We start from the raw sequence: 72,089 nt of genomic DNA on the forward strand, positions 1-72,089 counted from the left end.
AGGAAGGAAGCTACCAAAGCCTGTGCACATCCCACTGCAGACACTGAAAGCCCTGGACTAGCTGAAGGGAGGAGAACTCACTGCTGCTGACTGCTGACCAACTGCTCACTGCCACGAGCTCTGTCCAAACCCTCTCCTAAGGCTCTTGGGTGCTGTTCTCTGGCGTGCCAAGGGGAGCTATCCAGGGAACAAGGTCTTTGGGTCTCCCAGCTTCTGTGAAATGACCCAATGGGTGGAGCTCCCCAGTCTTTTTCCCAAAAAGAATGACCTTAACCTCTAGGATGGCTGGGCAGAACCCAGGAAGTCTTCTTTTTTTGACCTGAAATAATTTATCTTCCAGGAGACCAGGAGTTCTGGTGTTTCGCTCACACAAATACACGTAGGCACATGCATGCATGACATTTGCACATGCATGCACACACACGCATCAAGGGAACATGCTGGCCTGCCTTGCCACACCTGTACACTTCAGGGAGAAGACAGTACCCTTGGTGCTCTGCTCTGGAGGAGACTAGGTGTGGAGCAGAGAGAACAAGGAAGGCAGGTTACACCAGAGTAGATTAATGGGAAAGAGGAAGCAAAAACTCACCTATGGAAAGGGACACGTGGTAGGGAAAGAAATTTTATTTTCAAGCGTTTAAGAGAATATTACAAACAACAGAGAGTTTTAAAAAACCCTAAAAACTAGTTTAAAAAAGTATGTGACAGGGTCCCTTTAATACCCATGGACGACGTGGCCATTGTGCAATGACAACAAGAAATTCTGCAAGGGACCTTCCCTAGTAGGATCCTGGAAACAAGCAGGTGGGCTCCAGGCACAGTGCTGCCTGCCAGGACCCCTTGGCCTGCCTGACTGCGGGGAAGGACTGGTGAGCACAGAGCAGTGAGCGCTGGCCAACCTTTCTCTTTGGGGAGGGTCCCAAGCAGCCAGAAATACTTAGATGGGTCTCCACTCTGCACCTAGGGGTGCGCTGCTGCACTTCCCAGCCACAGCAGCAGCTCTCCTACATACCCGACTGGAGGGTGGCCTGCAAGGGGGCCTGGTTCTGCGCACCTGCCAAGGCAGGAGGGGGAATGGCACTGAGCCTGTCCTGGCTTGGGGAGTTGCAGAAGTTGTTCGTGGAGTGACGGCTTCACCAAGGTGGAAGCCACAGCAGCAGACCTGTGCTTGAGCTGCCCGCCAGAATTCTGAACTGTTCTTCAGGTGTGTGTGTGTGTGTGTGTGTGTGTGTGTGTGTGTGTGTGTGTTTCCTGTAAACATTTGTGAGTCAAATCACCATAAAACAAACTAACAAGGGCACAGAAAGACACTCATCTCCAAACCCAAGTCCTCCTTAAGCCCATCTGACGTTGAGAGGTTCCACACCTGCCTCTGGCAGCTCACACCAACATCCCCCTCCCACATTCCGTACCCAGGAGTCCCCTAAAGTCCTGTGAACTGATGAATCCTGCCCACCCAAGTGAGCCCGAGCCCCCACAGGCAGTGTCCTCCCATCCAGCCCACACCAGTATCTCATCCCACCCCCATCCCCCCACTGTCCAGAGAGAAAGAAAACCAACTCAAGGCTGGAGCGGTGGCTGTCATCACTTTTCTCTCAGCTCCCTTTTGCCTTCTCTCTGCACCAACTGTGCAACCCCTGGTCACCACCACCCATTGCACCTGGCTCTGCTCTCCGCAGCCTCTTCTGCTCCGGGTGCCTTGCCCGTGGGTGCCTCTGGGTGGATTCCTTTTGTTGAGTTAGGTTCCATCTGTATTGCACTTGGTTGCTGAGTTCATAATGGTTTCTGTTGCTGTTCAGTTGGACAATGGTATTGACTAATCCATCGGAAAGCACGAACCCTGCTCCTGGTGCCACCTCTCTCAGCTCCACGCGGGCCCCAGGGCTCTCTTAAGGCCCATCAGCCCCTCCCTGCGCAGGCCCCCCCGAGGTGCCGATTCGCCTCCACCCTCCCCACCTCCCAAAAGGCTACTCTGTGGTCCCTTCATGGTCCCGCCCTCGCGTGCGCGATCACGCCTTCTCCCCAGGTCTCTCCTCTCAGACTGTCGTGACACGCATGACGAGCTCTCGGCTGCCGCCCTGCGGGCTGCGCTGCTCATGGGGTCTCAAGTGACTCAGGATGTGCAGGATGGTGTAAGCACAGTGGTGATGGGACAGAGTGCCTGAGGGGTGGCTGGCAGGCCGGGCTGGGCCTTCCTCGGGGACAGGTGAGGCTGCCGTCTCCTCTTCTGTGGCAGGGAGGTTGGCCTGGGTGGAGGAGGAGGTCCGTGGGTTTGTCCTGCCTCCTGCCTTTTGCTCTTCCAGGTCTTTTGCCTTGTCGTAGTTCAGCACTTTCCACTGCTGGTTGACAGCTTGCCACCGTTTAAAGATGCGGTACACAGAGGGTCCCTCGTGGATGATGAGACCTGAGGCAGTAGGGAGAGGACAGAGACAAAGGCAGAGTCCTTAACGGAAAGAAGTCGCTGCCAGGAAAAACTGTGCACGCCCTTCATTGAGCGCTATAGTTCGGGCAGTTTCTTTGGCTTGGTTTGTGCTTTAAAACTACCTTCCCAGGCCCGGAGGCGCTGTGACTCAACAGACTAACCCTCCATTTTGCAGCGCCAGCATCCAACATGGACACCAGTTTGTGTCCCGTCTGTTCCACTTCCAATCCACCTCCCTGCTTATGGCCTGGGAAAGCAATGGAAGACGGCCCGAGTGCTTGGGTGCCAGTACTCACGTGGGAGACCCGGAGGAGGCTCCTGGCTTCGAATCAGACCAGCTCAGCTTCGGCTGCTGCAGCCGTTTAGGAAATTGGTGGATGGAAGATCTCTCTCTTTCTCTGTCTCTCCTTCTCTCTGTAACTCTTTCAAATACAAGTAAATATTTTTTTTTCTTTAATAAATCTACCTTCCTGTTCTGAGCCATAGGGATCCCAGCCTAAGGTTCATATCCTGGCAAGTCTTTCAGAGCGGGAACAGCGCAGCCAGCTCATGGAGGAGTTTGACACTAACATGCAATGCCCTTGCCTCCCCTGACTCCTTCCCAACCTTCTCCTTGGCTTAACACAGCCAGAGTCATCCACTGACTCATAATATAGTTATCTTTTTCTTTCTTTAGGGCATATCCATGGTTCTCACCCTTAACGCTGTTGAACAACGTGTGCGCTTTTATTATTTATTTTTTAGAAGGAGTTAAGCCATCTTCTGCTGCCTTCCCAGGCCACAAGCAGGGAGTTGGATCAGAAGCGGAACAGCTGGGACTTGAACTGGTAACCCCCAGGGGATGCCAGAGATGCAGGTGGAGGATTAGTCTACCACAGCACTGAACTGTGTTATACCTAATGTGCTCAAGAAGAGACCCTGTGGTCCTTCCGTTTCTGCTGCCAAATTATGTCCAAAATTCCAACAGTTAGCGCTCCAGAAACACCACCAGGACAGACAACTTGTTCTAGTTATACAGTCCTGGGACAACAGTTAGCAGAAATGCGCCATCCTAGGAACATGGGAAACAAAGGTTAATCACATGCCTCCTGAATGCCAACCACTGGAGACACTGAGGGAAGTCGAATCCCACCCTCAGAGGGTGTCTGTGTGTGTGGAGGCACAACAGACACATAAACACACTAGTGAGACAAATGTTTTGTGTGGGAAAGACAAAATAGGGTTCGATGTCCAGTGGCTGCAGGCCTTCAGGGTCCTGGAAAACGCTGGTGGGAGTGGCCTTTCTGAGTAGGGGTTGTGGGGAATTCTAGAGCGACGGCACTTGGGTGGTAAGAACTGCCAAGCCCTGACAGGTGGGGTGAGTGAACAAGAATCAGAAGGTTGCTGTGACCACCGCACTGTGGTGTGAGTGGAGACACAGACAGACAAGGTGTGCAGAGGCCAAGCTGTGAATGGATCTCGTAGACCATTTGTAGGCAAAGGATTTGCATGTGTCCTGAGTAGAATGGGAAACCACTGAAGGGTTCATGGTGAAGTGATATGATCTGACGTAACCTCCAGAAAGTTCACTGTGGCTCCCCTTGGAACAATCCATTGCAGAGGAACAAGAGTCTGATCTGCACACACTAAGCACGAAGCAATGTGCCGATTCAGCTGGGAACCAATGGTGACAGCAGTGGAGGCAGAGAGAAACTGGGCATCAGGATGTGTGTTGAGGGTGGAGCTGACAGGTGGAGGTGCAGCCAGTAGGAGCTGAAGACTGTGCTGAAGCTTTGTACCCTTCATAGCTGTCTGGGTGGGGCTGCCATGTGCCCAGAGGTGGAAGTGTGTGAGTTTTGGGGGTGTGGATGTGCATGGTGGTGGTGGCAGAAACCGTATCAGTTTCCAGTGTACTGTAACGAATGACCATGTGTTTATCTGGGAACTAAATCAGCCTCACTGAACTAAAGCCTTTCTGTTATGAGAGTCAGTTCCTCTGGAGGAACCTTCTCTTTTTTCAGACTCTACAAATTCCCTACAGTTCTTTGCCTTCTCTTATTTTACCACATTTTCTACTTCTCTTCCGTCATCAAATCTTTCTTAGCTTCCCACTTATAAGAACACTGTGGTTGCATTTAGGGCTCATATTTATTTAAGATTAATTTATTTTTATTGGAAAGGTAGATATACAGAGAGAAGGAGATACAGAGAGAAAGATCTTCCGTCCACTGGTTCACTCCCCAACTGGCCTCAGTGGCCAGAGCTGAGTCAATTTGAAGCCAGGTGCCAGGAACAACTTCTGGGTCTTCCACACAGGTACTGGATCCCAAGGCTTTAGGCTGTCTTTGACTGCTTTCCCAGGCCACAAACAGGGAGCTGGATAAGAAGTAGAGCAGTCAGGATACAAACCAGTGCCTATATTGAATGCCAGCGCATGCAAGGCAAGGACTTCAGCCACTACGCTCAGGGCCCCCAGGGCTCATCTTAAAAACCTTGGATAACATCCTTATGTCAAGATTACTAAAGTAATCACATCTACAAAGCCCCTTTTTGATGTACAAGGTAATGCTAACAGGGTCTGGCGGCATGGCCTAGCGGCTAAAGTCCTCGCCTTGAAAGCCCCGGGATCCCATATGGGCGCCGGTTCTAGTCCCAGCAGCTCCACTTCCCATCCAGCTGCTTGTGGCCTGGGAAAGCAGTTGAGGACGGCCCAAAGCTTTGGGACCCTGCACCCGCGTGGGAGACCCAGAAGAGGTTCCTGGTCCCGGCATCGGATTGGCACGCACCGGCCCGTTGCGGTCACTTGGGGAGTGAAACATCGGATGGAAGATCTTCCTCTCTGTCTCTCCTCCTCTCTGTATATCCGGCTTTCCAATAACAATAAAAAAAAAAAATCTTAAAAAAAAAAAAAGGTAATGCTAACAGTTTGAAGGACTGGAACCTGAATGTATTTGAGGGCCATCATTCAGTCTAACAGGGACTAATAACAGCTATATTTTAGGCATGGCAAGTTTAAGATGTCCAAAATCTCACCAGAAGTGTTAAGGTGAACAGTTGGACCAATGAGTCTACAACTCAGAGATAAGTCTAGCCTGAAGATGGAAGCCATGGGGTGATAGTCATTGAATGTGTCTGCTCTAAAATTCAGACCCTGCCAATGTCATATCATTGAGAGGTGGGTTCTTTAGAAAATAATTAGGCCATAAGAACTCTGGTGAATGGGATCAGGTGTCCTCTATATGGCCCTGAAAGGGACAGTCTCTTGCCTTTCCACCTTCTGCCATCTGAGGATTCCATTCAGAAAGCCCTGACCAGGTCTAGCATTGTGGTATAGTACCTTTAATGCCAGCATCTCATATGGGCACCAGTTCATGTTCTGGTGCTCCAGTTCCAATCCAGCTTCCTGCTAACGGCCTCGGGAGAGCAGTGGAAGACAGCCCAAGTGTGTGAACCCCTGCCACCTATGTGGGAGACCTGGTAGAAGATTCCAACTTCTGGCCTGTCCCAGATCTGGCTGCTATACAATCAAGACTGAACCAGTAGATGGAACATCTCACTCTGTTTCTCCATCTCTCTGTAACTCTGTGTGACCTTTTTCCACATTTTCAGCTGCTTACTTAGGTGCATGTGTGAAGAAAGAAGAAACTTGGATATTACTATTAAAGAATTCTTAACAGGACCACCTAAAGAGTGCATAAACCGGGACAGAGAGACCTGGGAGGGAAAAGTGGGTTCCCCCTTCCTGGATCATATTCCCGTGGGAGGGCATGAAAACTAGGACGGGGGCTGGGATGGCTAGATAGAGAGGCACTCAACAACATCCGTAAGGGCTGGATGGTTGAGTTGATTAGATAGAACTAAGCTTTAATACCCATTGACAAGTACCAGAGCCAAATGGGATGGGGGACAGACTGGTCTTCTGCTACACATACTGGCAAACCAGGGTAGGGGGCGGGCTTGGTGGGGGTTATTGTGGGTCGCCCCGGCTAGGCTGCAGCTCCCACTGGTTGATGTAAGGGCCGAACCAGACTGGACTGCAACACCCATTGGTTCCAGTGCAACTCGGGACTGAAAACAGAACCAACCCAGCAGTTGCAACCACCAGCTGATCGGGGTGATGGACTGTGCCGGGCCCTGTGCTTGCTAGAACATGTAAGAATCTAGTCTGGGAATACCTCAAAGTATCTTTGGAGATCTCCCCAATCGAATTGCTGGACTCAGAACTCTAACCAAGAAAAGACAGAAGACAGAACGGGACAGTCATTCATCTCAGCTATATGTTGGCAGCAAATTATGGGGCAAACGGAGACTTTATGATGGACCATGTCAATCAGTGGACGACCTCATCGAGCGAAACTGGCAGCGATTCATAACTGGAGAACTATTAGCACCACTTGGGCACATATCTCGGAGCATGCCCCACATCCGGGACTTGGGGTGGGCGGGAAACCGGGAGGGGCTTCTCCCTCAATATACCCCTTTACCTCAGATGCATGATGGAAACAATATGGACATAATGGCATTGCCCACTTTCCTATCCCCCTGAACCTTTTTTTTCTTTTTTTCTTTTTTTTTTCTTCTTTTTCCTTTAACTGTAATTAACTATGTAAAGATTGTTAACAACAATACAATTAAAAAAGAAAAAAAAAAAAAAAGAATTCTTATCAGGTAAGTGGATATCAGGATCACATGTGCTTGTTATCATGCCAGACAGTGGCCACCAGAATGGGAGGATGGAAGAGAGGACATGAAATGGACCAAGAATAACGGACATGGAAAGGGATGGAGTACATGCAGGGAGGTCTCCGTGATGACAGGATCTCTGGAGCCAGTGAATCCCGGAGATGAGGTGCTGATGGTCACATGGTGCAATGTTGATCTCCAGCTTTCAGAAATTGTGTGCTTGCTCTTGACGATGAGTCTAGGGGGTGACCACTTAACCGGGGCTGGGGTGGGCCTGAGGAGGAGACCTTAGGAGTGACAGGGAAGCTATGCAGTAGACAGATGATCTGCATCATTCATTCTTCATAGCAACAGATTCACTGGCCCCTTTTAATAACGAATATATTTAAATCTTCCTATCCTGAAATTCATAAGATATTATGAGTTGCTCTGGTTTCTTTAAAAAGAAGAAGACGAAGACGAAGACGAAGACGAAGACGAAGAAGAAGAAGAAGAATAGAATGTCCTGGTAGTTAACATACTAGAAAAGGGGGAGGGATAATTTCTAAGAAAACAAAATAAATGTCAGTATAAATGCGAAGGTACATCTATATTAAAAAATAAATGAAATGCCCCCTCCCGAGGAGTGGGACCACCGGTTCGGGCAATGGTGAGGACAGCTGGAATTCAATCAGAGTCAAGGCTGCTCATGGTGGACCCTGAGCTCACAAGGGCATCGTGGGACAAGGAAATGAGCAACCCAGGAAGTGGGTGGGTGCGCACACTGTGAGTGTGGTCCGCAGGCTGCGCCTGGGCTAGGCAGCCAGGTGACTGGGGTGGCGAGGCTCCTTAAGGTCCGACCTGCAGCAATGGAGACCTCCTGGGTGGCACTGGCTCAGGGAGCAGACACGTCAGCCTCGAGGAGCAAAGGGCCCCCAGGAGCACAGTAGAGCCCCTTCAAGCTCCCACCGAGAGCAGCCACCCACAGCCTCTTCGTCTCTGTCTCCCAACAGCTTCTGACATCACTCTGCTCAACAAGTCTTCAAATGTTCTTTGAGAATCAGTGTCTCAAGGTTCCTAGGTGTGTGGGTCACACAGTGTACAGGTCTGGTCAAAGCTATGGCTCATCTCGGCAGGACATCACAACCGATGTCCTTGTAGGGCGTCACCAGTCTCTGGAAGCCCACCTGTAGGCCTCCTGATTTAGTTGGCAGAGTCTGGGCCAGGAGACTTCCTCTCTGTCCCACCCTCAGACCAGTGTGCCAACTCCTACCATATCTGTCTCACTGGCACCTTTTGAACATGAACCAGGTTGCCCTTGGCATGAAAGCTGTTCTTCTAGTCCCCAAGCCCTGTTTGAACATATCGGTGGCCTTTTCTTTAGATGGTGAGTCCCTCCAGGGCAGGATCAGGTCTGGTAGAGTCGTGGATGGCTTTCACAGCTCTGGGAGCCTAACGGAGCCCTGCTGATGATGGAGAAGACAGGGGCCTAGATCGGAAAAAGCCCTAAACAAGCTCTATCTGACAAGAGCCCACACTTGATTTTTAATTAGCTTCTTGATCAAACAATTTCCCTCTGATTGAAGAGGGTGGCTTAAATTTGTGGTCTGAATGCTGCCTTCTAACGATCTGTGTACTATGCAGGAAGTAATTAAGCCATTTTTCAACGGTAGGTGGCTGAACAGGAGGAAGGTCCAGGTGCACCTGTTTTGCCAGAGTGGTTTGTTTGGCAGAAGTTAGAAAAGCACAAACTACCTCATTCATGTCTGCTCTCCTCCGTGTTCCCTCTACTTACTGTTTCACAAATCACTTATCGACTTCTTGGGTAGCAAAACAACAACAACAACAGCAGCAAGTGGCAGAAGACAGGTGAGGCCCGCCCACTGGAGCAGGTGACAAGGGCAAAATTGAAGAGGTGAGAGAACTAAAACAGGCTGGAAACGGCAGTGGTGTGAGGGAGGCTGAATATTAGATTATGGAGTGAGTCAGCAGACAGAAGATCTTCCTCTCTGTCTCTCCTTTTCTCTGTATATCTGACTTTCCAATAAAAACAAAATAAATCTTAAATAAATAAATAGATAAGGAGCAGAGCAGAGAAGTAGCAACAGAAGAAAACGATAACACCATATACCCAGTAAGTTCTGATTGAGTCATTCTCTGGGCTTTTCTACTTACTTTGAAAGTCATCTGACAATCATCTACAGTCACCCAACCCTGGTTGTACTCGTGGGAAATTCTGCTCCAGAGAAATCGCTGCCTTTGTAATGTGTCTCCCACTTTCAGAGTTTGTCTCCCTCTTGTAGCTGTATACATCACAGGTTATCACGATTCTCTGTTTCTCATGAAATCCTTCCCCCAGCTGCAAGTCCTCAGGGTTGGGGGTGGGTGGTCCTTCACCCACCCAGTGCCACCTCCCCTATACACATCATGCCAGCAATGCTCTAGAGTTCTTCCTTGGCTTGACACCCCAATCCATGCTGCCCTTTGGCCATGGACTCTCGTGTCCAGAACAGTGATATACAGCCTAATTCAGGTGAGTTAGTGTTTTCCAAGGACTTACCAGGGGCTTCTGTGAGTGCTTATAATGGAACAGAATACTGGTTCCCACCACGTATGGAATAGGCTGAGGCTGTGGAGTCTGGAGAAAGGTTGTTATTCCTACCTCCCCCCCACACACACACTCCTCCTGCCCACCCTTACCACCTCCTGTGAGGAGCCTGGTTACTGACAGCTCTAGCACAGTGTTTCCAAATTTCAGCATGCAACAGAATCCCCCAGACAACTTGGGGAAACCCAGATTCCCAGGCGCTCATCCTGAGGATCTGAATAGGTCTGGGAAGCAACCTAAGAACCCACACATCTGACAGTACCTGTGGGTGGACCACACTCTGGCAGCATTGCCTAGACCACAGTCTGCAGGATCTGAATGCATCCCTGCCCCAATTATGTGAGGAAGCACAGTCCCTGTTATGGCAGTGTCCGAGGTGGGGTCTGTTGGAGGACGTGCTCATGAATGGATGAGTGCCCTAGGGAAGGGCTGGATGGAGCTAGCTTGGACCCCTCTTGCTCTGCCACCCTCTTGCCACATAGGGCCCCAGCACTTGCCCCCTTTTCTGTCCCTCTTATGTAGGATACCTAGATGGTGGCACTGAGGAGGAACAGCGCTTCACTCTACCCTGAACCTGCTGGTGCCCGACCTTGGACTTGTCAGCCTCCTGCGCTGTGTATATTCTTTATAAACCACCCAGAGTGAAGCATGCCATGACAAGCCTTCCTCCTGCTCACTGCCTGGCTTTTAAACAGCCATGTGGAATTTGGATCAGGCACTCCTTCCCTAGGTGACAGACATGAAAGGCAACTGAAGAAACTGACACTTCTAGACCCTAAGATCTTTGGCCCTCCAGGCCGGTGCTCACTAACGTGTGAAGCACGTATCGAACGTGGGGAATGTTGGTACACAAGGCTCATGGCTTTAGGGAAACACCACCTTCTGAACCTCCATTTTCTCATCACTGAGTCGGGCCTGACATCCTTCCCTCCTGGGGCGGTTGTGGGATGAGACGAGGTGGAGTCCTGCACGCTGATGCCTGGCACAGTGTCCGGCACACATTCGACACTGGATTTTGCACAACGTGGATGGTGGCAAAGGAGGTGACAGAACACAGAAATAACCATTCCTATTTCTTCTTCTGCATCACCAACCCTGTCCCTGAGCCAAGCATTTGCCTTCTATGTAACTGTTTTCCTCCCCAATTCTGAGGCTGTGTCATCGTTGGGACTGACTAACAGGCAGGAACTAAAAAACACTCCAGAGACCCACTGAGTCCACAGAAGTGGCAACATTTCCCAGGCCTCTTCTCCCCTCACTGAGGTCCTTAATGAGTGCCCGTTGAGGTTCTGCTGTGACCCACCACACCAGACCCACCTCTGTTACAGCCAACTCTTCAAAGATCCAGTCCATTCAGAACCTGTACTGAAGGACGTAGTCAATAAACATGGAAAACAAAGACATGCACCAGCTATCCTGAATGAGGTTAGGGGATTGCTACTGAGATTGTGGGTAACGCCCAACCTGCCGAGTCTTTTCCAGGGGTTCATCTTCAAGCCTCTCACAGGTACACTCAGGCTGCATTTGGGGGACCTCCTTGGGGGAGGTGGAAAGATGTGCATCCAAGGGTCTCTTGCAGGTGGGATATCCCCCTGGCTTGAATGATTTCAACATGGAGACTCAACGACAAAAGACACTGGAAGAACCATCTTCCTTTTGGTGTCAGTGCCCAAAGGGAGGGCAGCTCATGGAAGTGATGGCTGCTGTCAGAGCTCTCCCGCTAGCAGGGCTCCCGTTGGGCTGGTAGTACTTGGCAGAGTTATTGATAGTATTTCTCAACACTTTGGAGTCAGAGCCATCCTCGTCACTGCTTCCCTAGGTCAGTGTGGAACCCTTAGTGAGGCCCTGCCCTAGGTAGCCAGTTAGAACATGAGATGCCCAGAAATGAGGAGAGCGTAACTAAGCAAGACTAGTTATTAGGACAGGAAAATTCAGGGGCCCCAAATGGGCCCTAGGGTGATGGTGGAATCCATTCCTTGAAGTGCGCTTGTGACTTTATAGCCCAAGACATTATAGATTGTTTTTTCTCCCTTCATATGTTTTTTTTTTTTTTTTTTTTAGTCAGGCATGGACTGCTCAGTATCTGAATAGACATAGATTGGAACTAGAGTTGGCATGCTCAGCCACTCTGGGAGGTATCACTGCTTGCAGGTGATGTGGAGGTCCTAGTGTTGAGTAGTGGTCATGTCGACAATAATCAGTATTTATTGAATACTTGCTAAGTCCCATCACTCTTAAAAAGCTTTGCAAATGCAGGCTGATTCTCACAGAAACTCTGTGTGGTCAGCAATATCACCTCCACTTTGCAGAAGACGGAACTGAGTTCAGAGAAGTTAAATGTCTTTCCCAAGGAGACATAGCTTATTCACCAAGAGGGGCAAAAACCTAGGTTCATCTGCAACGGAACAGTGGCATGTATCTGGGGCCACCTACTCCTCTGTGAAGTGGATCATGGGTTCCTCTCCAACAAGTAGCTACGGAGGTCGTTTTGTAAAAATTTTCAGTGCAGGTGGGCATTTGGTGTAGTGATCGAGACAGCGGTTAGGATGGCTACAGCCCATGTCAGAGTGACCAAATTCAAGTTTCCTCTCTGGTTCTGATTCCAGCTTCTAGTTCATGCACATCTTGGGAGGCAGCAGGCAGTGGCTCAGGTAGTCAGCAGCTTGTCATCATGTGAGAGATCTGGAGCACAGCCAATTGCAGAGTAAACCAGTGAGTAAGATCTTAATCTCTCTATGCCTTTCTAATTAATTATTTTAAAATTGCACGTATATAATTTCCATATGAATTCAAAGGATGCCTTTTGTAAGATGTATTTTAGTAAATCGTTACATTGTTGTTGTTAGTAGATTGGTTAAAGATACAGCCTTTGGGATCAGATGAAATTATGTTTTATTTACAAGACAGTAATCTCTTATCCTCAGTTTTGTATCAGGAAAGTGGGTGTTATGACAGTAACTACATCACCGAGTTATAGGGAGTAAATGAGATATGCACTAACAGCATAAAACCTACTTCCCAAGGTAATGAAAGACAATTTCTGTGAAGGTGGCATGGCCTTATCCATGTCCCCTTTTATTTCCTCCTGGCAAGGGGTCATGGCTTAAAAGTCCCTTGGTATTACAGAGCTTGTGTTCCTGCATCTCTGTGTGGAGGATAATGTTACCCGGCGCAGGAATGTCTGGTGTGCTGTAAAGCACTAGCATTTGTTGAAGCTGTCATGACAAGCATGCCTTTATGCTTAGGGAGGAGCCACAGGGGCAGAGCCATTTGTGGCTTAAAGGTACACTTCGTGTAGTTCCCAGAGTGTATGGGCTGACTTGAGCAGGCCCCTCAGTTATCTTTTGGAGATTATTTCTAACCACAAACCCAAGCATTATTAGATATGTTCCCCCTGAATCTGTTCTATGTCCACACTGTTCCTAAGAGGTGTTCCAGAAGTCTTTCCAGCCTTGTCACTACATGGAGCAGGGGAAGGGCCTCCAAAGGGCCTCCTTTGAGGGGACAGAGCTTACTAGGTGCACCAGCTTTTAGTTAAACACCTTGGTCTCCCCAAAACTTAACCACTCAGCCATTGTGAATTGACTTTGCAGATGAAGCCCTGGGTAGGTGAAGTTTAAGCTCATGGAGAATCTGGAACACCAGAGAAGCCACGTCCAGATCGCAGAACACAGGGTGAGCACCATCATGTGGGGGAGGCATTTCCACGGGGCTGCTGGCTGGCCTGACACTGGCAGGGATCCCCTACAGCTACACTGGTCAGCCTCTCAGAGCCCCGACATAGCCTCACAACACAAGTAGCTTCAGAACTGAAAGATGTCAGACCTGCAAGGTGGTGTTCAGGCTCAGCCCTCTCACAGTGCAGGTGGGGAAGCCAGCTGTAGGGAGGGAGCCAACATGAGTTGGTAAAGAGGTCCTCAGCAGCTCCTTCCCTTCCTGTCTCTTCTGCTCTATGCGGCTGCATATCTTTGAAGCTCCCTAATCAGAGAATCAACAGGTTTCACAAAGCAGAAATGTTTGTAGAGAAATGTTTTTCAGTTCATGAGAACTGAAATTCAGATTGGAACAAAAAATATGTTTTTCCAATCCTACTACTGCCATGCCTTGCCTGTTCGGTTTGCCGAGAGATTTATATGCCTTTATCTCAGAGGGCAGAGTTCAGACATTCCTACAACACCGAGAAGCCCCTCTGGGAATTACACGGAAGCACCGTGGTACAGCTTTGGCAGCAATCTCAGCAGCTCATGTCGCCCTCCCCTGACCCTGTGCCACTCACAACTAAAAAACCAACGTGATGAGAGGTGAGGTCCTGATTTCTGCAGAGTTGACTTTTTTTTTTTTTCATGGCCAATCTCTTAGATCTGTGGAGTGAAAAAAAATTTTGTGTGTGTGCCAAAGTCCTTAATTAATTTCTCTTGTTAAATCCTAATAACTTGACCCACTGGAGCAGAGAATGCCCCATTTGTTTGCTGGGAGACTCTGTCAGCTTCCCTGATGCAGCAGGCAGCGTCATTAGAGAGGAAGGGAGGAGGAGGAAGCAGGTGACAGGATGTAATCAAATCTTCTCAGGGAGGGGACCCCAGTGGGAGGGAGCTGAGAACCTTCCAGAAAAGGCTAGGCTTTTGGGAAGAGCAGACCTTAGATCTGTGAGGACTCAAGGTTAAGTTCTCTGTCTGGGCTGATAGCTGGACTTTTAGCTTCAGCAAAGTTCCACTGAGTGGCTACTAACAGGGAAATCCGTCCTAATCAAGGGCGTCTCACTTGGTCACTGAGACTTCGGGGTACTTCTTTGCGGTTTTCTGCACAACCCAAGGAAAGGGAAAGGAAGCAGAACAGCTGTGCGAACCTCTGCTGGTCACAGGGCAGTTAAGACACTGAGCCCCGGATTGTACTGCGGCAACCCTCCTTCCTCTATGTCTTAACCAGAAGACCCTGCCTTAGCGCTGTCTTCTCTCAGCAGTCCATTCTGTCCTTCAAGCATCCTACTTCCCCTCTGCTGAAAACTCTCGTCTTAGGGATTGGCTGTTACTTCTCTGCCTAGTTTGTAGGTTTCAGATGGTTCTTCAGCACTGGAACCTTTGCCAAGGACATCTCCGTTGGCTCCCCTCTATCCACTGCCATCATCCACTCATTCTCCTCCTCAGCAAAGATGTCCAGTCCTCATTCAGAGCCTCTGCTACGGTCCTAGTTCCCAGAGCGCTGGGACTTACACTCTTCCAGACAATCCAGTCAACTCCACCTCCTTGGTGCCACTCCAGGTCACCTCCCTCCCAGTCTCCTCTCAATGCCTTTGTGTTGCCTCTCTCTGCTCCTTATTTTCAACTGGTCTCTCTTAACCACCAGTGTGTCTATTTCTGATACATCTTCCCTCTAATTCCCAAAGTTATCATTTTAAAACACTCACAGAATCAAACTTGCTTTTCCTGTTTAAAATGCTACAATGCTACCCTTTCCCCAGCAAAAGGAGGTCTGAATTCCTAGCACAGGGTTGAGGACCCTGTGAGAACTGGCACCTGCCAATCTTCTAACACCATCACTCCTCATCCACCTCCCACTCTGGCTGCTTGCACTGAACCATACAAGCTGGTCCAAAGTTTCCAAAGCACACCCTGTTCACTCTGAGTCTGCACACAGGAATGTGCCTCTGCCTGCAATGCTCTTTGTCCATCTTCCATACTGTGCTTTATACTTTGGATAGGTTTCCCTTCCTGCCCCAGAGAGAGCTAACTGCTACATGTAGAAGCCACTGTATTGGAATGCAGCTCCTCAAAGGCAAGGGGTTGTGTCTCCTTCATCTCTGTTAAAGGTCCACAGTTTGTGGAACCAACCAAGGCAGTTCATGTGACTGAATGGCTGGACATGACCATCCAGAACCCTCTCACCCAGGCTTCTCTTTCCTGGGCTCACTCATCCCAGTGCCCAGACCTCAGTCCTAGCTTCTATTACATGGGATTTAGTGATTACTCTGTGTGTCCCGTGACATAAGACATGCCTGAGAGTAGGTAACTCTTTAGTTGCCGGTGTCTACCTAATGTCTTCTTTTGAATGAATGAATGAATGACTCAAATTCATGTCATCTGGCATAGTTAGCGTCACCATTCCAAATTTTCAGCTGGTTTTCTCAAGCATCTTTATTGGTATCAGCATAGCATTGATTAGAAAGGAAATGTATTGATAGCTAAAGCACTAAACGCCAAACACTGGAGAGCAGCAGCTGGGAGTCACTAGGGCTCAGGGTATTACTGGACTGATTTCCTCCTAACCTGCTTCTCCACACAAGCTTTGCATTGATAATTTCCCAGATCTTGCAGAGGTAAAATAGGTGGCAGAAAGGGGCCTGGGATTGGAGCCAGAGTTTCTTAGCTGTGCGACCTGGCGCACAAGCTGCTTTAAGCCTATCTCTGCCTATTAACTCTGGGTCATAGTAGTCATGATGTTTTGCCTTTATCAGTTCTGCACTGACAGTGATGTGGCAGTTTGTTCTGTTCACGCCTAGCAGCCTGCATTGGCCTTGCAAGTGAGAACTCTGCCAACAGATGCTTTGTCTGGAGGGGCAAGTTGCATGAACCACTATGTGCCTCCGATGTAACCAAGTCCAGAGCCTTGTGCTCAACCCTGGAACTGTGTTGCACCAAACATGGAACACGGACCTTCCTAGTCATTCGCTAAGGGAATCGTTACTCTGGACCCTTCCCACTGATTTTTCCAGAAGCTAGCTGGATGGATATAGCCACAGATAGGCTAATGTGGTGGCCAATGTCCCCACTCTTCATCCTCTTGGCTTCACAGTGGAGAACATCTGCTGAGCTGCTTTTTGCTCAGGACACTGTCCCTTCGAGCCCCTCACACTTGCATGAACAGCACTTTGAAGTATGCATGCATGCATAGTAAGGATTCACCAAACCATCCCTTTCATGTTTATTCATGTGCTTTTACTACCTATGGCCATTGCACAGTCTTTGAGAATAACAGATTGTTCTTGATACAGAGCATCCAGAGTCTCATAATAGCAGAAGGTTTCAATGTTCTCCAGCTCTGCCATTTGAACTAACAATGGGGTTAGATTAATTTTTCTTCATCCTGAGGACAGTGTTCTTACTCAGGTCCTGGCTTCTTCTGTCCCTTTACGGGGCTCCCTTCTGTGGCCAGGAATTATTTCTCTCACTACTCTTGTACCATCCTCCCACCACTGTCTGATGGGGGCCCTCCCTTCCTCATTCTCCCCATTCACATCATTTTCCACTGTCTCGGTGCTTCTGGAAAGGGAGCTTCCACTCTCATGGGAGTAGCTGATTCATCAGGTGTTGAAATGATAAGAACCACCAAAGTAAGGCAGAGTCCTCCTGTGCCTCTCCAGTCTGTTTCTTCTGCCACAGTCAGAAGGCAGCACAGTGCCCCCAGCCAGGTCTGTGTTTCCCCGTTGTCTCAGCTTCTCTGCCCTTCATTAGTGAGTACATCAACCGTGCGGCCAGAGGGCCATACTCACAGAGGGAGATAGGAGCAGGTGGAAGAGGAGTGATGGGGCACTTTCCCTTTGCTCAGAACAAATTGGCCTTGGATGGACGTTCTTTTGCCCTGGAAGTCTGATGAAGCCATGTTACCTACAATGCTACACCACTGCCTGGGGTGAATATAACCCTTGTGTGTGTGTGTGTGTGTGTGTGTGTTGGTGGTGGTGGTGGTGGTGCTGCTTTCCTGTGAGCAGGAACCCTGGCAACTACAGCCAGGTGGACCCTGCTCCCACCCAAGTAGACCTCATCTATATCAGATGGGAGCCAAGATTCCAGCCCTGGTCTAGGATGTGGAGTGAGTTCAGGACTCCTGCAGCAGATGCTGTAACCCCATCCTGTACTCCCAGAAGTGACCCTGATGCCAAGTGTGCTCTCTGGTGGTCCCTGGGAGTTTCTGGGGCCAGTCTGTGAATGAAGTACACCTGCGGTGGGCCCTGCAGGCACCATCTAGTTCTGCCTGCAGAGGGGAGAGAGGTGCTTGTGTACTTGAGTAGCCTTCTATGGCCACAGCACTGCAGAGAAAAAGTGACTTGTACTTGAATTTCATTATTGAATCCTCCATCATCATTGCTGATTATCACTGTCATCAAAAAATCACAGTTATCACAACCACAAGCATCTGTGTGTGCTTTCCCACTGCTGCTGTCACCTCCCATTCTCCCTTTTCTGTGCCATCTCACAGCATTTGGTCCCAAGAGTAGACACCCTCTCCCTACTCTGCCACACTCAGCCTCAGTCTCAGTGTTTCACCGTCTCAAAAGGAGAAGAACAATTCATTTCCAGGGACATGATTGAAAATAAAATTAGCAGGGCCAGCACCAGGCAAGGATCCTGTAAGGATTCTAATTTATGTCCTGATTGCTCTGTTTCCAATCCAGCTCCCTGCTCATGTGCCTGGGAGAGCAACAGAGTATGACTTGAGTTCTTGGGACTCTGTTCCTCTGTGGGAGACCTGGAAGAAGCTCCAAGCTTCTGGCTTCTGATCAGTCCATCTCTGGCTGGCTGTTGCAGTCATTTGGGAAAAGAACCAATGGATAAAGATCTCAATCTCAATATCTCTCTCTCTCTCTCTCTGCCTTTCAAATAAAAATAAAATAAATCTCTGAAAACCTAAATAAAGTTAATTCCAACCATAGTCAACAAAATAAAGGAACACTTCAACTCTTCAAAGATGAGGTTGTCCGAGTGTCAATCTGTGACTACTTTCAGGGCATCAAAAGCAGTGAGGCACAGAACTCTGCTCCGGGAGAGATACCAGGAGCAGGGGGGACCAGAACACCAGGCAGGCCAGAGTGTGGTGCTGGGTGACTCGGGCCACGGATCTGTTCATGAAGGCTCCCCATGTAAGTAAGCCTAGATGCCTTCACAGTCACAGGTGGCATCACAGGCATCCCACAAGTGAGGTTGTGAGGCCCCTTTTTCCGGTACATGAGACCCATTATGGTTTAAACATAATTTGCGCACTTTCCCTGAACTCCTACAGGAGTTTCCTCCCAAAGCCTTGTATTCATTGTATGCTAGGGATGAGAACTGAATTCAACAATGGGGTTTACAGGTGGGGTCTTGGTGAAGTGACTGGATTGGAACCTCAGTGAGTGAATCATGATTACAAGCCAAGGGACAGAAATACACAGTTAAACATACCGACACATATGCTCCTAGCATGGTCTGCTGCAGCCAAGGGTAGGAGAGAGGGGGAGAAGGGGTTCCTGGAGACTTCTGTGCCCCAGGACTTGTGAACAACTTTCCCTGACCAGTGCCCTGTGGGCAGGAGGAAGGGTATGCCAGCTGTGAACAGATATTTTGAGAAGTAAATTCCAGCCAGCCTTTCTGTACTCCTACACTTGGCTAGGAGAAAGGCCAGTCATCACAGCTCCCTGAGTGTAGATCCCAACAGAAGAAGACAGTGGGAGCAGACCAGAACCCAGAGCACAGCCAAAGCTAAGCCTGAAAGCCCAGCCTAGCAGAGCCCCAGATTTGTCACAGATGTGTGCATGGGAAATGAAAGTCTGCTGGAAAGCCCGCCAGTTTGGACAATTGCTTAATACTGAGACCAAAGCTGGCTAATACGCCAGGTGACAGGAAAACATGTCTCCTAGAAGCATACCTCAGGGACTGAGCTGAGATCTGCCTGAAGGAGAGTGAAGGACAGTGGAGGGGCTCTGCGGTAGGCCCAGCATCCTTCCCCCTCCCTGGCAGAGTTGTAGCCCTCCATATGAAGACACACCTGGCTTCTGGCATTACCCACCCAGGCCCCTGCAGGGACGGGGAGGGAGTTTGGTGGGAGGGAGAAGGAAATTAGAATGCATCAATGTCAAATTCCTCTTCATTCACAGCCCTCTGTCTTCCACAGTCCTCCAAACTTGGACCATCTGTTTCTCTCACAGTCTAGGTGTCATAATTAAAAGACTCTTGGACTTGGAGTTGAAACATGGATTTTGTTAGCATGGAGAGGCAACAAGATGGCTTGTACCAGTTTACACCTTCCAGCACCACTGGTTGGATCAGTATGCCAGTCTCCTGGTCCTTTTGAGTCCTAATACTAAAGGACCCCCAAGGAAGTTCATATCAACATCCTCCCAGCCAAATTATAGCTAAAAGATGCTTTCTTGACACACAGAGCAATTATATGATGTATCATACACATTAATGCCCTGAGTACAACGATAGAACTCACATACTCCCAGCTTTGCGACCAAGGACAACCCCCAAGGATTCCAGGTCAGGTGCATGGCAGAGCTTATGCACACTTCTTTTCACCCAGACAAACAAGGCCATTCCCACATCCTCAGGAGCTTGGGCCAGACATGCAGACTCACGGCTATACTCATCTGTGAAATAATAATAATTTTTAAAAAATGCAGCTCTCCATCAGCCAGTGTGAAAGAGGAGCGAAGCTTAGTGAGTGGAGTAAAGGAAGTAGTGGAAACTGGCGTTGTCAATTCCAACTGCTTTGAAAAAAGCATTGAAGCCTTTTAAATGTCTTATCTGGAATGGAAATATATGTAGGCAGATAAAAGCACAGATACTCTGGGTAAAGAGCCAGCACCCTAGCACTACCCACGAGGAACTGAGCACTCAACGAGGCTTCCAGAAAGCTGGAGGTAGTGATCAGCACAGCTGTTTCTGGGCATTTTGCAGGGAAAAAGGGTGAAACTCAATGTAAAGACATCTCTGTGTGGCCCAACAGCCACAGTGTTCACATTGTAAAACACTTCTAATCCCCTCTTGAGGCAACCTACCTCTCTCTGCTCCCCTCAGCAAGTCCCATGTCCTTGTCTTCAACTGGGAAAGACTAGTTAGCTCTGGAATGACTGAGATCTTCCTTTTTCCTATCTCCTGCCCCTTCCCAGCCATCACTCAAGTTCAGCCTTCCCTCAGCTCTCAGCTCTCAAGCCTCGATCCATCTCCACCTTGCTGCCCACCCCCCATCCTGCCTTCCTGTCCCAGGAAGGGATCCTGAAGGATCTGTCCACCTTGTCAACTCTCTTCTTCCCAGGGAGACTAGAACCTAGACCCACCTATGCACACCACGTCCATGAAGCCGTACATCCCATAGCAGATCTGGAAGAGGAGATCTTGGCGCTGCCATTTAGCTGAGGGACTGAAGGTCGACCAGATGAGCCAAGAGATACTGGCGATGAGGAAGAGGGAGCCCAGGATGGCAGCTGCGATCTGGACCTTCTCAATGACCGTCAGAGAGATGGCTTGCCACTGCAGGAAAGGAGAGTGACAGGTTAGCTGCTGGGTGGACAGAAATGTGAGGGAAGAAGTGAAAGCTCAGAGTGAGTGTGGGTGGTGTGCTGAACTCCAGAATCTTCTCTCCAGAGCCACATAGTCTGAGAGCACACAGGTCTTTCTTTGACTCATTTTGCTTCTACAACAATACCTTGCAGGTCATTTAGTAGTGACCAGGGATGACCAATGCAACAAAGAGAGGACAAGGGAAGTGGGAAAAAGATAAGAACAATCATTTATAATTTACTCGACCTGTGTTAACAAGGATATTTCCATATATAAAAAACAGCAGCATACACACAGCAGCATTGATGGATGAATTGAAAACTGGGGTGCAGGTGGATTTCAACTTGGACGTTCTATGGTTTCCTGGCTACTCCAAGGAACACCAGCCTAAATGAGCCAGAAGTTGAATGTGTTTTTTTTTTTACTTTTTTATTATTATTATTTAACTTCATTAATTACATTCTATTATGTGACACAGTTACATAGATACTTGGGTTCTCCCACCCCTCCCCAAACCCTCTCACCATGGTGGATTCCTCCACCTTGTTGCATAACCACAGCTCAAGTTCAGTTGAGATTCCCCCATTGCAAGCATATACCAAACATAGAGTCCAGCATCTTATTGTCCAGTCAAGTTCAACGGCTTCTTAGGTATACCCTCTCTGGTCTGACAGAAGTTGAATGTTAACATGGGATTCATTATGGTTTTCATGGGATCTGACTCCCCAGACTCATACAGACATTTAAACCTCAAAGTTTTCTGTGAATAGTTAAAGGACTAACACTAGTCATTGACCGGTGAGGGTGAAAGTTAGATCTGATTGTGATGCCTGAAGGTAAGGCCTTACACCTTGCAAAGGTTACTCAACTGGGCTGGGTTGCTGGGGTTGGGTACCATGAGCAGATTCTGATGGCCTGAGCCAAGTAGGAGTTACTAGAACTCTACCATTTGCAATGAAATGGCCCCAACTAGAGATCATCATGCTCAGTGCAATAAGCCAATCGTAAAAGGACAACAATTATATGTTCTCTCTGATACAAGCCAATCTTCATGCAAAATACAAGGCCAATCGATACGTATATACATGTATTCATCTAGAGGAACTATATAACAGAGACTAGCATGGCAGTATGCATCTGTACTCCCAAATAAAATGTGGAGTATTCCCTCACCCCCGCCCCCAAAGAAGCTATTAGGCACAGAAAGGAACAGTGCTCTAGGTGAGAGACAAGCCTGGGTGGGCAAAGAACCTGAACACAAAGAAAGGATAGTGAGTATGGAAAATCATAGTGGAGTGCAGAGAGCAGAAGGAAACACTGGGTGAGACAACAAGAGGAGTAAGAAGGGTGGAGCATGTTGATTCTTGTAGTCTATGCAGAGTTAATGCCTCTCACTAGGAGTAAAGGTGATTTGGGGATGGAGTTAAGCAACATCACCTTTAGAGGACAGGGTCATATTCGGGCAGGTAGAAGGAAGGACATGTGCTGGCATCTACATCATGCCCTCCAGAGGATACACCCAGAAATCTCAGTTTAATCTCAGAGGAGTGGCACAGGCCCTTCCACCTGCCACCAGGAAGATCCTCACTGTGCATCTGATGGCCTGGGTGTAAGCCCTAACTAGCTCCTGCTGGAACCAGCCAATAGCTTCAAGGAAGGGTAACCAACGGAAGACAGTTCACCTGCTAGTCCAGATGTAGGGTGCCAGTCTTTACATCTAATTATATACACAGTATCCCATTACATGCAATTGGGGCTTTTTTTAAAAAGATTTATTTATTTTTATTACAAAGTCAGATATACAGAGAGGAGAGATGGAGAGGAAGATCCTCCATCCGATGATTCACTCCCCAAGTGACTGCAACGACCGGTGCTGCACCCATCCAAAGCCGGGGACCTGGAACCTCTTCCTCCAGGTCCCCCACGTGGGTGCAGGGTCCCAAGGCTTTGGGCCATCCTTGACTGCTTTCCCAGGCCACAAGCAGGGAGCTGGATGGGAAGTGGAGCTACCAGGATTAGAACTGGCGCCCATATGGGATCCCGGGGCGCATTCAAGGTGAGGACTTTAGACGCTAGGCTACGCTGCCGGGCCTGCAATCGGAGCTTTTATTTTTCCACTGTGTTCCATAGCCTAGGGTTACACATAGTAAAGGAATGTTCCAGAAGATGGTCCAGTCATTCAGACTTCTTCCTTGTAGAATGAGTGAGCCTGCCTCACTGCCTGGAAAGTGGGGAAATCTCCTGACCGTGTCTTTTGTTTCCACCATTGAAGAATCTGTAACTCCACTTTCTCTTATTCTTCTAGGTTTCAGGAATCCAGAGAGGCAGATCCCTAAAGCTCCTCCAACCAGCCACCAAGTCACCAGTGTTGCCTAGACAGGGCTGCTGACCATAGCAAGAGGAAGGTTGAAGAAGGAACAGGATAGGTGCTTTCAGAGGGGTGGTAGCAGGAAGTGTAAGGGGAGTGGTATGAGATCTCAAAGGGAGGCTGGGAAGGGAGGAGGGTCCCAGGGTCCTAGGCTGTGCCACAGCACAGAACATCGCCCAACAAGAGATTCTGATCTCAGCGAGGTGAGACCTACCAAGCCCCTGAACACCTATTCTGCAGCATCAGTGAGTGGAGTACAGGCAGGGAATGTTGGGCCCATAAGTCATATCCAGTTCACAACATCATCCCGATGGGACTCGACATTCAATAAATCCATAGCAGGCTAATTTTATATAATTAAATTGATAATTTGTTTTGAGCTGTGAGTGATGTTATAAATATGTAAATGGCCTTGGGCAAAGAGAAGATTCTCACTGTTGGCGTGCAGAGACTACAGGAAGAGAGCACCACGCCTGGGAACCTCCTTCATTGTATCAGAAAGCTGCCCAACCCTTCTGTGCCTTCATTGTGTCATCTGTAGACTGGGAATAACACTTGTTCCCTCTTCAGTGTCTGCAGGCTTAACCTAGATAATGTATGTGAACAGTTAGCACACAGACTGGCACCTAAGAATCCTCAACCAAACTGTCCCTTCCTCTAATTGCAGCTTTGGTACAGCATGGAGAGGGAAGAGCCACAAAGCCAAGGGCTGCAAGACAACTCGCTTCTCGTGTGCTTCTGGCTAAGAACAGGACTTCCAAGAGTCACTGGGACAACGCCCACGTGTGAGCAGGTGTGCTGTTCCCTACAGCTCTGTACGGTGCTGAACCTGGAGGTGAGAGAGCTACAGGGTACCTGCAGACTGTGAGAGCAGAGACAGCCCTGGAACCACCACCCCCATCCATTTCTCTTTCCATCCCATGGAGAAGCTGAACCCTGTGGCTCAGCAGGCAGCTGGGCCTGAGGAACCCTGAACACATGATTGGGATGATGCAAGCCACAACGACACAACTCTGCTCCTAGGCCGAATGACTTCCTTCCCTTGGTGCATCTGGCAAAGTGAGGCAGCAAGGCCTGAGCCCACGTCATTGCACTGGCAGGAGCAGTGGGATTGGAGGGCATCCCACTATCTAGAAACTCTTAGTTGGACGAAGGGCAGTCACTCAGGACTTGCACATCACCACTGCCTATACCTAACTGGGGAGTCTAGAATAGTTTCTTTTTTCTTTTCCTTTTTTCTCTCAAGAAAAAAAAAAAAATGTTAGCTCTAAATGCTTTTTCAGTTTTGTGAACCAAGACAGAGCGAGTCCTTTGAGGTGGGCTCTTGGGTTTGGAATCTAACCTTTTCTGGAAGCTTGAGCCAGCTGGGGAGGAAGGGAAGGGTTAACTCACTCAAGCCTTTGCTCACACCCAGGGCGGCAGTCAGCTGTCTCATGATTCAGCTATTTCAAGAGGCTTCAGGATTTGGCAACCAGTGCCTGAAGACAGAACCGCGGCAGGGACAGGTGCCTCTTACTCTGACCTTCAGATACAACCCTGAGGATGGCTAACGTGCCTGCGGTTTCCAACGCTACCCTCCAGAATGTGTGTCCCCTGACACACATATACGCACATTCCTGTCACATATCCACATACTGTCATACACATGTACCCACATACTCTCATACACATATCCACACACATACGCACACTCCCCTCACACATACCCATACTGTCATACATACATACCTACACACTCTCATGCACACATACCCACCACTTATACATCCATATCATATTCACATATATATACACTCATGCTCACACATACCCTGCACTTTTATACAATTACACACATACGGACACACACATTCTCTCTCTCTCTCTCTCTCTCTCACACACACACACACACATACACACACACACTTCTTAGGGTCTACAATGGAATGCCCTGGACACTGTAGCTCCAGGGATTTCCAGCTGCCTTTCCATGTTAAGACCCCATTCCTGTGATTCCCATCCAACCTCCAACTCCCAGTGCTGGATGGATTCTTCCTCCCACCCCCTTTTGTCGGAGGAGTGAAGCTGGCCCAAGCAACTGAAGGCCCCCTCCCCATGCTCACTCTGGTTAATTGATTACACGCAGATTAACTGGCTGACCATGCATCTGTGGGAACATTTCCAGACGCATGTTGCACTGTGTGTGTGTGTGCCTGCTTGAGCTGAGAGCCACATGGGTGGCAGGGGCCTGTCAGCTGCTCTGGGGATGATGGCTGTGTTGTGGCAGACGGGGTGCAGCGGCATAGGGGGCCTCCCTTTTTGCCCCACCCAGCCTAGCCCTACACATCCGTGCCCCTCCCACTGGTCTTCCATCTTTCCCTTCTCTCCCACTTTCCTGTCTTGCTCTGTTGCCCTCTCCCCTTCCTTCTCCATTTGTCTCTGTCCAGGGTCACAGGAAGTGTGCTCTGTGGGCCATCAGTATCAGCATCACCCCCAGGGCCAGCCCCAGACCTTTCTGTATCCTTCTATCTCTTTGTCCCATCCCTCCCTCTGCTTGCTGAGCCTTAAGAGAACATTTTAAGGGCTTGGCAGCGTGGCCTAGTGGCTAAGGTCCTCGCCTTGATCCCGTATGGCCGCTGGTTCTAATGCCGGCAGCTCCACTTCCTCTCTATCTCTCCTCCTCTCAGTATATCTGACTTTGTAATGAAAATAAAATAAATCTTAAAAAAAAAAAGAGAGAACATTTTAAAAGTTCTTTCATCCCCTCGTGCCCGCATGCCACACACTGCCAGCCCATTCATTTGTCTTCTCCAAGATGCACTGAATGTCACCTGAAGTGATGCTTCTGAGAAGCAGTGGTCTAGAAAGCCCCAGACCAGGGAGCACTTTGGTTGTACCTGCAGAGGATTCTTTGTGCTTATGGCGATGACATGGTACTTGTAGTAGCACAGCTCGCAGCTCCAGCAGCCCCGCTCGCTGATCCACTTGATGAGGCATGGCTGGTGCGTGCACTTGACAGAGCCATCACAGCGGCATGGACTCAGCAGCTCCCCCTGCAGGAAGAGAGGTAGAAAGTGATGAGGGAGCTCCAGGGGGTTCTGGAGGGAAGTGGGTGACAGAAGCATTGATTTGGGCCATGCTCACCAGGCCACAGTCTGGGATCCAAGCAACTTCAGTCAGCTAACAGTTCTGAACCCCCACGCCGGGAAGACACAAAGTGATTCTCCCCGAATTGCTCAAGTCTTAGGGTGTCTGAAGAGTGGGCTGGTTTCTGTGAAAACTCGCTGATGTCCAAAGGGTGTGTCAAGCTTGACAAGCTTCTTTATGAAGACTCAGCCAGCGGTCACAAACTCAAAATGTCCTTTGGGTCAGTCCAGACAGATTGATGTCAGCTGGTAAACTGGAGAGCCCAGACCCAGAGGAAAGGGAGAGAACCGTCAAGCTGTAGCCAGCTTGGATGTGGGAACCACAAGGAACTCCTTACGGGCAATCTCCTACTTGTCAATGTCAGCAACAAAGAGTACAAGAGAGGTCTTCAAAAAGTTGAGGAGAAATGTGTACCACGAGAATTAATGCATAATGTCAACATTTTTATACCAAAATAACCTTACTGACTAAATTCTATTTTTTTATCTTAAAATTTATTTTCATTTTATTTGAAAGGCAGAGAGAAAGAGAGAGACCTCTCAAACGCTGGTTCACAACAAGCTTGCAACACCTGGGACTGGGCCAGGCTCAATCCAGGGACCTGGAGCTCCATCCAGCCTCCTACCTGGGAGCAGGAACATAAGCACCTGGGCTATTGTTCACTGTCTCCCAGGATGCACAACAGCAGGAAACTGGATTGAAAGCAGAGGAGCTAGGACCCAAAGTAGGCACTCTGACATAGGATGTAGGCATCTTGTGCAGTATCCCAGAATCTTAACCACAGCACTGAATGTGTGCCCCACTGTGAACTGTTTGAGGTTCTCCCATTTTGACATAACCCCTTCCTGTGGCTCCAGGCCTTCCCAAAACCCCTCTCAGAGCTCTGTCCCTGTTTGTCTCTTGGCCCTCACACTGTAAACCTCTCATAAGGACAGCATCTCCCCCTTCGTTGCATCCCTGACGCCTCACTCAGGGCATGCTAGAGTTGGATGCTCAGTCCAACCTTGACAGCTAAGTCCATGAATGTCTATGTGATAGACAGGAGGTCTTGCTACTCCAGGACAATGCCAGCCTCCGGCTCCAGGTGGGCAGCTGGGGTGCCGGGGAGAAAGGAGGCAGGAACCCTAGGCATTCCCCACCCAGCAGGGCTGAAGGGAAGGGGCCTTTGGTGATGATTTGTTTCTGTACTGGCATTGCTTTTAGAAGGACATAGGTGATAGTGTGTGAGAGGCGGAGGGGCAGGGCGAAAGCCCTTATCATTGGTGGCAGCATTTCCTGGGCTCATTAATTCTAACAGGACTAGCTAGATTTGATTAATTGGGTTGTTAAGCTGCCGTGTCAAATTGCCAATCAAGTAAGAGACATTACTTCTGGTCCCTGGCAACAGCATGAAGCTATGGTGGAGGTTGCAGTCTTTGGAGTACATACGAGGCATGGCAGAGACACAACTGTGAACAAAACCTGGCCCCTCCATGTTGGCTGTGGATACAGAGACTGTTGTAGTCCCTCGGGCCTCTGCATACTTCTCTGGAGGAAGAAGCGTGACCTGACCTGGGTCTCAGGGTCTGGCAATGGGGCCAAGAGGCCAAGGGTGGGCTGCTGCCCTAGGGCTCCCTAAAAGTAGGGCTTCCCTACTTTTCTTTGAGGCTCAAAAACTCTGGTGCTAGAAATCTAAGAAAGCAAGGGAAAAGGTTAACTTTGACGAAAGAAAAGTGACCCAGGACATAAACGAAAAAGAAGAAAGAAAGAAGCTATTTTAACCTTGACATTCATGCAAGTTTTGTATTTTTATGATTCGGTATCATTTTATGGGCATTTGGGAGGAGGGCCATGAACTTGCCAGGGTTTTGGGCCTTTCCCCATCTCCTCCTCTCAGACCTTGAATCTTTAAGAGCAAGAGAAATGGAATGGCCCCAGCAGCTGGGCAGACCCAGGTTAGACTTCAAATGTTCCTTTGTAGTAAAGTGTTAAAGGTTAAAATGTGAATCGTGGAAATAGAAGACCAGCCTCCCCATCCAACCCCACTCCTGGTAAAGACCTCAGCATAAGAGAGATCCCTATTGAAGCAAAAGGTTAAATGGCTAATTCACTACTGCACGTGACTCGAACACAAAACCTGTTCTTTCTGATGTTGGAGTCTGAGCTCCACCACACCTGCTCTCTATTCTGTCCCTCCATTCCCTCCGTGCCACCTGCACCTGTGCTGTGAGTCCTGCCTATATCCTCCTCTCCATGACCACCCTAAATCCTGGCCCTTCAGCCAAGTGCCTCCTCCCTGCCTCCATGACCACCTGCTACAGGCCTATCTTGTGTCCCTGTTGTCTCACCCAGAGCGTGGCACATAGTCATCTTCACATCCTTTGGGAATTAGGCCCATTCTCACATATCCCATAGAACTGGGCACATCAAAGATGCCCAAGAAAGGTGTTTCCTAAGCGAACAGCCACCAGGGCATAGGAAAGGACAAGCCCTTCTGGCCCAGCTCCAGAGGTGCCAGGCTTTGGGCTGACAGGATTACTGGGAACGTGTCTGCTGAGCTCAGTACACTCCTCAGATCAAAGGAGTTTGTCAGATGCAAAAGGCACCAGACACTGCCTCCATGATCTGCTCAGAGCTTTGGGGCCAGAGACCGCTGTGGGAATGATGAAGACAAGAAAAATGGGATTTTCTCTAATCCCTTGGCCCCCAAGGGATACTGTAGGGGAGTGGTCAAATACAAGATTTTTAGAAAAGGGCATTTTGGGTTTTGCATCCCTTTTCACTGTTTTACTGCTGTGAAATTGTAGCGAAGCCTCCTCCCTATCCAGAGGCCCCATCTCTTCATTTTTCTGCGGCAGGTAACTCTTAACCCCCTCAAAGAGAGTTGCATGGATTAAATGAAATCATGCGTGCAAAGTGCTAGAAACAGTGCCATACACAAGTAAGTCCTCTTAACAGAACATTGCAGTTCTAATTACATCTCTGTATGAGCTTTAAAACCATCATTTTTTCTACTACAACTCAGCTTTGTTTTCCCATTGTCTCTCTCAGGCAGGTCAGGTAGGTAGGGAGGGGCACAAATGCCTTAAGAAAGGTCCAATGGAGCCACAGACTCAGGGAAAGGTTTAAGAACTTTCGAAGAGATGCTGCCCTTCTGGGATAAGGGATCAGAATAATTTTCCAGGCTTCTATTCCAGGACTGTCCCTTGAATTATGCAGGGACACTAAGAGCATTGTGGGGTTTGTCTTCCTGGAGATATTATAGAGAGGGAAGGCTGGCCTCTTGGATGAAATAAGAAGGATAAGTGGGGTTTGTGCTAGAGGAAGCTGTGATCTGGACTGCCAGAAGAGAATAGAGATGGGGAGATAAAGCAGGAGTACAAATGGGCCCAATGAATGGAAGGAAGAAATTAGAAAAATCTAGAAGATTCCAGTGTCTTCCTCCATCAGGACATAAAGCAATGATTTCTCGACTTTACAGACCTATGTGAGAACAACGTATTCCAGCATCAGCAGCAAGAAAAACGACCGATCATGAAGACTTTGTTGCCAGCAAAGATTATGGAGGAGAGATGAATGAGGGGAAGGTGTGACTCATGACTGCCCTGCGAATGATAAACTGAGTTTCCCCTTATCTGTGTGAAGCAGGCTGGTTGGCAAAATGACCTCCCAAAAATCCTCCATGGCCCTAGTGTCCATTGCTGTTCAAAGACAAAGCATTCTAAATTCTCTGCAAGGCGTGTCAGACAGGGCATGAGCAGCTCTTTGGTTTTTTGGCTGGAGTCTTTTACCACACTCTGAGCTTCATCACCCTTCTCTGGCATTCAATATGCTCCTGGCCTAGCCAGCCCAGGCCCAGGCTTTTCACTTCTTAAGTACCACCCAGTCCACACCTTGGCTTTAGGAAACTAACTGTGTCAACACTGGAAGAAGGAAGGCAGGAACTGCTGTGAGATAATTTGATTTAAAAAAGAGAAAGAATTCCGTTACCAAGAAGAACAAAAGAAAAAAAAAAAGATTTAAGGCCTTAATGAGATGTAATTATCCACACTAAATCCAATTACCATGCAATTATTTCTAGTTCTACTCTCAACCAGCAACTTCCTTTCATAGACACACACACACACACACACACACACACACACACACACACACGCAGAGTCTACCTCCATCTTTGTAGAAACTCTTCCAGCCTGTCTGCTCATCATGTAAAAAACAAGAGGAATGCAAAAATAAAAGACAAAAACAAAAAGAATTAAACCAAACCTTCCAGACTGAGCTTTTAATTTTCACAATAATTATTTTATTCCTACAATGGTTTTCTCCCTATAATCTAACTGGTGTAAGACAAATATACCTATTCCCTCTAACTGCCTCTAAATTTACTCAGCTGGTACTAGAAAGAACTTAACCTCACAATAATTGAATTTAAATAACATCCAATTCTATGAAGTCAAACATGACCTGCATAATTAACGAGCCAAGCCATATAAGGGCTGGTGGAAAAAGAGAAGGTCATAGCTAATGTGTATATTCATATCTGTGTCTCTAATGACGTAAGTACATTATACTGCCCATTTGTCATTCTGTATAACTCATCATGGCCATCACCATCATCATCATAAGAGCTGACATTGAAGGCTAATCTGCCTTCAGTCCTCTGCCTGGCTCAATAGGAAGACAATTTGGATAATCCTCTAGCAGCCACATTCAGGCTCTCTTCAAGGGTCTCAAAGTGTCCCTAGCAGCCGATGGAAATTTCCAGGTTGCCAGATCATGGTGTTCTCTGTCTTTTCCATGCCCAGGGCACAAGTCATCTGGCAAGTTCAGGGCCAAAGACTCAACTGCCCACTCAAGTCAGTCCTCTATGTTTGCTATAAGCTGACAGAGGGGTGTTGAGTCTCAGGGGTGCAAAACCTTTGCAGTGTTCTTTGAAGGGGCTAGAGTGAAATTCTCTAGGTAATTAACATATTTCTCAGGATGCTTAAAGGAGACAGGGATGTTGCCAGTGAGCTGTGGTGAAGCATTACACCTTACAAATATTCTGCACACAGCCTCTGACACCAAGCACCATCTCTGTGTAGAGTTGACTCTTACAAGGCAAACAGGCAAGTGCTTCCTGCACGCCAATCCCAGTTCTACTACTCTCTGGCTATCGACTGTGGGTTTAAGCCATCAAAGCATTGATTGCTTGGTTCTCAGAGTTTAGTGTGCATAATAATGACTGGAGAAGCTTATTAAGAATTCACAATCTGGGACCTTGGATAGCAGAGCATCAAAAGTTCTAGAAGGTGGTGTGTCCAGAGAGGACATGGAAGCACTTTGCCCAATACTATGCACTGCTTGTCTTTCATTGAGTTCTTCATTGTATCCTTTGTAATCTCCCTGAAAGAAGCTAGATAGTGTAAAAACAAAATTTTTAAATTCACCTTTCCTGGACTTACTTTAGAAATTGAGATTCCATGAAAACCCATTTTTTTCTCTTGTAAAGCCAGACTGGCTCAGACTCCATTTTCGAAGCCCTGGAACATATATTCTGTGGTACAGAATATATCTTTTATATCACTTAATATTTCTTACACTCACAAAGATGAAAATAAACAGCTAAAAATAAAACTGCTTGAGCACTTATTTTATGCCAACTGCTATCCATACACTCTGTCAGGTTCAAATCCTGATTTTTCTGCTTAGCAAGTCAAGGATGTTGTGCAAATTACATGCTACCTCTCTTGTTAGTTCAGACCTTTGAACATGTACTAGGAGCCAGAAATTTCCATACATGAGATAGTGTAGCATGGTCAGTGGTGCCCATGGACCCAGGCTGGCTGGGAGAAATCCTTGCTCTGCCATTTGTTACCCTGGGTAAGTAAAGTGGGACCAGAGACAGTCCAAGGCTCCCATGGGGATTAAGTGGGATATTGCATAATGAAATGTTCTTTGATCCCCCCTAACACAAGGGGAGTGCTCCCGGTAGCGTCACTGACGTTCTTCTTGTACCCACCTTTCCCTACTGAATCTCTTCACACCCTAACAGGCCATAGTTAAAGGATACTGTGGACAAGGGGTCCTGCAATCTGTTGCCTTACGAAGACACTTTACTGCCTTGTACACAAAGCTCATCAGCCTCGTGAGTCCGTATGTTACCTGGAGCTTGGATGATGTGGATAGATGATGCCTGCAATGAAATCCAGGAGTCTGCAGGGTGCAGGAGAAGACAACAGACACCTGCCTCTTTATTGACCTGCCTGCCTGCCTCCTTTCCCCTCCCTTGGGACACCTTCCCGACCCCTGTCCCCAGGCTTCTCTCACATGCAAGTGACAGGGAAAGATGAAAAGGTATTAAGCTGTACATGTCCATAGCCCCTTCTTTTCTTTCCCTCTCTTCCTTTTTCAGGTAGAGCTGTCAACTTGTGCATTCATGAGTCTACCTACAGGAAAGCAGGGCCAGGAGGCTGAAACAGTCTGCAACACGGACAGCTTAGCCAGAAAGTGAGCCCTACAATTTCCTCTGCCTGTTATTATAGAAATCATCATAAACATTTGCATCAATCCTTCCTCTATAGAGGACTTGTGTTTGCTTGCTTGCTTGCTTGTTTTTTCTTGTTCACCACCTTACTCCATTGTGATCCAAAATCCTGAAACATGGAGAGGGGACTGGCTTTTCCTAGGGCTGGCAGCGGAGCAGAACTGGGGCAGGAAACAACTCTGACCCTGTAGGTTGGCTGCCTTCCTCTGCAGGCAACGCCCACTCCGGAGTCTGGAGGAAAGCCCGCTCCATCCTCCCTACACCTCTGCGGGAAGCCTCCTACTCCTGACCTTTTGGCACCAGCTGCCCATCGTGTGAACAAGCTTGCCAAGTAGACACGGAATTACTCCCGCATGCTACTCCAAGAGATTGTGGCTTCTACCATCTTGGCAACCTCAATTTTCAGTTTTAAAAATTCTAGATTTCTTACTTCTACAGTTAGAGCCTTAGACTGAGGAAATTTTCAAAGGTTTCACCCCTGTGGTCACTCTGTTTTCCCTAGCTGTGATGGATGGAGGGAGCCGGAGTCCTCATGGCTCATGAGTTCCTCCCAGTTTTATCTCAGATCCATGGGTGAAAACCAGTGTGGACCAAAGCCTCAGTTGGCAGAGCAGCCCCAGCCTCTCCACTCAAGGTCTTGGTGTATTCATAAAGCAGCCCTGCTTCCCTCCTGAAGAACTGGGGTCCCGGACCACACAGTCCTCAGCTGCACAGGTTGATCTCTAACCGTCAGCCCTGACACAGTGTAGACCCAAGGAGCATTCACACACAAGGGCACACTTTTTAAAATCACTCACGTTCTCAGTTTTTGTCCAGCTTGGGAGGCCTAGCTTTTGCTTCATTAGTGGTGATATGGAAAATATCACTTCCTTGTATTTGCATTTAATCTCTGTCAGGATGTTCAGACAGTTCAGTGAGAAATCAAGATTGGTTGCTTTGAGTTGTCTGGGATTTGGTGACCCAAGTCCAAGTCCCCCCTCTTAGATGTCATCATTATTTAAAGCTTTATCCATCTTCCCCTTGGTTATCATCTGTCCAATATGCAAAGTCCTATTTTTAGATCCTATTCACATGGCATCAATCATTTCAACCATCTTTGCCAGCCCATTAGGTTTTTAAGGTAAATTTTCCTGCTATGTCCAACACGCACGCTGACAAGGAGAAGGCCATATCTTAAAAGTGTGCACGGATTTACTGCAAATCAAAATTGTTCCATTCACTCTAGAGCCTTTCCACATATGTAATTCTGTTCCCCCCAGTTAGGAACACAACCTGCAACTGTTTTAAACTTGCATTTTCCCATTCACATTGAAAGTATTCCTATGGTAATTGTCCTGCAATGGAATTACAAATTCAAAAGACCAATGTCTTTTATTAAAAAGACATTAATTATTTATTTCTATTTGGAAGGCAAAGAAACAGATTGCTCCTTCTGTTGATTTATCTCCTAAGGTCCACAACGCTAGGGTTAGACAAGGCCAAAGCCAGGAGCCTGAAACCCCATCTCAGACTGCCACATAGGTGCCAGGCAGTCATGCACCTAAACTATCACCTGCAAGATGCTGGATCAGAAGTGGAATGGGAACTGAAAGCCAGGCATTCTGATACAGTTTACAAGTGTCCCAAGCCATCTCCAAGCTATTTCACCAGATGTCTGCCCCAAGACATTTCAAGGCTGTTGAAACAGCTTGTAAGATTGGCCTTGAGAGAAGGGAAGCTGATTCCCATCCCCATCGTCAAGATGTGTTAGTTTCTACTGCTGTTACCCCCTTGAAAGATGTTGCCCTTTCTCCACAACCTTGTTGGCAACTAGCAACAGCGCCATGGCTGTGAGTCTGAGAAGGATGGCTCTGAAAATGTAGACAGTCTGCTCCTTTTGACCCACTTTTCTTGGCACTAGAGGAACGGAGCAGGGGAAGGCAGCTGAATTGGGGGCAGTGGTGAGTCAGAAATGAGCATCTCTAAGCAACAAAGGCAACATGAAAGAGACCAGGAATTCCTAGCCAGTATGACCCTACACAATCTTAGCTGGGGGTTGCGGGGTGGACTTCCCCTCTCTCGGGATTGCCGGATGATGACAAGGACTTGCAATATTACCAAGGCACTTAAGTCTTTGAGATGACAAACTTGTAGTTGTGTGGAGCTAAGACATCTGGGGCTGAAGGTTTCCACATTCAAGACCAGACAGTTGGACTATTGCCCTTTAAAATACCTACATATGGGGACTCCCCGCTCTTTCTCAATAAGATGGTGTACGAACAGGAGACTTCATGTTAATCATAGCCTAAACTAAGCTGCATTTTCTTGATGCAGTCCCAACCTTTTCCTATCTTTTCATGATGAATCAATAGTGCTCAAGGTTTGGCATTAGGCACCATCTGGCTCTGCCTACCTAGATCAGTTACCTCAGCCGCTGTCTTATTGTATTCTGCATTCGCATGCCAAAATTAGTGACTTCAAATATCCACTTACTGGTTTTTTACAGGTCTATCAGTTGGCTGAGTGGCTCTGCTGCTTCTGCTTGGTTTATGTTTGCTAGATTTGCTCAGGCATCTGTGAGTTGACCAGAGGCTGTTGATCTAGGATGGGATTCCCCGCTAATACTCCACCAAGCTCTCATCACCTAGTTGTATTGCTCACGCTTGTTTGCATGATGGTCGAAGGTTTCCACAAGAGAGGGCAAGTTCCAATGTACAAGCACTTCTCCAGCCTTGCTTGATTCAAGTTTGCTAACATTCCATTTGCCAAAACAAGTCATGTGTCTGTCGCACAGTCTGTGTTTGTGGGCTTAATGAAAGGAAGTGGCTACAGGGCAAAGCACAAAGATCCAGGGCTATTAGTACACCAAACCTATCACTTCAGCTTTGTAAATATGGACTGCTTTCTTAACCTCTCTTTCAGTTCCATTATAGTAAAAAATGAAGAATTAGTGCGAGATTTCTTGCTAAGATATATGTTAAATGTTTACTACATGTTCAGATTCCCATATCTTTTAATTTTCCTTCCTTTTCCATAATTTAAGCTGTCTTTTTTTCCTTAAATGTATTATTCCAATGCATGAGCTTTTACATTGAAGGATTCGACATAATAACATTAGACATTATATCTGTGAGTTTTATGGAATCTGTAACCGCTCCCTACCTTGTGCTGTAACAGAATAAAAGCCCATTCCACGGCCTAGCATTTTGTCACAGTACATTAAGCTATCACTTGTAACACTGGTAATCCCAAGTGGAGGCCTGTTCAGGTTCGAGTCCCAACTCTTCCACTTCCCGTTAAGCTCCCTGCTAGTGCACCTGGGAAAACAGCTGAAGACAGCCGAGTGTTTGGGCCCTCATCCACATGGGAGATCTGGATGGGTGTTGCAGGCTTCTTGCCCAGCCCCTCCTGTCCATCCATTTGGGAAATGAAACGACATAAGATCTTTCTCTTTTGCTCTCACTCTCTATATTTCTTTCTATCTCTGTAACTGTCTTTTAAGTAATAATGTAAATTCCTTTTTAAATTGAAAAGGCTTATTCCAGTGACCTGGATTTCAGAGAATAAATATGTTAAAAAGTCTTTCTTCCATTTACTCCTAGAACTGCTCAATTATGAAATGATTCCTTGGCTCTCTAAGACAGCCCTACAATTCAGAGTGGAATAGAAAGGGTTAACCATTTCACTAACTGAGTAGAGACAACAGGACAGGGAACCCCCTTTTCCAAATGTAAACGTGGCTTTGGAGGTAGGACAAGTATTCTGGCCTCTTCTTGGCTAATCAGGCTCCAGAAGAGACATTAATTGCAGCCAGCCAGTCCTGCTGGGGAGACCCAAAGCTGCCAAATCTCTTGCTGGGAATGGAATAGAATTTTAATTGGCTGTGAAAGCATCATGGCAGGAGGTGCACAAGCAGGTGGGTGGAGAGCCCAAAGGAGGCACGTGACAGGCAGAACCCACCATGTTCAAGGGCTGTGCCAGCTATAACACCTCAGTTTCAGTCCCAGAGTCAAGGACTCACCCAGTACACTTGCGATGGTCACCACATGAGCACAGAGCCTGTGACCTTCTTGTCCCTTACTTCCATGAGAGAAACACTGAATGCCTACTGTCATTTGTACAGCCAGTTTCTACTTCAGAGAGCTCTCCAAATAGAACTGACCCTCCTGAGGGCACTCACGTGTGTGTGTGTGTGTGTGTGTGTGTGTGTGTGTGTTTCTGTTATGGCAATTCCTGAGACACACACAAAGGGTGGTATGTGGAAGTCAATGGATGTGACTGGAGAACAAGTCAATGCCAGCTTTTATTAGCATAAGTGTACAATGATGTGTGTGATCTTGTGGGACTTGGGTGAGTTATTTTAACTTCCTTGGGTCTTATTTTCCCCATCAGTGAGGAAATGACATGCAGGCACTAGCAGTTGTTTATCTAGTAACAGTGTTGGAAATAAACATATATTTTTATAGGCAATAAAAATCCCAGAATAAGGCAGAGACACAGTAAGTGTTCTTTCATGACAGCTCCTAGTGAACAGGGCAGGGAGCTTCAAGGGGGTAAAACTGATTATTGATCCGTTGCTGCTCTGTTGGCCTAATGCTACGATGAGCTTGTCGACAAAAACTAAACCTGAATACACAAAAAATGCACAAAGCCAATCAATGCTTTCAGAGAACTATTTGTTCACATTTTCAAGGGAACTGCTTCATTAATACTTTAAAACTCAAAGCAACAAACCATCATCTATAACGAAGCAATTTTATATTTATGGTGCATTTTTAGCTTTATTATCAAATTTTAATTGAAAGTTCATCACAAATTTGGTAGCAAGAAGAGCAATATTTTATATTTTATGAATACTTGGATATAAAGACAACCTTCTAATTTAGAACCCCCTAAAAAGTATAATGCAATTCCAAATTTTTTTTCTCTCACAACTCCCTCCACATTGAAGCATCTCATGTCTTCCTTGAGCAATAAGACATATTGCAGGCTTAAGATCAGGGCACAAGCGTGCAAAGAGGTGGAACAAAAGTAGTACCCATTGTCCAGCATCCTCTCTGAAGTGGTGCAAATCTCATCTCCTACCAACGCAGACGGAAGTCCTTGACCTTTGAGAAAAAGGAGTTTGAGGAACATTGGCATTGGTCCAAGTCCTTAGAAGCCAAAGCAGGCCTCATGGTCCTCAGATCACAAGTGGATGATGATATTCTTGGCTAATCCACACAGACCCTAAATGGTTGTGAACAGAGCAATTTAAAGAAGTCTTGGGATGCACAAGTCAGCTCATCCTCTCAAAGGATAGTTTACCTCATCCTTCCTGTTTTGTAAAAGAGAAGTGAAGACTTAGTCCATGCTTTCCATACTGTTCAAGGGACTGAAATGAAGTCCAGCTGTGCACCTGGCTGGAATGCTACAGATCCCCAACCTCCAGAGAATGCTACTGCCCAGAATGTAAATACAAAGAAGCCCTGGATGCAGGTTCACAGACTGCCTGGTTTCCAGTCCCGGCCTCTCCCCCTGCCCCTTGGGCAATCTGCTTCTCATTCCTGAGCTGCTGTTCCTGCATCGTCTAAATGGGCGCTGGATTATTCATCTCCACTTGTATTTCCACAGATTTTTTTTATTGTAAATTGAATAAAGCATTCTGTAAATTGCACAAAGACTCTGTAGATGAATCACAACTGAACACCAGACTCCAGGAGCTGCTTCAGTGGGAAGTAGGCCAGAGGTGTAGATATAGCAGGCCTTTGTGGAAACAAGCACTCTCCATGGACAGGTCAAGTGGGCAGCTGGAAATCCCCTTCCCACTCTGAGTTCTGGAACAGAGGATTTAGAGTATGATTGGGGTTTACATCTACAATCCAGCTCAGGGAGAGATGGCTAATCTTGGAAATACTCAAAGTAGTGTAAAGACACGCTCCCTAGAGTAGAAAAAAAGCAGTTGGATTTCTATTGCTCACCCCAAATCACTTTAAAAAGCATCTGTTCACTTCTTCGTGCCTCAGGTCACCAAACCAGCTTCTTATCCTTTGTTTGGCTTCTCAGCTACTTAGGAACCCAGAATGAGCTCTCCTGCCTTAAATGTTCCAACTCTGGAAAAGAGGCATCTTTCACTGTGAATGTAAGTCAACCTTCTGATTACCTCAGTTTCTTATGAGCTTGCCTGGGTTAAATTATATCTTCATAGAATATGCTCACTAAGAGTAAAAGATGATTTAGTTCAGTTTCTGGACTTGGAAAACTGATATCTGAGTCTGTAATGACCAGGGGTAAATACAATGGCTTCCCTTGGGCCAACTTTGGAGAGAGGTAAGAGGCAGATTTATCTAAGGTGAGCTGCCTTTTCTTTTGTCTTAATTGCCCCTGTGCCATAATCCAACAAAGGAGATGTATTATCCCCAAGAGGTGTATGTAAGATCAACATCATACTCTTTTTTTAGATGCTCTTAGACTCTATGAAATATGGGGAAAATAAACTCCACACAAGTAATTCCACTCAGTATGCAAGCATCCCTGTGTGCCCTTCCTAACGATTCATTAGCCTCTCAACAAGAAGGATCTTACCACCTTCTAAGGCTGCCAACTCTGGTTTTAAAAATGGGCCCAATCAGCAAATGGTTGCTGGAGAAATGGATAAATACTAGCTTATAGGCTGCAGGAGGACACGGTTATATGTAAGACATTGCAAAGAGGGATAACCAAAAATCTGAACATGATCAGCATATGTGATGATTTATATCTATATTCATGGAACTGGCATACACAGGGAGTCAGGAAAGGATAAAGGCATATGCAAATTCAATGTTAAGAAACTGTAGTTACAGTACATGGTTTAAGTGCCTTTCCCATTACCTGTGCAACAATTTCCCGTGTCACCTATCTTGCCTTTCTTCTGGGATGAGCCCCCAAGAATCATCTTTCTTGTGCAGACTAATCCGAAGAGAAAAATGCCAGGAGCAAAAAGAAAAGGAGAGGAGGCTCAGAAGAAGAGGAGGATGAGGACCAGAAGAGCTCAACTGAAGATGCTCAGAAAATGTTATAGACTCACCAAGAAAATGAGTGGAATAGATGGGTAGTGCCCTTGTTGCCCAAGCTACTTAGGTGCGTACACACACACACACACACACACACACACTCTTAAGGAAAAAGGCTGTGAATCTGTGACTCTGATTCACCACCTCTTAGCCCACAGTTATCATGGGCTCATACGGAAATTGAGCAACTTGTGCTGCAGGCTCACCTAAGTGAGTCTTATGGAAGGAATCAGGAATCAAGGATTGGGTGCTACTGCCAACTGTCTGCCTGTACTCATCTCTCATGTTGCCTGAGCATCTTAGAGGAACAACACAACAAAAAACATCAAAGAATAAGGAGGCAGAGGGACTACATTCACCTTATCCTGGCACCCCATGTATGTTAGCATATTTTGTCGCCAGGATATCCCAACACGTCTACTCAAACACACCCCACTCTACTTTTTCCAAAACATCTTTTATAATAATTATCACCATCACCACCATTATCATCTTCAGTATCATCAAAATTGTCTGAGCTCACCATCTAGACCTTAGGGGTATTTGGGCTCTGTGTTTATAGTTGCCATATTTTAATCAGAATTAAATCTGTATTGTAAAATTCTCATTGAGAATGCATTTTTCAAAGAGAATTCCCTTAAGCCAATTGAATTTTTGATCAATCTTTTAAAATATTGAGCAGTTAAGCTGTTTTCACATCCTCCCATATTTCATTTAATGTTATTGAAGCTTGTTGTTGAAATAAATCATTTTATAAGTAAAATAGGCATTAAGTATTTTGATTAGTTGGTCCATATCAAAATTTAGTCACCATAGCTCTATCATTATATGCTTTAGTCTGTGGCTTTGGAATAGTTTCACTTCTAGTATTTTCTAGAACAAAGCTAACAGTTCTGAATTTTATCAAGAAGACAATCTACAAGATCTCAATAAATCATCTACTTTACCAAGAGTGATTTTAGCCATTACCAGTTTCATGTTGTATTGAGTGTTATCGTTATCACAAGCATGCTTTATAAACTGCTTAATGGAGATGGGTGGTATAAGAAGGCTTGTAGCAAATAGTATCCTACAACCACGCAAACCAATCTTATATATAAGTGAGCTGATGCTAGGAGAAATGATTTTCCTTGCCTACTGTCGTAGTGACTGTATGATGGACAAGGGAATAAAAAACTAAGCCTTTGTATGTTTTATTTTTTTCTCCTGTCCATGGTGTAGCTCACTTCATTATATATATTCTGTGGTCATTGGCTATATATACATCTCATAACACATTTTGCCTAGCTCTTGTCTGCCTGCTGTTTCTCTCTCTCTTACAAACACACACATACACACCAGGGCTCCTACTGGCAGCCCTTAAGTGAGCGCCCTACAGGTTCATTCCAGCCTGTGCATTCAACTTCCAACCAAGAACCGTGAATGAGATGGCCACAAGAGCATGTGTAAGAGTATGCACACAATTGGGTGCCCCCCACCCCCGACCTCTGGGATAGAGGATCCAGCTGCTGCCCTGGAGCCCAGACCCAGCCTGGTAGCCCTCATTGTCTCCCAGGGGTTCAGACCACTAGCTGTGGGGTGCCACCTCATGTTGTTTTATTTAGAGAGGAAAAGCATGTCTGCCCAGTGGAGCAAATCCAGATGCTTTTCCCACCCCCTTTATTTTTCACAGTAAATTACAGGGTGGTGGGAAGGGAAGGAAATGGAGGGAGAGAGGGTTTTCTATTTTTATACTCTTGCCAGGCATTAGTTTTACAGAAGTTTCTATGAGAATGGGAAAAGGGAGAGGAAATGGGAGGTAGTGACTATTAGCAGCTAGGACCATATCGTACACGGAATGAACAGTTGACAGGGAAGCTGCTAATGGCAGTGAAGGGGAGTGGCTTCCAGAGCCCCACCCACTTGGCTTCTCCCCTGAGCCCACAAAGACCCCTGAGACAGCTCCACTAAAAACAGAGCATGGGAAAAGGGTCATATTTCCATATGTTTGTTCATTCGATGCTCACTATTGAATACTATGTGCCAGGGTCTGCGCTAGTGGCTCAGGGTATCGTGGTAAGCAAAACAGACACCAGCCAGCTGATAGTCTAGTCAGGGAAGCAGATGTTCACACCATCACACAAATGCAAACTAGCCACTTCAGCAAGTTCTAGGAAACACACTATGTTGTGCAGGAAGGACCCCTCATGGGAGGTTGCCCCAAGGGAGCTGTGTGTGGGCTGAGAGCTGGAAGACAGGCAGGGAGAGAGAAGGACAACAAATCCCAGTGTCCTGTGGTGAAGCTGAGCACTGTTCCTGTTATCCACTCCTACCTAGCAAGCACCCCAGAAATCTAGTGTCTTAAAACAATAAACATTTCATTAACCTCACATTTTTGTGGATCAGAAATGTTGGCAGTGCTTGGGCAGGCATGATTTCTCTTCCACATGCATGGACTGAGGTCACTCAGTGGTATTTGCTTGGAGGATTTAAGATGGTTTCATTCCTGGGTTTGGGAGTCTTGGTGGGAGTCTGGAAGGCCAGGCTCTGCTTAGACTACTGGCCTGTAAGTGCCCACTCCAGTAAGACAGTGTCAGCTGAGGATATCTTATTTTTAAAGATTTATTTTTATTACAAAGTCAGATATACAGAGAGGAGGAGAGACAGAGAGGAAGATCTTCCATGCAATGATTCACTCTCCAAGTGAGCCACAACGGGCCGATGCACGCCGATCCGAAGCTGGGAACCTGGAACCTCCTCCAGATCTCCCACGCGGGTGCAGGGTCCCAAGTCCTTGGGCTGTCCTCGACTGCCTTCCCAGGCCACAAGCAGGGAGCTGAATGGGAAGTGGAGCTGCCGGGATTAGAACCGGCGCCCATATGGGATCCCGGGGCATTCAAGGCGAGGACTTTAGCCACTAGGCCAAGCCGCCGGGCCCAGGATATCTTTTTTTTACATGAAGGCAGAAACCTCTGAGAGATAGTTCCAAGAGAAAGGAAGTAGAAGTTGCTAAAGTCTTGGTTGGACCATAATCCCAGTAGCTCACTGCATTCTATGCATAAGAGCGATCAGGAAGCTCACAGTGAATCATGGCCCTATATCTCACCAAGGGAGAGTCAAAGAGTTCAAGACATCTATGCCACTGCTCAGTGAGCAGAGAGACTGAGAAGTCAGATGTGCCTAGAGCACAAAATGGGAGACAGCAGTGTAGAAGAGGCCAGAGGAAACTTTGGCACTCAGGCAAAGCCTCCACACAATCTGTGCAGGGTGTATACAGTTCAGCTGCAGAGGGGGTGATCCCCAGCATAGGCTGTGTGTGTGGAGCCCTCAGAGCCACAGAGGTCATAACGTTCATGGCCTTGCAGACCCCAGGAACTGTAGGAGACCATCAATAGATTTTACTCCAAGGTGCTCAGAGCTTCTCTGCCCATGGTGCTGACATATAGACAACTTGCAATCAAACAGTAGCTAATTCAAAGTGGAGTGTAAGTTTTTGTTGCGTGGGAGTTTTACCTAAAGGAGTCAAAGGTCATGATTGCTGCCTTGTAAAAGTAGGCATGTCTTTTCGTCATGCCCCCATCAAGGCCAGGCATCCTGGGAAATTGGCTTATCCTGCTTGAACACACTGGCCAAGGGCAAAGGCAACCTGCCCTATCCACTTTGCTATATTCTTCAGATGCCAAGGCCTTTGCTGCGCATCCCATTTGTGTATGGAACGAGCCATTTCACACCCACTGCTGACACCCTACCCCCATACACACACATTGACTCTGTGTCTCTAACCAGATAAGTCCTTCCAGCCTTCTCTTCGATTTCAAGGATTACATATGTTCTCTCCACCTGACTATAGCTTGGCTTAGCTTTGACTTTGGGTGCTCTTGGCAATTTGGCTGAGGGTTTTTCTACGTCCAAACCTCAGCCTTTGGTAGGTATTCACGTTGCACACCCCAGTTATCAAGAGGTTCAGTTTGTTGCATACAACAGCAATACTGACATTTTCATTGCTGTAGAATTGTGGCATTGCATAGCTATACTGCAGGGTACTGTCTACTCTTCTGTGGGTGAAAATTTGGATGGGTCCAGCTTGGGCTTCCTTCCTATGGATATTCTTGTATGCATTGTGAAAAGAAAGATGGCCCATGGAGGAAGGAGGACTAATGGAAGCAATATCTCTCACTGGTCTCTCAACTAAGCTGATCTTTCTCCTCCAGAAGTCCCACCCACCAAGTGTCTCCCACAAAGTCCTTCCCATGTAGCTTGAGGCTTGGATGGAGAGTCAAGGGACCATGTTCCAAATGTGGCCCAACTCTGAAGGGTTGATCATACAATTCTGGACCTTGGTAAGTCTGAGACCTTAAGACTGACCTAAAGATGGAATCATGGGCCCTTAAGAGAGCCCTTGCAGGGATTTCCCGTTCTCTCCCTGCCCTAGCAGTTCATCAGCAGAAGGATTCTTAGCCTAAGTGACCAAGCTCTGTCTTCCTGTCAGCTATTTCTAGTTTTGATTTCAAACTCACCTCTAGAATTTAACCCTTGGGCATACCCTGCTGTAATTGGTAGCTCCTGTTTTGCTAGTCCAGCCCACACTGCAACTAGTGGAAGAAAAGTCTGTTTTCATGGGCCCGGCGGCATGGCCTAGTGGCTAAAGTCCTCACCTTGAATGCCCCGGGATCCCATATGGGCGCCGGTTCTAATCCCGGCAGCTCCGCTTCGCATCCAACTCCCTGCTTGTGGCCTGGGAAGGCAGTCGAGGACGGCCCAATGCATTGGGACACTGCACCCACGTGGGAGACCTGGAAGAGGTTCCAGGTTCCCGGCTTTGGATCGGTGTGCACCGGCCGTTGTGGCTCACTTGGGGAGTGAATCATCGGACGGAAGATCTTCCTCTCTGTCTCTCCTCCTCTCTGTATATCTGGCTGTAATAAAGTGAATAAATCTTTAAAAGAAAAGTCTGTTTTCACTTCATAGACCAAATGTTGGCCTACTGTCCACACTACGTGGCAACCCCTCAACATACCATCTTACAAAGAGTGCCGTGATCATAGGCAGATCACCCAAACCTCCAAGTTCTCAGTTCCCTGGAGTTAGGAATTAATCCTTGCCCAGGTTTAGCACGGTCATTATGAGCCTGGCCCTGGGAGCTATGCTCCTTCACTTCAAATACAATGTCTGGCACTGGCCAGCTATGCAACATGCTTTTCACTCCCAGTTCCTCCATGGTCTTATCAGTCAAATAAATAGTGTCTTGGCACATGCTCAGCAATATACAAGTATGAGCTAATATTGTCAGTTCTTTGACTCATCTGATTGCTGGAAAAATCAAAGGAGGTGAATGGCACTGAGCCATGAGTACCATATGCTCCAGAGAATTTTATTAAGAAAATACATCAGTCCATGACCCTTGGGTGGGAATATAGTCTTTGCAGTCTAAGGAATATTAGTATGAATTCCACTCTGCCACAGCTAGGTGACTTAGAACAAGCTACCTAAATGAGAATGAGAATTTTGGTGTCTGCCTGGTAAGGTTCATTGTAAATATTAGATGAGAAGTAGGTGACCCATTTGGCACACAGCAGGAAGTAGGTTCATGTCTGTTTTCTGTCCTATTCAGTGATCCTGCTCTGGTAATATAAACACCTGCTTGGGTTATCAGGTGAAGTTCTCTCTGTGCAGAGTAAGACTGGGTGATTTTCAGACTAAGGTGAGGTTTGTGCCATGCAGGGGCAGGTGACAATTATGCTGGGAGTCTTCTGCACTGAGCTGCTGTACCAAGAAACATCATAGGACCTCATCATGTGAGTTGTCAATGTCTGCCTCAACAAATACATGACATTTAGTGCAGTTTCTAGGGAAGGATGTTGATAATGAATTAATAATGATTAGCAACAGTAAATCATCATCAAGATTCACAGATATTATCATTCCTCAGCAGAAATAGTTCAGGAGCAAGAGGCAGAAAGCAAATGTTGTGCAGCTCTGTGACCAGATTCCAAGGGGAAACTGAGGCAGTTCCAGCGAGGCCTTTGGCACCCCAGCACCTGGGACTGACATGGGAGTTCTGCAGGGATGTATCGAAACCTTGACCTTTCTGCCAGCACCACAAACTTAAAGGAATTTTCTTTTTTAACACTTATTTATTTTTATTGGAAAGTCATATTTACAGAGAGAAGGAGAGACAGGGAAAAACCTTCCATCCACTGATTCACTCTCTACGTGTTCATAACCACCAGAACTCAGCTGATCCAAAGCCAGGAACCAGCAACCAGCAACCTCCATCGAGTTTCCTATGTGAGCACAGAATCCCAAGGCTTTGGGCCTTCCTCTACTGCTTTCTCAGGCCACAAGCAGGGAGCTGAATGGGAAATGGAGCAGCTGGGATACAAACTGGCACCAGTATGGTATCCTAGCACTTATAAGGTTAGGACTTAGCCGCCAGACTATCATGCCAGGCCTCAGGAGTTATATTTCCTTTCTTTTTCTTTCTTTTTTTAAAAAAATTTTATTTTTATTGGGAATTCAGATTTACAGAGAGAAGCAGAGACAGAAAGACCTTCCATCAGTAGTTTCACTCCCCAAGTGGCAGCGATGGTTAGGGCTGAGCTGATCTGAAGACAGCAGCTTCCCTTCCTCCAGGTCTCCCATGTGGGCGCAGGGTCCCAAGGCTTTCAACCATCTTCTACTGCTTTCTCAGGCCTCAAGCAGGGAGCTGGATGGGAAATGGAGCAGCTGGGACACAAACCATCTCCCATATAGGATCCCAGCACATGCAAGGTAAGAATTTAGGCACTAGGCTACTGTGTCAGTCCCCAGGTGTTCTATTTCTAATCCACTTGATCATTTACAGTTCCACGAATTTCACTGGAGACTTAGGCTCTGTTGCTCAAAAATGTCTGAAAAGTGCTGCATTAAGTGAGCACAGTGAGAGACAAGATGTTTATTAGATGTGGATTTTATTTCAACCCTCATTTTGGGTTTTTCTATTGCACAAGGGGTTAATTTAACAGTGTGCAAAAACAATGCTTCTTTCTGTTTTTAAAAATCATGTTTCAGTCTGCGCTGTGTCATGGATCACATTTCCTGCTTTGTTTTCACATCAGCCCAGGATGCTACTGAGAATGCCTTTATTGGCCATTTTCAGAGGAAGAGAATTGAGTTGGAGATTCTCGAATCTTCCAAAGATGAAAATCTATTTGGGAACATAATCTAGCAGACTCCGTATGCTAATAGAAATGATAACACTGCCTATCAAGCACACAGCCAATAATCCCTGCTAAAAGCTAATATAAAGTCTATACTCAGATATCCCAAACTGATGTCTTCTCGTGAAAAAAAAAAGTCACCTAAATCCAAACTGAGGGCCAGTCTACAGAACAACCAGCCTGCACTCCTCACTGCAAGAATGCCAGTAATCTGAATGAAATAGGTAAGGTTGGCCGAGAGGCGCGTGAGTAGGGGGGAAATCAGTTCAGAGATTATGGCAGCACTCTCTGAGGATATACGAATATAAATTTTTAGATTCACTTTTAGCACAGTATCGATGCTCAGTTTCTTGATTCTGATAACTGTTGTGCCTATAGGAGAAGAGGCTTATTTTTTTAGAAGGTTCATGACAGACGCAACTTACTATCAAATTGTTTAGGGAGAATTCTAGAGGGATTAGATGGTAGGCACATATTAGATGACAAGCTGATAAATAGGAGAGATACGTATGTGTGTCTGTGCACATACACATATTGAAATGAACATGTAAATAGAGAGAGAAAGAAACAGCAGGAGAGCGCCAGTAACAGCCAAGGAGACCTGCATCCTGTATCATCCAACTGGAAAGGTGATGATGGGTCCTGGCAACCCACAGCAGCAGACTGCTCCCAAGAGCCCTCCTGCGCGCCCAGCCCTGCCTCAGGGGTGGCTGTTGGACCAGGTTGTGCTTTGCTTCCTGAATTCCGAGTTGGGATCCTCCCACCAACCCACTATGCTTTTCAGTACTTGTCCCTGCCAGTCCCAGAATGGGCTTTGGGTTGACAGAGGAGCTGACGGAGGAGCTCGGACTATGACATTTGTGTCCTGCCCAGACAGTTATACATCATTCATAGCTCATTAACCTGAGCTAAAAAAGGAAAGCCACTGGACATGGCCAGCTGCTAATCGCTCCAGTCAGATGACACAGCCTGGTCAGCTGCTCCTGGCTCCCTGTTCCCCAACATTTCCTAGTTCTTTCAGTTCTTTCAAACCCGTCACAGAGTTGGAGTTAGCTCCTTGTGGCAGGCAGAGACACATTACCCACAGAGGGAAAAGAAGGGGCACTGTGGTCAAGACCAAGTTTGTGGATGATTTGTAAATCCCAGCTCCTGGTCTTGTGGTCCATCTTTGTTCTCCCATTCCCCCATGAGCACAAAAAACTGAAGAACTTATGCTAATGGCCATATGTCTTTACCACACAGCTGTTCCTTACGATCCCAGGGCTTCTGGAAAATCCAATTAATCCTCACAGTGTGTTTTGATCTAAATGGACCCTGAAGAAGGAATAGAATAAGATGGGTGGAAATGACAGCAGGAGGAATTCAAGATAGAAGAGAGGTAGAATTGCCAGATGGTGTGGACATGAAATAGATCGCTATGGTAGCTGGTACCACCTCTCTTTTCCCAAAATATTTCTAACACAGGCAAGAGCTTCCTATGGTGGCTGTGAGATATGTTTTGTCTCCTGGGAGACCCACATGGTCCCTGTGAGGCTAACTTATCCTCACCACATTAGGTACCAAGTGTACACATATCAGGCAGCCTCAGTAATCAGAGGACTCCCAACCTGGGACACGGCCATCAGTTTCGGAGTGGGTCATATGATTCAACTGTCCAAAAAGGACTTCCCAGGAATGTTAGTGAAGCTTTCTGGGAGGATGTTCTCTTAATATGATCTGTGCTCTGGAGCTGCAGGTACATTCGAGGCCACCTGGCTTCCACAAAAAAACAGAGGCCGAGCCTTTGGCTTCATTGAGTTCCATTCCCCTCAGGTTCCCTGCTTTTGGCTGCTTCATTTCTATTTTGCACGATACCATTTCAGTTGACTTTCCATCACTCACAGCCAGAAAAGCCCTGTGGTTTAAGCTGAGTTCCTTTGATGATTGAGCTCATTAGAACAATTTTTAAAGGGAGAAGAATAGACTCTTTTGCAACTTCTTCCACTATTTGCAGCTTAGTACATCACTTTCAAGGACTAGAAAAAAATGAAATGTTAAAGACTAAAAGCCGAGGCCTCCCTGGGCCTGAACACAGAGCTGTCAGGGCTGCTTCTGAAGCAGGGCCAAAGCATGTGAATGTGAAAAGCACACATCAGGACATGTCACCACCTTCCTCCTGCTCCTGACACCTCCTGCCTGCCCAACAACTCCGTTTGCATTTGTTCAGTCGACAGGTACAGAAGGAGTGTCAAAAAATCCCGTCTCTTGGGTGGAAGGAACACAGATTTCTTCCAGGGCTTCCAGAGGCTGATGTAAGCATGGTTTAAAACACATCCGGAAAATCTGATTCCACTGCCATTTAAAAGACTTGAATCAGCCAGCAAATAGCATTAATTACAGATCCACCCTAGGCAAAGTCCTGAGATACATATTATGGGAAGCACTTAGGGCTAAGGCAGTAATGGAGAAAGGGAAGTTACAGTAGAGCAGAAATGAAGGCACTGGAGAAGAGCAACAGCTGTCCCTTGGACCCCTTCCGACATCCTAGTTTCCTGGTGACCATGAAGTGGGAGTAAGAAGAGAGAGAGGGTGCACTGGTGTTGTGTGCTGTACTTGCCAGGTACCACCTAGAAAAATTCACAGTGCATCTCAAGTTCACACCAAAATAACTTCCAGATAGGTTAACATTCAGTGACTTACAGAGAACATCTTTTGTAAAACTGGCCTGTGCCAGATCCTAGGAGAGGTGCTTGGAATATAAAGCAAAGGCAAGTTTTGCTCTCTTTCGAGTTGATAGTGCAGTTGGAAATACAGTTATTGAATAAAAGGAGGACAAAGTATTAGGGTACTGAAAGAAAGATGAAGAGCGGTTAGAGAAACCTTTAGGTCCTGTATCCAAGGATTTCTCTGAGGAGGTGGGACTTAAGAGAAAGAAGAAAGGAAGGAAGGGAGGGAGGGAGGGAGTAAGGGAGGGAGGGAAACAGAGAGGGAGGAGGGAGAGAAGGAAGGAGGGAGGGAGGGAAACAGGGAAAGGAGGAAAACAAAGAAGGAGGGTGGGAGGGAGGGAAGGGCAGAAGGAGGGAGGGAGGAAGGAAGGAAGGAAGGAAGGAAGGAAGGAAAGACTGAGGGAGGGAGGGAGGGAAGAGGGACCGTGGTCCAAAGCCCAGCAGAGTTGAGAGAGTGAAAAGACACAAGAATACACGGATAAATATTTTTATGACCACAGACAGATAAGGCTTTTGTAAATGTGATTCCAGAAAAAGTTGGGACTGAAGAAGTCAGTGTTTCTCACTTCGTCATGGAGGAAACCACAAAAACAAAAGACACATGGTCCCTGAAGCAAAATAGAACTTGAATGATAATCAATTCTTACCCTAACTATCGTGTGATATGAATTCAGAGTACAAGTCAGAAAATTAACACTCCCTCCAAGGAAGGGGGGAAAGGTCAAACAAATTCACAAAAACAAGAAACACAAATAATCAATGAAACCCAGGAAAACATTTCACTCTGACACATAAAGAAATGCACATTAGAACCACTGCGCTTTACCATTTTTTACTGTAAGAGAGGCAAAGATTTAAAGGAGCAGTCACTGCCAGGACTGTGGAGAGCAGGAAGGAACAGGCTCTCCATACGCTGCCGGTCCAGTCTTTCCAGACAACAGGCAGGAAAACCTTACATGGTGCGTCTTCAACTCACAGAAACACTTCAAGGGATGTATTCTACAAATTTAGTCTCTGTTCTGGGGAGAGATTTGACTATCAACATGTTCAAGAACATGCATTTTATCACAGTTGAAGCTCTATGACAAGGCTTCAGAGTTTCTTACAAATTTAAATTGTTTTTAAAAATTTAGTTATTTTTATCGGAAAGGCAGAGTTACAGGAAGAAAAGGAGAGGCAGAGAGAGGGGCATCTTCCATTTGCTGGTTCACTCCATGGGTGAAGCTGAGCTGATTTGAAGCCAGGAGTCAGGAGCCTCCTTGGGATCTCCCACATGGGTGCAGGTACCTCCTGGATGTTAGTTGCTCTCCCAGGATATAAGCACAAGCTGGATGGGAAATGGAGCAGCCGGAACACAAACCAGTGCCCATATGGTGCCTCAGGTGTAAACTTAGCCTGATATGCCACTGCGTCAGCGCCTCGAGTTATCTTTCAATTCCCTATTTCCATCACTTCGTGGAGCTCCTTACATTTGTGCCATGGAGTACAGTGGAATCATTAAAAATGTCTTCATTAAATTTGTATTTAGTTCACATGGGAATGTGTTTTAAGATTTTCACTAAAAAAATGCAGCTTATAAAGCAATCTTTATGACAGGGGTGCATTTTGTTTGAAAATATTCTATATAGAAACATGTCCTTGCCGTGTTGGTGATGGCATCTCCAAGTGGTGGGATTTCAAGTGTCTTTTTTTTCTTCCTGATGGCTGTATATATTGTAGGATCTTTTTACATTCAGTGTGCAATGTTCCTTAAGCTTCTCCCATGGAGAAGGCTGAAAAGTGAGTCATCACAGTGCCCTTGGCCAGCAGGGACTGAAGGATGACCTGGTCTATTGTGCCTCCTCAGCAGGTCCATCTGATCACCATCCATCCTTGAGTTCTCTGGATCAGGGCTAAGCCCCAGCAGAGGCAACATCCTTCTCCATGGCTTTTCTAGCCCTGCATTAGACACGTGGTAACCAGCCATGTAAGCCCCCTGCTCCATGCTTTCCCTTTTCCCCGGGAAACAAAACCCTTCACATGCTCTGATTCATCGCCCAGTTGGAGGCCAAGTCACCATAGCCTTAGACGCAGGTGTCTGGGGTGACACAGCGTGACATCACCCCTCTGGCAGCAGGGCAGCCCTTCTGCCTTTGGGGGCTGTGAAATGTCAGGCGTGATTAGAAAGGTCACTTGTCCTGACAGCTCTCTGCACTTCCCAGAGAGCAGCCTTCCTGCTGGGAACACTCTTAATTGTGCTGCCTGGGGTGGAGGCCTGCCTGCTCACTCCCTTAGAATCATGGCCCTATCTTCCTTCCAGTCCTTTCCAAACATGGAAAACCCTGGGCGGGGGAGCAAGAACCTTGCAAAACCAAGGCTTCTCTCTGAGTCAACACAGGAGATGCAAGGCAAATTCCTAGGAATTGGTGTTGTGTGGTGGTAGAAGAAAACGTGAACCTGGAGAGGAGAAATTGGCAGTTGTGAGAAGGAGGTCCGTGGAGGCAGGCAGAGAGGAACAGTCAATAGACACACTCCACAAATGATGCCAGTACTGCCAGGAACAAAGAGCAGTACACCAAGCTGCTCTGAAGTCCTCCACCGGGGGTGTGCTCGTGGCCCCGCTGCTGGACACTGATTCTGCAGGTCTTGGTACTGGCACGGACATACTCACTTTCTAAAAAGCACCCAGAATGATCTAGAAGCAGGTGTCCATGTATCCTGCTTGAGAATTCCATCCTAACGCATGAGGATGAACCTGTGAGGAAATTAAATACTATCCCATATGGAAATGTCAGTTCAAATACTGGCTAGTTCACTTCTGGTCCAGATCCCTCCTAATGTACCTAGGATGGCAGCAGACAATGGCCCAAGTACTTGAGCACCTGCCTGCCACCCATGTGGGAAGCCAGGATGGAGTTCCTGGCTGCTTCATCTAGCCCCTGACCTTGTGAAAATTTGAGGAGTGAACCAGCAGATGAAACAACTCTGTCTCTTTCTCAGTCACTCTGCTTTTCAAGTGAATAAATAAATCTTAAAAGAAAAAAGATGGGCCAGGGTTGTGGTGTAACACATAAAGCTGCTGTTTGCAGTGCCAACATCCAGCATGGGTGCTAGTTTGAGTCCCAGCTGCTCCACTTCTGAACTATCTCCCCGTTAATGCACCCGGGAAAGTAGAGATGGCCCAAGTGCTCAGGCCCCTGAAGCTACACAGAAAATCCACAAGAAGCTCCTGGCTCCCAGCTGTGCAGCAGCCCAGCACTGGTCTTTGCAGCCATTTAGGGAATGAAACAGCAATGGACGAGTTCTCTGACTTTCCTTCTTGCGCTGTATAGTGTATAAAGTTACCACCTCGAGTGCCAACATCCCATATGGGCACCAGTTAGTGTCCTGGGTGCCCCATTTCCTTTCAAGCCCTTATTATGACCAGGGAAAAGCAACAGAAGATGGCCCAAGTGGGAGATCCAGAAGAAGTTCCTGGCTCTTGGCTTTGACCCAGCCCAGTGCTGGCTGTTGTGACCATTATGGGGAAAAAGCAGCAGACAGAAGAGTGTGTGTGTGTGTGTGTGTGTGTGTGTGCGCGCGCATGCGCCCCTAACTCTGACTTTCATATAAATAAGCAAGCATTTTAATAGATTTTATAAATGAAATAGAATATATATGTGTATATACGGTATATACGAGCATATATGTGTGTGTATATATGTATACATACATATGTGTATGACTTCAGTGGTAGAGACACAAATAGGGAGAAGAGATACAGACAAGAGAAGCTCCCATCTGCTGATTTACTTTCCCAAATGCCTGCTGAGTAGGAATGCAAGTAGGACAGAGGAATACAGTCCCGGCCTTCTCTGCGCACAGCCGGAACCAGCTACCTGAGCCATCACCGTTCCTCCTAGGGTCTGTGTTATCAGGGGCTTGGCGGCAACAGCCAGAACCAGGTAAACCCAGCCACTCTGACAGGGGAGACAGGCATTGCAACAGCACTCTCAAGCCACATGCTCTTCTTCTTGTCCTTACAGAAGGCCTGCCTTGGTTGAAGTTACTCTACAGCAGTAATGGTCACTGGTTTTCTTATTTTCACAGGAATTTATAGTACAACAGGAATACATTTGTGTGTACACATTTTAACTTTTCCCACAGTTCATCAGGGATTGACAGCACGGTTGCTGGCTCCAAAACACCAGATTCAATGTCTGTTATCACTAACCACATTTTCCTCCTAGGAGGAGGCAGTTGGGGTGTCCATATATACATCAGCCTCCTGCTCCTTTTAAAGCAAACTTTGGTTGCATTTTTTCCATAGGCAAGTACAGGAAAGGCAGGATACAGATCTAGTCATGTGGAAAGGATAGGGAGGACATGAATGGGAGAATGAGCAATGGACACAGTGAGTATCCAGGGAATTCTGCAATTCCAGGCCATGTGTGCTGATGCAAGACAGTGAGACAATCTTAGCCATTGCTCCAGCTGCCCTACCTGAGCAGGTCAAGGGAGGACGTTCTGCAGAAGGTTCTGTCAAGCAACACGCCCTTCCCTGTTGACCTCAGATGCAAACTATGAAAATCATAGTGAGCCGTCCTCGCAGCATCTTCCCTTCTCAAAGCTCATGACAAGTCACCCACAGAAAGCAGGATAGGCTCCTGGTATTTCACCTGAAACCCATCAAGTTCATGCCTGTATCAGAGCTTTCCTCACCTGTATGAACTCATCTTTAAACAGATGTCATGTCAAGGGAGGTAGCAAGGCCCTCACCAACTCTATGCAGCAAAATGAAAGGGAAAGGAGCCAAAGCAGAAGCGTCTTACAACAAGCCAGTGAATGCTGCTCTTAGACCAGCTGCTGCTCTAGGCGCTGGGGACACAACACTGAATACTCAGGCAAATCCTTTGTTCTCAGATGACTCATTCCAACCAGAGGAGCTAGACTTGAAAAATATATATGCCATGGGGTCAAGGTGCTAGCAAGATAATTAAATCTGGATAAATGGAGGGAGGACAATACAAGAACCAGCAGGTGGTCAGAGAAGGCCCATCCAAGGAGATGACATTTGAGCTGAGCTAGGAATGAAATGGGAGTGTGAGCTGCATGACTGTCACATAGGAGGAGTGCAAGCTCACACACCCTAAGGGAGGGCCAGGCTCGTGTAGCCTGAGAACCACAAGAAGGCAGCCCCATAGCAGGAGAACGGCAGGAAATGGAGGCATGGAGGCAGCCAGGGCTCTGTCACCCAGAGCGTGGCTGGCCTGGCAGGACTCGGGTGCACTTCATGGGAAGCCCTTGCAGCTTAGGAGATTTTTCTCCCCCAAAACTTGAATAAACTCACTAATCCAAATCATCAAAACTGCCTCCGTAGAAATCCCAAAAAACAAAGATGTTGGGAAAGGGACACACAAAAATAAAACTAGTTTGTTATGAAGGTGGGATTGGGGGATTTATTTCCTTAAACAACAACAAAAAAACTACACATGTGCTTGCTGCAACGCTTGTAAAAATAAAATGTATCTTACAATAAATCTATTGTATCAGGGCAGGGGCTGTTTCTGAATCCCCAGTGGTTGAAGTGATACCCAGTACCAGGCAGACACTCCCAAATGCTGTGGAAGCAACAAGATGGAACTCTCAAGCTGGGTTGCACGCTCTGCCTGGAGCCAGAGAATGGGAAACTCTCCAGCCCCTGCCAGAAGCAGGTCACAGTAATCCCAGCTCCTCTACCTGAGCCAGAGAGTTCGCTCTTCTCAAATTACTTATGCCCTGTAGAGTCTAATGGTTGGACAAATGCTCTGATTTTGAGCACACAAGCAATGGGCCTCTTGGGAAACACAACCAGCTTTCTCTATGGCTTCAGGCTACTGGACTTTCCGATACACACATAGTGGGAAAAAAACAGATTCTGAGACTTTCTGCCAAAAAATGGTAATGAGAGAAACAAAATTGGATTAGGAAATCTCAACTAGACGATGGGAGTTAGTTTCCCAGCCCATCATGCTGTCTTCTTCCCCAAGCTCTAAGGAGCCATTCATCACAGGCTCACCTGTCTCCAGCACAGAGGGAAAAAAAATACCTCCAATTGCTTAGCCTAAACCCAAGACAGCACTTGCCCTGGAGAGCCAAACTCCTACCAGGATCCTCATTGCCGCCAGCGTGCTCCCTGACATGATCCTTTAACCTGCAAGCCTCTCTGGGTTTATAAACTATCAGGCAACACCTTCATTCAGTTTTTCTGCATCTCCTGTGTGCTGTGTAGAGTTAAAAGAAGGGCAGGAAAAAAATCTACTGAAGACCTAGCACCATGGTAAGACACAAGGACATTTACACAGAACTCCAAGGACCTAATATTAAATAAACTCACACATCACATCAACTAATTAACGTACTCTTTCCTCCTTATATTCTGGGAAGTGCATACCTTCCCAGAAGTCACATTGAACTCTTACTGGCTTGATTCTTGGGTTCTTTGCTGTTCATCTGTCTTTTGAGGATTCAGTCTGATTGAAAAGGAAAACTTGCATGACTGAAAGCCTTCTATGGGTTAGAATCCCTGATCAATATCTCACATGGATAAACTCACTTAATCACATGAGAAATATATTATTCTCACTTTGCAGACAAAACTAAATGAGGACTGAGGACATTAAGTCATTTGTTCAAAATCACTCAGCCACCAAGTGGGCAGCCCAGGTTTAAAACCTGTTTCAAACCTCTTATTTTGAACCACCACATAACACAGCTTCTTGGAACAAAGGAAGATGTATAGTACTAGTAAGTTTTCCTTTAAATAAACTTTGGACCTGGCGCAGTAACCTAGTGGCTGGAATCCTCACTTTGCACGTGCCAGGATCCCATATGGGTGCCGTGTCGTGTCACAGCTGCCCCATTTCCCATCCAGCTTCCTGCTTGTGGCCTGGGAAAGCAGTCAAGGACAGCCCAAAGCTTTGGAACCCTACATACACATGGGAGACCTGGAAGAAGTTTTGGGATCCTGGTTTTGGATCAGTGCAGCTCCAACCATTGTGGCCCCTTGGGGAGTGAATCGTTGGACGGAAGATCTTCCTCTTTATCTCTCCTACTCTCTAAATATCTGACTTTCCAACAAAAAGATAAAAATAGAAGATTTAAATAAGCGTTAGAAAATGTCTAGTAAGTTAGGAAAGATGAAGAGGAAAAACATGTTGAACAGCCAGAGCTCTGTTATGTAGTTCAAAGTTAGGTGATAGGACTGAGTTAAGGACGTTCAACCTGAAAAATGGAAGTCCTACTATCCCTCAGTCAAAACTCTAAGACTTATCACAATTGGGGCTGGTTATGTATCACTTATCAATTCATTCAAGTAAATATTTAGTTAAACACCTACCATGTGCCAGACAATCAGAATGCAATAGTAAACGGAAACAGAAGTGGTCACCATTCTCATGATGCTTATGGATCTAAGGAACATTATCTATTGACCGATACCCAAAAATAAAGATTACATTGCCATGGTGTTAAGTCCATTGCGCAAGAGATTAAATGTGGTGCTGCAAGAGCACGTGTGGAGGAATTAGTGAGTCCTTAAACAAGTGATGTCCAAGTCAAGGTATGAGTTATGACTAGAAATTAATCAGCCACAGAGAGGAGGGAAAACTCTGCCAGCATTATTCAGCCATTCCTGTTGACGCTCCGTCTCAGCTTGCCATTACAGAAACCTGAATCCGACGAAATGAAGATGAAGCAATACAAGAAGCAGATCCTTTAGATCTCATTCTTCCAAGCAAATGTAGCCCTAGGAACATGGAAAGTTCTATTCACTGAGAAGAAAGGAGAGACAAGGTTGTGGGTGATCCAGCACCAGAATAGGAACATTGGTACTTTATCTTCTGAACTGCATGCCTTCTGTACTCCTTGGTGACACTGCTAATTAGACAGCACTGTCATCCCAAATACTGTACTTTCATTTGTTAAGAAAAGATGTCCATTCTTCCCAGAAGAACTAGCCCTGAGCCAGGCACCAAAGTTAGGAGGAAAGAATTGGCTGAATCTACACCCCAGTGACAAGATGTCCTAACCCAAACCAGCTGCTGTGGGCCAGTGAACAAGCTGTACGTCCATATGTGGTGCATCTGTGAACAAATCGTTGTTAGAAAAGTTCTGCAAATGAATTGACTACAACACAAGGACTAGATTGATCAATGTGATACCGATGCATACTTAGGCATGTATGTGTATGTATGTGTATTTTCTGCTGAGTATGTATGAGTTGCCAGACATGACCAAAGGGAGTGACAGAAATGAAAACTAACAAAACCAATATCTTCCAGTGTGTGTTCATCAGAACCAGCTTTCCAGGAGAAAAGAGAAAGCAAACTATCTGGGGAAAAGAAAACTGCGGTCCAGTGATACGCCTACTAGCGAGGTGCTTGGGACCATCAGAGAAGGAGCAGAGCAGCTTAGCCTCCCTTGACCAGCCTGGTTTAGAGCACAGGCTTTACACGTGGAGTCCACAGATGACCTCAGGGATTACCAGAACCTGCGTGTGTACATGCACGCTGCTTCTGTGGAGGAACTCTTAGGATCCATCAGATTTTCAAAATAAAAACTGGTATCAAAACTTCTGTGAAGATGGAAAACTCTTGTCATGAAATGCCATATCAGAAAGTAACAATCTTTCTTTTTTTTTATTATTCATTAATTACATTGTATTATGTGACACAGTTTCATAGGTACTGGGATTTTCCCCACCCCTCCCCAAACCCTCCCACCATGGTGGATTCCTCCACCTTGTTGCATAACCACAGTTCAAGTTCCGTTGAGATTCCCTCATTGCAAGCATATACCAAACATAGAGTCCAGCATCTTATTGTCCAGTCAAGTTCAACGGCTTCTTAGGTATACCCTCTCTGGTCTGAAGACAGAGCCAGCAGAGTATCATCCCGATCAATTAAAAGCTCCAACATACCATCAGCAAAAATTTACATCATTATGGAATTAATTGACATAGTAATGAGTAACCAATATGTTAAAAATAAATGCGAGATCTTAACCACCTTCTGTGACCACCTCATTGACATTTCAATTTTAGTTTATACACAACATATAACATACATAACATAACATGTTATACATAACATCATATCATCTTAAATTAAGGTAAACATGTGGTATTTTTTGCCTTAATTTAAGTAACAAAATTTCAATAATGAGGTCAAAGATGTTGTGACATCCCTTGGGAAGTCATGGCCAAAACCTAAGAAGAACCCTCCCGTCTGGTAGGGAGCCTGATCACACTGAGTGTAAGGACCCAATCAGTGGCATCACTCCTGGCATCTTGGTGTTCATTTTTTTAAAAGAATTTTATTTATTTTTATTGTAAAATCAGATATACAGAGAGGAGGAGAGACAGAGAGGAAGATCTTCTGACCGTTGACTCACTCCCCAAGTTTCTGCAATGGCCAGAGCTGAGCCAATCTGAAGCCAGAGCCAGGAGCCTTTTCTAGGTCTCCCATGTGAGTGCAGGGTCCCAAGACTTTAGGCCATCTTCAACTGCTTTGCCAGGCCACAAGCAGGGAGCTGGATGGGAAGCAGGGCCGCCAGAATTAGAACTGGCTCCCATATGGGATCCTGGCGTTCACAAGGCCAGGACTTTAGCCATTAGATTACTGTGCCAGGCCCCTTAGTATTTCTGAATAAAGCTACCAAGTACTGAGCAAGCAAAGAGTGTTCCCCCAAAGATGCTTAAATGGATCCTCCATTTACGTCCTCTCTCCTTCCACAAGTTTGTAATCATTAATCTGGTCTGTAATCATACAAATAATTAGAACACAGAGAGAATGAAAACCTAGCACCCACATTCTTCAAACTAGAGTTCAAGTTTTGGCTCTTCTACTAGCCAAAGACATGGGTGTTTGAGGCAGTCACCATGTACTTCAGGTTCAACACTTGGTAAAATGAGGATAATAATAACATGAACTTTATAAGATATCATGAGCATAAAATAATCCAATTAACTCACACACTATTTACTACAGTAGATCTTACATAATGAATGATTGATACAGGCAGAAATTGTAATTTTTTCCATGTCTTCCTTTTAAGCATTGTTTTTAGTTTGTGTCTTTTAAAAATTGATCATTTACATACAATAAAATTCAGAGACTTCACATGAACGGTTCAATGAGTTTAACAAAATCTGTCTCTTTTTGATAAAAGCCATACAGATAAAAGTCCTTTTGCTGTGTCCTGATTTTTTATTTACAAGTACCAAATCGTATTTAAATACATAGTCTATCTCTAAGAGTTCCCTACCTCTTCTTTCTACAAGACAGATTCTAAAACAGCTCTTTCCTTCCCCAGTCCAACGCAAAACCTGCTAGAATCCTGATGTGGTCCCAGCACCCCAGGGGGATTATAATATTGTTTTGGTGTCAGGTCCCCAGGGAACGTGTTGCTACAATCTGCCTTGGTCATCTGTTTCAACACTTAGCCAACACTTTACACTAGAAAGCTCTGTGCCCGCATGTCCTTGGAGCTGAAGTCAGTCATCACAAATAACACGGATACAATGCTTAGCAAGGACCACAGCCAAGACAAGGCAGGATGAGGGCAGCAAGCATAGCAATGTGAGCGCATCTATCTGCTGAGCACGCTGCAGTTCCTCACTGAGCTTGCCTTCCGGCAGGAAGTGAGCTCTACGCAACCCCACCCGTCCACTACAGCTATGAAGTCAAGGCTACAGTCATCATTTGCAACTTCAAAGAAAGGCAGAAGTCTGGATTTTTATATGACGTATTATTTTTAAGTGTCATCTTGGTTTAACTTTGAAGAGTTCTCTTCAGTCCAAAGAAATTCATTTGTGCCTACCTGCAGACAAATGCTTTGTCAGCAAGCCCTGTGTTAGTCAATGGCATTTTTGTACCTTTCTCTCATATAATCTGAGATTCATTTATAACACAGGCAGGACAAGCAAATGACCAATCCTTACTTTCAGAGATAAAGAAACTGAGGGTCCAAAATATTAATTGAATTATTCAACCACAGAGCTGGCACAGCCCAGGCCTAGTGGTTCTGTGGCTCTGCTACATTGCAGCATTGGCCACCAGAGGCTGTGAGAATCCTTGTTTACCTCTCCGTGAATGGGACCAACCCAGAGTTTACGAACTGTCTGTGGAAGATGCAAGAAGAAATGAGGCGCAACTCAAAGAGGAAATACATGGACAAATACAATAGAGTATTAATGGCATAAAACAATAGCAGTGACATCTTACAGAATCAGAACTAAAATATATGATAAAAACAGTAAAAACAGCCAGAGCTAGCTGACAAAGTTGAGCATTGTCTCAGAAATGGGAAACGTGTCAATTGCTGTAGGCAGCAAGGATGACAGCTAGAAGAAAAAAGTGAAAGAATCTTTAGCAAGACAGCTAGTAGAGGGAAAACACCACATTACTACAGAAGGTGAGAGATAAGAGAAAAAAAGCCAAAAATACATAAAGCAGAAGAAATTAAAAATACAAGCCAAATAGAAACACAGTAAATAGAACTCCAACTACACAAGGAATTACCGTAAATACAAGTGGACTGCTTCAATTAGAATTTAAATATGGACAGACTAGACAGTCAAAATTCATTTGCATATTCTTGAAGTATAAGGACACAAAAGATTGAAAGTAAAAGGTGGAAAAAACAATGCCTTGTAAATACTACAATTTCTGATAACAAAGTATATTTACAGCATGAAAATGTCTAGAGCCTCATCCTGTAATGAATGCAGTTACTTATTTCATAATGATAGCATGGGTAAGTTGTTTCATTGATAATGATTCAATGTTGATAAGTGATATATATATCAGGAAAATGTTACAATATTTAATTTATACATAACTTTCATATAATTTGAAGTATATACAGCAAAAGTCAATACAGCTAAAAGGAAAAACAAAGCCACAATCACATCTCTACTCATACAATAATCAGACAAAAAGAAAACAATGAGAATACAAACACTCTTTTAAAAATGACAAATTAACTTGATGTGCAAACATAGAAAACACTTTCCATAATGCTGACAAAATGCACATTCAAATGTAAATGAGACATTTCTCAAATTTGGTCATACATTGTGCCAAGAAAAGAATTCTAAGAAAATTTTAAGAACATAAATTGTAATCTTCTCTAACTATGTCAAATGAAGCTAAAAAGCAAGAATAGAAACAAATCTAGAATATCAGCAAGTTTTTGTGAGTAATGAGCTTCTAAATAATCCAATAGATAAAGAAGAAATCATAGTGGCAATTTCTATTCTTAATAATAAAAATATGCAGTATCAAAACTAAGTGGTACACTGAAAACTTTGCTTGGATCTTTACATATTTATGATAGAAAAGAAGAAACGCTGAAATTCAGAAATCTAAATATTCATCTGAATAGTTTAGAAAAAGAATAGCAAACAGAAGTAGAAAATGCTAAACAAATAAGATTAGAAATTAATGATAGAGAAAATGGAGAAAACCAACATAGCCAAAAATTGGGTCATTGAAAAGGATAATAAAATGTATAGAGAGCAATAACTCATCAAGATTTTTTTTAGAAGGAAAAGCATAAATTGCTAATAGCAGGGACTAAGTTCATCACAAAAACTTTAGTCATTAGAAAGTTAATAATAGAATATTATTACCTTATGCAGAAAAGCTTAGACATTTTAAGTGAGCAAGTTTCTAGAAATGCATAATTTATGAAACCAACAGAACAGCAGACAGAAAATTCAAATATTTCTATAATTTAAATGTAACCTAAAATTTCACAAAAAGAAAGCCAGGCCCAAATGGCTTCAATAGTATGTCTCAAATATTCAAAAAATGAATTTTACATCAACTTGAAAACTTGGGAATACTACATTCTATGAAGCCACTACAACTCTGCAATCAAATTGAACATAAACATTTTTTTAAAGGCTACTCAGTTTCTTCCGAGAACATGTCACAAAAATCCTAAGCAAAATATCAGCACATCTGGGCTCGGCATAGTGGCCTAGTGGCTAAAGTCCTCGCCTTGAACGCCAGGATCCCATATGGGCGCCAATTCATATCCCGAATGTTCCACTTTCCATCCAGCTCTCTGCTTGTGGCCTGGCAAAGCAGTAGAGGATGGCCCAAAGCCTTGGGACCCTGCACCCACATGGGAGACCCGGAAGAGGCTCCTGGCTCCTTGCTTTGGATTGGCTCAGCTTTGGCCTTTGCGGTCACTTGGAGAGTAAATTATCGGATGGAAGATCTTCCTGTCTGTCTCTCCTCCTCTCTGTATATCTGACTTGCCAATAAAAATAAATAAATCTTTAAACAATATATATCAGCACATCTAATTCAGTGACACAGAATAGCACATCACAGTCAAGTGATTTTGTTCAGATTAACAAATGAAAGTCAGTTGAGATGGGTGATGTCATAAACAGGATAAAGGAGAAAAAAAATCATGCAACCATTTTAAAAAGGAAGGAAAAAATTAATAATTTAACCCTCATTCATTATAAAACTCCTTAATGGATTAGAACTAAGAATCCAAAATGTTTAAAATATCTAGCAAAAGCCTAAAACAAAAATAAGAATTGAAAAATAGTGAGAATTTTCCCCTGAAGTCAGAAATGAAATAAAGTTGATCGCTGTCACCATTTCTATTCATATTCTGCTATAAATCCTAAACACTTCAAAAACATGTTTTAATTACTGTCAGACTTGGAGGGGCAGGTGTTGTGACATGGTGAGTAAAGCTGCCCACCCGTTACACTGGTGTCTCACATGGCAGCCAGTGATCCCAGCTGCATCCCTTCTGACCCAGCTCCCTGCTAATGTTCCTAGGAAAGCAGCCCAGCTCCCTGCTAATGTTGCTAGGAAAGCAGCAGAGGTTGGCCTAACTACTTGGTCCCCTACACCCACGTGGGAGACCCAGAAAAAGCACCTGGTTCTCCCTCAGTTTAGCCTAATCCTAGTAGCTGCAGCTATTTGAGATGTGAATCAGTGAACGCAAGATCTCTGCTTCTTTCTCTCCCTCTCTCTCTTTATAATTCTTCTTTTGAAATAAGTATTTTTCTAAAAAGAAATGGAAAGAGATAAAACTTGGTATTATTTGTACCCAATTATTACGTACATAGGAAAAACAAAATAATCTAGAAATTTTTATTTGATGTGTGAATTTGGCAAAATTTCTTTAAAACCAATATAAAAACTAACTTATGTGATCAGTAGCAACTGGATGTAAAGATGTTTAATTTTTTTTAACAATACTTTACACTAACAGCATCAGAATAAATAAATAAATCCGATGTGCCTTGTTAGAGTCATAAGCCGGTTTGGACTATCCTAAAATTCACCAAGTTCAGTAAAAATTATGCTTCAATACTATAAACTCTTAAATATAAAAAAGAAAATAGACACGAGATAGCTGAAAAGTACCCTATAACCATTTTAAGGTGTATAGCAGCCGGTTGTGTATAAACTAAAATTGAAATGTCAATGAAGTAGTCACAGGATGTGGTTAAGAACTTGCATTTTCTAGCATATTGGTTACTCAATACCATGTCAACTAACTCCATAATGTTGTAAATGATGTTATGTTGTGGCTTTTCATTGGATGGGATGATATTCTGCCAGCTCTAGTTTGAGATCAGGGATGGTCTCCCAAGGAAACTGTTGAATTTTTCTGGTCAATAAGATGCTGGACTCTATGCATGGTACATGCTTGCAAATGAAGGAATTATGACTGGATTTGAACTGTTCTACTGCAACAATGTGGAGGAATCTATCTTGGAGGGAGGGCTAGGGGAGGGGTTGGGAGAATCCCAGAGCCTATGAAATGGTCATAAAATGAAATAAAAAATAAATAAATAAATAAATCTGATGAAAGATGTATAAGATTTTTTTCTTTTTACTGAAAACTAAAAAATTTCTGAGGGCAATCTCTTCAAGTGCATTCACAGATTCAATACAATCCCATCATATTTCCTGTAAAAAAAAATGTAGGCATACAAAACACCATGAGTAACCAACAGGCTTGAAAACGAAGTTTGAATCAGTTTGCACTACCAGACATCGGGACTGTGATTAAGTCAGAGACATTAATTCAGTGTGGTATTGAATTGAACTGAAACTGAATAGTGAGGCAGAGCAGTGTCAGACATAGGCTCACACACACACACACACACACACACACGTGATTTATGGCAAATGCACAATTCTAGTGCAGATAGAAAGCTAGGCTTATCAATAGAACAACTGCATATCCATACAAGGGGTGGCATAGGCCCTCCCCTGGGTGTTTTTGTCATAAACCATGTCTTAATCCATTGCACCACAATGCCAGCCCCCAAAAATCTAATCTTGAACCCACCTCAACCATGCACAAAAAATCAACTGCTGATGGAATTAATGTGATACAAAAGTCTGTGACATCTTTAGAAGAAAATAAAGAATAATTTTATGATCTTTGGGATAGACAAAATTGTCTTAAGTAGCACACAAATAGCATTGCCTACATGGAGAGAAAATTGGTCAAATGAAGAACCTAGTTCAAAGATTTCATTTAGAAAATAAAAAAGTAAGTCACAGAATCAAAGGTATTTATAAAACATATCTGATAAAGGACTGGAATCCAATATATGCAGAAAACTCTTACAAAACAAAAATAGGAAGATAAACCTATAGAAAAATAAGCAAGAGGCTTGAACAGGTACTTCACAAAAGATGGCCAAAGGGTCGAGTTATGAAAAAGTTCTCAGCTTCAGCAGTCATGGAAAAATCAACTAAAAATTACAGTAAGCTGTCATGTCATCCCTGCTCGATTGGGTAAAATTGAAACTCTACAAGGCATCCAGTGCTAGAGAAGCTGTGGGACATTATCACGGGGGTGGGAGTGTGAACTGCTATGATCCATGTGTGCACTTGTGTGGCAGGCACCCCTGACATTGGTCGCACATGCCTTTACTGTCCCACCAGTTGCTGGGGACACGCACCTCAAAACTGGCTCTTTGGTTGCTCCTGCTAAACGCGTTCCTCTCAGTTTCTTTTAACCCCATTTCCTATAAAATCCACCAAGTTTCTTCACATGCATCTCCTTCGGGGTCACCCTAGCAACAGCTCTTACATGGCCCCTTTCAGAGACACCAGGGACACATCTCAAGGCCAGTCACAGCCTGGGACTACTCCCAGACAGGACTTGTGGGAGAATTTTTCTGTGACACAAAGCTAAAGCAGCCACGGGATCTCCTGTGCGTTCCCTAAATCCAGGTCTGAAATAGCCTCACAGAAACAGTTCTCTCTTTCTAGCAGCAGTACCTGCTTCTGGCATGGCAGATAGAAGAGAATATACTTCTCTAAACAAACCCATATCCCGAACCATGGAAACTGAATGTGTTACCTTGCATGGCAGAGTTAAGGTTGCTAACCAACGCATCCTTTAAAACAGGAAAGTTATTCTAGATCATCACTAAGGCCCTCTAACATGGAAGAAGTCAGAAGAGTTGATCAGAGAGATTCATTGAGAAGGACTGACAGTGTTACTGGCTTTGAAGACAAAGGAAGGGGGCTGTGGGCCAAGGAGTGTAGTAGCCTCCTTCTTTTTCATTTACAGACATTAAAAATTAAGGTCTGTGTGCCATTTGAGGAGCTAATGAAAGAATTCCCCAAATGACTGAAGACTGAGAAAACAGAAAATGACGTATCTAGGTGTGAGCAGTCAGTCCTTCACAGGGGTTGTTTAGCAAATGCCCCTTCATTTATAACCTCTAAGAAAATGGAGATTTTGTTCCCCTAGTCAGAAGAACTTGAATTCTGTTGGCAACCTGCATGAGCAGAAAATGAATTCCCCCGACCCCCAGGGCTTCCAGAAAGGGATGTGACCTGCCAACATCTTGATTCTAATCCCATAAAACCCATAACACATTTCTGACCCACAGAACTGTAAGAGAGGCGTTTAAAGCTGTTTGATTTGTTACAATTTAGAGCAGCAGTGGTAGAAAATGAATCCAGCTGACAATCAGACGAGGAAATAATACTTTCCAAAGAAAGCAGCTGGCTTTATCATGAAAGATTTCACTAAAACGTGGATTGAAAATGAGCCCACTAGTGTAGTCAGTCAACTGCAGATGTAGGAAGCTGACAGACCTGAGACAACAACACTGAGAGACACCTGTACCTCTGCAGTGCAACGAGGACCCAGGTGGGGTGCAGTCTTGAGAAGCTAGCCACTGCTCAGATGATTATGTGCCAGTCCTAGTGATCAGGTGGCAAAAAAAGTAAACGGTGATATCAGTGTGTAGCAAGCCTCAGACAAGCTATATACCGCACAATTCAGAAAAAAAAAAAACTGGTAAAAATATGTCAAAGAAAGCATTAGTGATGGAACAGAATCACAAGGATGGGGGCCAGCTCTGTGGCAAAGCCCATAAAGCTGCTAGCCGCAGTGCTGGCATCCCATATAGGCCAGTCAGCTGCTCCACTTCTGATCCAGCTCCCTGCTAAGACACCTGGGAAAGCAGCCAAGGATGGTGCAAGTCCTTGGGCCCCTGTACCCATGTGGGAGATACAGAAGAGGCTCCAGGATCCTGACTTTGGCTAGTCCTGGCTATTGCGGCCACTTGTGGAGTAAGCCAGCAGATGGAAGATGGCTCCATCTGGCTCTGCTTCTCTCTCTGAGTGTGTCACTCTCATTCTAATAAACAAATAAATCCTTACTTTAGAAAAAAAAAGGTATCACAAATCTGGGTATCGATTCACCATAAATAAGAAGTAACTGAGAAAGGAGCCAAACTTGATTAGCCCCAGATCTTCTAACTACCACGAGGTAGGCAGAATCACATCCAGAGATTCAGAGTTAAAACTGATGTACCACTTGAGGAACTATGAAAGAATGCCCCAAATGACTGAAGATTGGATAAATGCAAAATGGCATGTCAGTATGTCCATAACAATCCCTTTCACGGGAGAGATGTTGGAATGGAAAAGCAGAACTGCATTAAAAGCAGAAATGCATTAAAGCTGACAGACAATTTGAAGAATTAGGAAGTGAATGCTAGAAATGTAGATCATTGAAAAAATTTAAAGACATTCACCAGCACACTAAAGAAATCAAAAGCAAGAGTCATACCACATAAGAAATCCTGACATTTTGGTGTCTAGCCAGGAGTAATTGGGAAATGAGGATTTCAGAGCAATTGAGTAGAAGAATTGACATGAAAGAGTACAGTGTTCAAAGCAATGGAAAAAAGTTCAAGAATGCAGAAGAGATTGCTCTAATCAGCAGTGTGATGAGCCTCAAAGACATTCATCATCAGCGCAAAACAGTTGAGGAGAGACAAGTAGATTGGTCACCAGTGCCAAACAGACTAGATAATTACTAAGTTAAAAGGAAACTAAGAAGTCACAGTAGCACCCACCACATGAGAACTTTTCTTTACTAATTGCTTGAAATTAGTAAACCAAGGAAATTATTAAGAAATTAGCTAGACTCATTAAAAATTTTTAAGTGCAACAACAGAAAATGACATTTAAAGTAATTCAAAGAAATCAATTTTTTTTAAAAAGTGAGCTCCATTAAAACTGAGAAATTCTGGTATGTAATGGGGACATCCATCTTTTTAAGTTAAAGACCTTTAATCCATTATCAAAATACATTAAGTAACTTTTGAGCTGCTGCCTTAAGAACCAAGTGAACCAGTCCACTTAAACCTGATGGCAAACTCCAAAAGCAACATCAAAGTCTTCCCACACAAAAGAAATTCTTTGTAATTCTTGAACCTTTACATTTGTTAAATTACTTATTTTATCAGCTAGTAATTTCATGAGTCAGTTGAGGTTCTATCCTATTCCACTCTATTCTGTTCTATTATTATCCATCTGTTTTCTATCATCGATCAATTATCTATTATTTTTCCTAACTGGCTATTTTGTGAATGGGTCATTTGATGAACTGATTTTTTTACAGCATTGCGTAAGATCGGTTTAGTGTTAGTATGCTATTAGATTTACCTAGAACCATTTTCTCCAGGAAGTGGGAAATACAAACAGATTAAAAAACACAAAGCTTTCTGGAAAGCTCTTTGACAATCCTGGTTAGAAGCTGTAAAACTCACAGGTCATGCCGATCTAGGCTCTTGCATGAGTCTAGTTACTCTGCCTGAGCCAGGGACGCTAACCCACAGTGTATAAGGCAGGGGTCGGGACAGGTGAGGGGCTGTGTCAAGCTGAGTCAGAGCAAACACTGGCATGCACGCGATCTATGGCTGGGAACAGGCCAGTTGGGGAGCTAAGGGGACACCCCAACTGGGTTGAGGTTCCCACCAAGAAGCACGTGGCCTGGAATGGGGGCTGCGTTCTGATCAGGATATGACTGTAGTCTCCCTTGGCACAAGTGTGGACTGGGACTGGATGCACCAAGATGGGCCAGACTCCAACACCCTCTTGTGTTCTGGAGGACCAGGGTAGATGTGAGATGGACTAGGCTAGGTCTCAGCCCCTACTAATCCATGTGTGAGCCATATGTGGGTATGGATGAGCCGTGGCTGGGCTGAAACATCCAATAGTAAGAACCAGATTGGGTTGAAGGCTAGTCAGAAAAAGCCACTGTTCCTGCTAGGACAGGAGGTGAACTGAGTAGGGCTGGCTCATGGACCCACTGGTATGTGCAAAATCTGGCATTGGGAGAGGTTCTGATGGAGGAGCCTGGGCAACTCCTCTGGAAGGACACCGACCCTGCAGGTAAGCACAAGAAGCATGATGGGAAACAGCCCAGAATAGGCCATGGAAAGTTTCCCACTGGCATACATTTGGCATGGGTCGGGGGCAGACCAGGCTGAATCAGTTCAAGACACCCACTGGCGGATCCAAGTACTAGAACAGAGTGTGGGTCGACCGAGGTTTGGTTGCGACAAAAACCAGTGCACATTACAGAATGCCAAAGTGAGGTGACCTGTACCGGATGTGACCGCAGTGCCCAACCAGCACACATGAGAACCAGGAAGGGAGGGGGCAAAGCCAGCAGGAAAAATATGGGGTGGTTCCCTTGCTGGACAGCTATTCCCACTACAGAGCATGAGCTGGGATGGGATCAGACCAGACTAAGCAGGGCTACAACACCTGTGCGCCTCATGTGGCCTAGATTAGGGAAAAGCCAGGCTGGGCTGATTGTTCCTACTGGTGCAAACAAAATTAGAGTGGGTGAGAATTGTTTGGGTTTAGCCACAGCATCAGCTGGCAGAAGCTGGCACTAGGAGCTAATTCTGTCAAGTTAAACCACAGAACCACCTGGAGAGTGCATAATCCGGGAGTGGCCTGGCAGGGAAATAGTTGGCTCTTCCCTCTTGGGTTACCACTCCCATGGGAGAGCATAAAAACTAGTAGAGGGGCTGGAGTGGCTAGACAGAGAGGCAACCTAACACATCTGTGAGGGCTGGGTAGTTGAGCTGGTTAGATGGAACTAGGCTTTAATTCCCATTGAGATGTAGGAGAGCTGAACAGGATGTGGGACAGACTGGACTAATCAGCTACACATATTGGCAAACCAAGGTAGGGGGCGGGCCTGGTGGGGGCTACAGCTCCCACTGGTTTATGTGAGGGCCAAGTGTGTGCTGGGCAGAGTCAGGCTGGACTGCAACACCCATTGGTTCCAGTACAAGTCTGGGCTGAAAACAGAACCAACCCAGCAGTGCAAACAACCAGCTGATTGTGGCGATGGACTGTGCTGGGCCCTGTACTTGTTAGTATATACAAGAATCTGGTCTGGGAACACCTCAGACAAAGTTTCTTTGGGGATCTCCCCAATCGAACTGCCGGACTCAATACCCTAACCATGAAAAGACAGAAGACAGAACAAGTCAATCAACCACCTCAGCTACATGTTGGCAGTGAAAAACTGGCAAATGGAGACTCTAAGATGGACTATGTCAATCAGTGGATTCTTCAACAACCTCATCGTGCTTGGAGTGGCGAGACTGGCAGAGATTCATAACTGTTGAACTATCAAAACCACTTGAGCAAGACCCTCAGAGCATGCCCCAACATCGGGGACCCTGGGGTGGGTGGGAAACTGGGTGGGGCTTCTCCCTTGAGATCCCCCTTTACCTCAGATACAAGAAGGAAACAATATGGAAACAATAGTCTTACCCACTTTCCTATAGCCCTTGAACCTTTTTACCCTTATTAACTATGTAAAGATTGTCAAAAATATAATTTTAAAAATGGGGAAAAAAGAAGCTATAAAACTGCAAATTCTTCTAGGAAATTATACTGAAGAAATAATAAGCAAGGTGCAAAAATATTAGCCTACAAGGATTTATAAATAGAATTATCTCATACAATAAGATATTAAGGACATGTTAATATTGGTTACTCAATACCATGTCAATTAATTCCAAAATGTTGTAAATTGTCGTTGATGTTATGTTGTGGCTTTAAATTGATTGGGATGATATTCTGCCAGCTCTGCCTTCAGACCAGAGATGGTCTCCCCAAGAAACCGTTGAACTTGACTGGACAATAAGATGCTGGACTCTATGCTTGGTATATGCTTGCAATGAAACAATCTTGACTGAATTTGAAATGTAATACAGCAACAAGGTGGAGGAATCCACCATGGGTGGAGGGTACGGGGAGGGGTTGGAGGAATCCCAGAGCCTATGAAACTGTGTCACATAATGCAATGCAATCAATATACATATACATATATATATATAAGGACATGCTAAAATTTCAATAAGAGGGCTTAGCTAAATAAATCAAGCAAAAGAATAAAGCAGACTGTTCACTCTAAGATGTGTGCCATGAAAAAATAGTTTCCATCTTGGAAAGTTGTTCAAGCACTATTGTTAAATTGAAAAAAATCCAAGTTTGTGTAACAGATTGACATTTCTGTAGTAAAAAAGAAATGCCATATGTGTATGACTGAGTGGATAGACTCAAAAATATTTACTGTTATTTTGGGGGTTGGCATTATGGCTACTTCTATTTTTTTTATTGTTGTTTACCTGAATTTTCTAAAGTTTCCACACTGCATATGTGTTATTTTCTCATGCAGAGAAACAAAAATAGTTGTAAATTACTCATTGGCTCAGAAGCCAGGAAACCTGAGAACCCTCACCACATGTGTGATCATGAAGATGCCTTCCATGTGCCTCAAAGCCTCTGTATTTCTCACCTTCCTTGAAGACAGAAGACACATTTCCTCCCAGGTCCCCTCTTCCCTCGTTAGAAATGCTGTGAGTGACGTGTTTCTCTAGGAGTCCATATCCCACAAGCTCCAACATGCCTGGGAGACACTTCTGAACACTA

General features: G+C 45.5%; 1 protein-coding gene across 1 annotated transcript; it reads right to left on the reverse strand.

Moving 5' to 3' along the window:
- Positions 1-2,026: 2,026 nt before the first annotated feature.
- Positions 2,027-26,560, reverse strand: MARCHF4 (membrane associated ring-CH-type finger 4). Its single transcript, XM_004576845.2, has 3 exons — positions 26,171-26,560; positions 20,704-20,896; positions 2,027-2,404 (listed from the first exon to the last, which is right to left on the reverse strand). The coding sequence occupies exons 1-3, from the start codon at positions 26,396-26,398 to the stop codon at positions 2,037-2,039; spliced, it is 789 nt and encodes a 262-aa protein (XP_004576902.2). The 5' UTR covers positions 26,399-26,560; the 3' UTR covers positions 2,027-2,036.
- Positions 26,561-72,089: the final 45,529 nt, after the last annotated feature.

The sequence above is a fragment of the Ochotona princeps genome, chromosome 5 (assembly GCF_030435755.1).
Source record: "Ochotona princeps isolate mOchPri1 chromosome 5, mOchPri1.hap1, whole genome shotgun sequence".
Classification (NCBI taxonomy): domain Eukaryota; kingdom Metazoa; phylum Chordata; class Mammalia; order Lagomorpha; family Ochotonidae; genus Ochotona; species Ochotona princeps.

What these genes read in the sequence shown, in the direction of transcription:
- MARCHF4 (XM_004576845.2), bottom strand. Translation starts at nt 26,398, where the DNA reads ATGCTTCTGTCACCCACTTCCCTCCAGAACCCCCTGGAGCTCCCTCAT. An exon ending in GCACAAAGAATCCTCTGCAG is followed by an intron (nt 20,897 to 26,170) that starts GTACAACCAAAG and finishes CCTTTCCTGCAG; the next exon opens with TGGCAAGCCATCTCTCTGAC. An exon ending in CATGGACGTGGTGTGCATAG is followed by an intron (nt 2,405 to 20,703) that starts GTGGGTCTAGGT and finishes CTACTGCCTCAG; the next exon opens with GTCTCATCATCCACGAGGGA.